At 48.5% G+C, this 71,597-nt stretch overlaps 4 protein-coding genes across 4 annotated transcripts; 2 read left to right on the top strand and 2 right to left on the bottom strand.

Annotated features, from left to right (window-relative positions):
• The first annotated feature begins 19,278 nt into the window (after positions 1–19,278).
• On the top strand, positions 19,279–20,129 carry LOC140390563 (histone H2B type 1-L-like). Its single transcript, XM_072475739.1, has one exon. The coding sequence runs from the start codon at positions 19,571–19,573 to the stop codon at positions 19,946–19,948; it is 378 nt and encodes a 125-aa protein (XP_072331840.1). The 5' UTR covers positions 19,279–19,570; the 3' UTR covers positions 19,949–20,129.
• Positions 20,130–32,708: 12,579 nt separating this feature from the next.
• Positions 32,709–33,636, top strand: LOC140390562 (histone H2A-like). The gene has a single exon (XM_072475738.1). It carries the CDS (start codon positions 32,761–32,763, stop codon positions 33,148–33,150), a length of 390 nt encoding a protein of 129 aa, XP_072331839.1. The 5' UTR covers positions 32,709–32,760; the 3' UTR covers positions 33,151–33,636.
• Positions 33,637–40,516: 6,880 nt separating this feature from the next.
• LOC140389439 (histone H3) lies at positions 40,517–40,948 on the bottom strand. Its single transcript, XM_072473577.1, has one exon. The coding sequence runs from the start codon at positions 40,946–40,948 to the stop codon at positions 40,538–40,540; it is 411 nt and encodes a 136-aa protein (XP_072329678.1). The 3' UTR covers positions 40,517–40,537.
• Positions 40,949–41,748: 800 nt separating this feature from the next.
• Positions 41,749–42,480, bottom strand: LOC140390561 (histone H2B 1/2/3/4/6-like). Its single transcript, XM_072475737.1, has one exon. It carries the CDS (start codon positions 42,443–42,445, stop codon positions 42,065–42,067), a length of 381 nt encoding a protein of 126 aa, XP_072331838.1. The 5' UTR covers positions 42,446–42,480; the 3' UTR covers positions 41,749–42,064.
• Between the last annotated feature and the right edge of the window lie 29,117 nt (positions 42,481–71,597).

Below are 71,597 nucleotides of genomic sequence, written 5' to 3'. Positions count from 1 at the left end.
GCCGCCCTATCGTTTCAGGCAATGGGACCCTGTGTGAGAACCTCTCTGGCTACATCGAGGGCATCTTGAAACCCATCGTACAAGGTACGCCCAGTTTCTGTCGCGACACGACGGACTTCCTACAGAAACTCAGCACCCATGGACCAGTTGAACCGGGAACATTCCTCGTCACAATGGACGTCTCGGCACTCTACACCAGCATCGCCCATGACGACGGCATTGCTGCAACAGCCTCTGTACTCAACACTGACAACTGCCAATCTCCAGACGCAATTCTGCAACTCACCCGCTTCATTCTGGATCACAACGTCTTCACCTTCGACAACAAGTTCTTCACTCAGACGCACAGAACAGCCATGAGGACCAAATTCACACCTCAATATGCCAACACCTTCATGCACAAGTTTGAACGAGACCTCCTCACCGCACAGGACCTTCAACCGACGTTATACACCAGATACATCGATGACATTTTTTTCCTTGGGACCCACGGTGAAGAATCATAGATTATCATAGAATTTTTACAGTGCAGAAGGAGGCCATTCGGCCCATCGAGTCTGCACCGGCTCTTGGAAAGAGCATCCTACCCAAGCTCAACACCTCCACCCTATCCCCGTAACCCCACCCAACACTAACGGCAATTTTGGACACTAAGGGCAATTTATCATGGCCAATCCACCTAACCTGCACATCTTTGGATGGTGGGAGGAAACCGGAGCACCCGGAGGAAACCCATGCACACACGGGGAGGAAGTGCAGACTCCACACAGACAGTAACCCAAGCCGGAATCGAACCTGGGACCCTGGAGTTGTGAAGCAATTGTGCTATCCACAATCACTGAAATGACTACACGATGACATCAACAAATTCCATCCCACCATCAGACTCACTATGGACTACTCTCCAAAGTCAGTTGCATTCTTGGACATACTCATCTCCATCAAGGATGGTCACCTCAGCACTTCGCTTTACCGCAAACCCATGGATAACCTCATGATGCTCCACTTCTCCAGCTTCCACCCTAAACACATTAAAGAAGCCATCCCCTATGGACAAGCGCTCCGTATACACAGGATCTGCTCAGACGAGGAGGAGTGTAACAGACATCTACAGACACTGAAAGATGCCCTCGTACGAACGGAATATGGCGCTTGACTCATCGATCAACAGTTCCAACACGCCACAGCAAAAAAACACACCGACCTCCTCAGAAGACAAACACGGGACACAACCGACAGAGTACTCTTCATCGTCCAATACTTTCCCGGAGCGGAGAAACTACAACATCTTCTTCGCAGCCTTCAACACGTCATCGATGAAGATGAACATCTTGCCAAGGTCATCCCCACACCCCCACTACTTGCCTTCAAACACCCGCTGTCATGCAAGAGTGCCTTTAAGAACTGGATGTTTAAGCAATGTACCTTTAAGAAAACAGTGATATCATAGAGTGGGTGGAGCTCAGCTCAGGTCAGCCGTTTTGCAGGTTTTGCAGTTCGAAAAGTACCTGGCTGGTTTTGCTGAGAGCAGTTTAAAAGTCAAAAGTCAGTTTGAGACAGCAGCTTGAGAAGTTCTGATTTGCTGTGATCTGCTTGGAAGGGAGAAAGCCAGGTTTGAGAAAGCAGCGTGGGTGTGTCTGTGGGTTTCCAGAGAGCTGCATGAAGAAAACAAGGTGCTAGATCTGAAGTCACCCAAGCTAATATATCTCTGCCATTCTACAGAAAATCTATATATCCTTTAACCTGATATGATACGTTTTAAAGGTGTTAAGTCTCTTGGAAGTTTGAAGGAACATTTTAAGGAGTTATTTACTGTTGCAATATTTTCTGAGTTATCTTTGAAGTAAGGGGTGTTAAGAGATCCAATGTTTATTTAAGATGTTAAGTTGAGTTCATGGAATAAACAGTGTTTTGTGTTTAAAAACCCACAAGTCCATAATTGTAATTCCACACCGAGGGAACAAGCCGTGTGCTCGGAAAAGCAACAAATACATTAAAGGGAGATGTTGGTTGAACTCCATGATACATTTTGGGGTTCTGAAAACGCCTCGCCCATAACACCATGCAACCTCAAACAAACCATTGTTTGCAGCAAACTATCCAGCCTTCAGAACAGCGACCACGACACCACACAACCACAGACCATGCAGACGCTGCGACAACGAATGAACGGACATCGCGTGACATTCACCAGGCAGGAATGTTCCCTTCCAGTCGGGGAACACTTCAGCAGTCAAGGGCATTCAGCCTCTGATCTCCGGGTAAGCGTTCTCCAAGGCGGTCTTCAGGACGCGCGACAACGCAGAATCGTTGAGCAGAAACTTATAGCCAAGTTCCGCACACATGAGTGCGGCCTCAACCGGGACCTGGGATTCATGTCGCATGACATTCATCCCCCACCATCTGGCCTGCAAAATCCTACCAACTGTCCTGGCTTGAGACAATTCACACCTCTTTAACCTGGGGTTACCCCTATCTCTGGATCTGTAAACACTTAATTAACTGCAAATTCTCACATTCTAAGCATTGTCTTGCATCTTTGAATTTGTCTATATAAATGTTTCTGGAACATACCTCTTCATTCACCTGAGGAAGGAGCAGTGCTCCGAAAGCTGGTGTTTGAAACAAATCTGTTGGACTTTAACTTGGTGTTGTAAGACTTCTTACTGACTAATGTATGTAATCTATAATCAATATTATTGGGCAAGGTCCAGCCATAATGGGCTGTGTAGATGTTTAAAAGTGTATAAGAATGGATGTTATTCCTTTGTTCCTGGGAGTGAGGCACTAGGCTTTAATAGACACAATCTCCCAGCTGGCCCGTGAAGACCAGCCCAGAGCGTTGGGCGATTTCTTCGAGGTTTTCTGGGCGAATAGGTTTTTCCAGTATCCTCTGTCCCTGAAACTCAGTGAGGTTTTCCGTCTTCGCCGCTGGATGTAATTAGCATAAGGAAGGGGAAGTCCCCACCTTCCCGCCCCACAAACCTCTGTTTAAGATTGCTGAACCCATGTGAACATGTTCTGTTTCCGCCAGGTTCTTGTTTCCTGGTTGCAGGGAATACAGCACGGTGGTGGGCGCAAAACTGACGTTAGAGAACCGTCCGTTTGTTTGCAATGGGACCGAATATCCGGTGCCCTCGGCGATTCAGGCCGCTTCACCTGAATTTGCATTTCCTCTGGTCAAGTTTTGGGGGAATGCCCCTTTGAGTCCAAGATTCCAGTTTTAGGGTCTGAAATTCACTGGGTGTTGGAGACAACATCCATGGGAATTGGATCACGACTTAAAAAGGGAAGAAGTTCGAACGCGTGAGGAGAGAGCTGGGAAGTGGGGCTCCAGCAACTGGTAACTTTTCCTGAGACCTGTAGGAGACGCAATGGGGACACATTTTCTTGTTCATGAGCTGTGCGATTGGTTGGCGGTGTTGTGTTCTGCTTCTTCATGCAGCATAAGCTGCTTCCTGGATGTATGCTCTGATAAAGGAAGGTTCAGACTTGGAGATAGGTTTAACACGTAAATTGAACAGTTAACAATTCTCCTACTTGAGTTCGACTCTCCTGCTAATCTTGCTATAGTAACTCAGTCTAGCTAACCAGTCTGCTCTAAGCCATGCAGTGGGTGTGATGCTTCCTGATCTGCCCCTGTCCTGCTCTCTAAGTGTCGCCTGTGGAAAGAGAAAGAGCATGTGTGCTCTGTCCTTTTATATGGGTTGCCCCCTTGTGGTAGTGTCACCACTGGGTGTCTTGACTGCCCATTGGTCGTGTCCTATTCTGTGTGTTCATTAGCTGTATGTCTGCATGTCATGATGTCTCTGGTGCTCCCTCTAGTGTTTACTTAGTCTTGGTGTATTTACATTAACCCCTTGTGTATCTACAGTGATGCATATCACCACAGGAGGGGAGCCAATAGAGGGGATGACTTATTCAATGGCAGAATCAGAGAGATTCACAGCACTGAAGGAGGCCGTTCGGCCCATCAAGTCCCTACCGGCTTAATGCCAATTCTCCTCTTTGTCCTCAGCAATTCAAGCAGTTGGGGAAAAAAATACATTGGGTTTATGTCTGTACTGCTCTCTCAGACTGAGTTCCAGATCGCCACCTCCCACCGTGTGAAAGCAATAGTTAGGACTCCCTTACCAGAATGCCAACACTTTGCAATGTGTAAGACTGCTAGGGAAGACTACTAAGCCACAAGAGTGGTTTCCTAAGTGTTGGTGGGCATGCACCATCCAGGCAAGTGGAGAAGATTCCATCACACTCCCGACCTGCGTCTTGGAGCAAGCTTTGGGGTGTCAGGAGGTGAATTATTTTCCACAGGATTCCCAGTCTCTGACCTCCTCTTATAGGCACGCTATTTATATGATCTGGGTCCAGTTCAGTTTCTAGCCAATAGTAACTTCCATCGAATTTACAATGCAGAAGGAGGCCATTCAGCCCATCGAGTCTGCACCGGCCCTTGGAAATAGCACCCTACCCAAGCCCATACCTCCACCCTATCCCCCTAACCCAGTAACCCCGCCTAACCTTTTTGGACACTAAGGGCAATTTATCATGGCCAATCCACCTAACCTGCACATCTTTGGACTGTAGGAGGAAACCGGAGCACCCGGAGGAAACCCGGGGAGAACGGGCAGACTCCACACAATCAGTGACACAAGCGGGAATTGAACCTGGGACCCTGGAGCTGTGAAGCAACAGCGCTAACCACTGTGCTACCGTGCCGCCCATTGAATGTCAAGGAGTGATCTGTAGATTATATCTTGATGGAGAGGGTCTTTGCCTAGCACTTATGTGGATGTTCTTATCACTTATCAAGCATTTAGACATGGGTTCCTTCCCTATCTGAGGAGCCGTGATTTATGGTGAACAGATCCTCACTTCTGACCTTATGATGGAAGGAATGTCATTGATGAAGCAGCTGAAGATGGGTGTGAGTAACCTGTTCTGTCCTTTGAAGATCCAACCCAGTTTTGCACATCCACTTAATCTCAACCCTGGTTCCAGCCCAGTTCAGGTGGGGACAGTCCCAGGTATAGTTAATTCCTGTCCCCACCCGCGCCAATGTCTAAAGAAATGGAACACCTCTACTGGAACCAAAGGGTACAAGGTATGGGAGAGCAAGGGTATGGTGCTCTCCATAGGGGTGTGGATAATTGAGTGGTTGTGTTTAGGCTTGGGTTAGCCTAAGATCTGGGTGGCATAGAGATGATGTAATTGATGGGAGGAGACAGGTAGTTCAGCTTTTGGTCTGCCAAAGGCAGAAGGACTTGCAACTTGTGTCTGAAAGGACAGCAAATATCCCTGTGTTTGCTAACTTTATTTATAAGTGGCTTTTGACCTGTAATGGGCTTTGTTCAATTGGAGATAGAGCAGGTATAATTTAGAAGTTAAAGTTTTTCCTCTTATCATTAAGAATTGGTCAACCGTTAATGTTAATGTAGTTGGTCCTGTGTTAAGAATAAAGTTTGTTGTAATAAAAAACATCCCTGTTTGTCAGTGGAATTATGCCTGGGGGTCAAGTATCCTTTCCTCACAAATTGCAAAACTGTTGGGGTTTCGCGTCCAGAGTCTGGTCCGGTATCCAAACACTAGCTGCCTTGGTCGGATTTGAACCCTTTAAACGGGAAATTAAAAAAAGTAATGAGTGACAATTAAAAACTGAAAGCTTTGTGGCAAATCTTCATGTTCTTGGAACGATTAGGTTGCAGGGGGTAGAGGTTCATCTCGTGGCACCTCTGTTGGAGACATCCGATCCAATGAGGTGAAACTAATTACAGGGTGGGGCGTGGGTGTAACAGGCAACGGAGGTTAAACTGTTCATTGTGGGCTTTTGCCTCCATGGGTGGAAGGGATGAATTGCAAATTACTTTTAGCAGCTCTGCACACCTATGACCAAGCATATCAAAGACTTCAAGGAACCCTTTCTATTGATGTTACGATGACTGGCTGGAGATTAGACATAAACAGGGAGAAATTAAGCATCAGAAAAGTAGCAGTAATAAAAGCCAATTACTGCGGATGCTGGAATCTGAAACAAAACAGAAAATACTGGACAATTTCGAGGGCCGCATCAGCTCTCCAAATGAGCATCGTGACTTAGTGCCATGCCCCTGCCTTTTTCCGAACCCTTACTAATTGTTTCTATTGAAATAATCATCTGTCTCGATTGAACCTGCCTCCACCACACTTCCAGGCCGTGCATTCCAGACCCCAACCACTCACTCTGTGAAAAACGTTTTTTCTCCCATCACACTTCTTTTGTAAACTGTGTCCTGTGTGTAAACGTCTTTTTTTTAATCTGTGCCCCTCTCGTTCTTGATCCTTTTACGAGCGGTGAACAATATCTCCCCATCGACACTGTCCAGCCTCCCTCATGTTTTTGAACATCTCGATCGAATCTCCTCTCCGCCTCCTTCTCTCCCAGGAGAACATTCCCAATCTCTCCAATCTCTCCTCATCGCTGAAGTTTCTCATCCCTGGATCCGTTCTTGTAAATCTCGTCCTGCTCTCTCTCCAATGTGTTCACATCCTTCCTTCCACGACGAGAAACGCAAAGTAGTGGGGGGAAGAACTCAGCAGGTCTGGCAGCATCTGCAGAGCGAGAAAGAGAGTTACAAGTCTTACAAGGGAAATTAGAGATAGTATTAGGTTCAAAGAAGAGGAATACAAATTAGCAAGAAAAAGCAATAGACCTGAGGATTGGGAACAGATTAAAGTTCAGCAAAGGCAGACCAAGGGATTGATTAAGAAGGGAAAATATCGTTTGGACATAAACTAGCGGGGAACATAAAAACTGACTTTAAAAGTTTCTGTAGGTATATAAAGAGAAAAAGGTTAACAAAAACTGGGGCTGGTTTAGCACAGGGCTAAATCGCTGGCTTTGAAAGCAGACCAAGGCAGGCCAGCAGCACGGTTCAATTCCCATACCAGCCTCCCCGAACAGGCACCGGAATGTGGCGACTAGGGGCTTTTCACAGTAACTTCATTGAAGCCTACTTGTGACAATAAGCGGGTAATTCATAACGGGGAACAAGAAATGGCTGAAGAACTAAATTCGTACTGTTTTCACAAAGGAAGACATGAATAATGTATCGGACGTTCTGAGAAACACAAGTTTCAGTGAGGAGCTGATGAAAATTTGTATTAGAAAATAAATGGTTTTGGGGAAATTAATGGAATTGAAGGCGGACAAATCTCCAGGGCCTGATAATCATCACCCCAGAGTACTTAAGGGAGTAGCCCTAGAAATAGTAGATCCATTGGTGGTCATTTTCCCAAACTCTTTGGACTCTGGAATGGTTCCTACAGATTAGCGAATGTAACCCCGCTATTCAAGAAGGGAGGTAGAGAGAAAGCAGGGAACTATAGATCACTGAACCCAACGTCAGTAGTAGCTAAGCTGATGGAGTCCATTATCAAGGATTTCATAGCACAGCATTTGGAAAGCAGTGGTGTAATCAGACAAAGTCGCCATAGATTTATGAAAGGAAAATCATTCTTGTCAGATCTTCGAGAATTCTTTGAAGCTGTAACTAGTAGAGTTGGTCAGGGAGAACTGGTGGATGTGGTCCATTTAGACTCACATAGCAGATTAATATGCGAAGTTAAAGTGCATGGGATTACGGGCAGTGTCTTGAGATAGATAGAAAGCTGGGTAGCAGACAGGAAGCAAAAAGTTGGAATAAATGGATCTTTTTCTGATTCGGAGACTGGGGCTGGTTTAGCTCACTGGGCTAAATCGCTGGCTTTTAAAGCAGACCAAGGCAGGCCAGCAGCACGGTTCGATTCCCGGACCAGCCTCCCCGAACAGGTGCCGGAATGTGGTGACTAGGGGCTTTTCACAGTAACTTCATTGAAGCCTACTCGTGACAATAAGCGACTTTTCATTTTTCATTTCAGACAGGGACACAGGAATCTGTGCTTGGACCCCCAACTGTTCACATTATATATTAATGATAGGGACAAGGGACCTAAAGGTATTATCTCCAAATTTGCAGATGACACAAAGTTGGGTGGGAGGATGAGCTGTGAGGAGGATGCAGAGATCCTTCAGCGGGATTTGGACAGGCTGAGTGAGTGGGCACATGCATAGTTAGATGCAGTATAATGTGGATAAATGTGAGGTTATCCATTCCGGTAGCAAAAATAGGAAGGCAGATTATCATTTGAATGGGTGTAAATTGAGGGAGGTGGATACTCAGCGGGACCTGGGTGTCCTCGTGCATCAGTCACTGAAAGTAAGTGCACAGGTACAGCAGGCAGTATAGAAGGCACATGGTGTGTTGACCTTCATAGTGAGAGGATTTGAGTATAGGAATAGAGATGTTTTATTGCAATTGTATAGGGCATTGGTGAGGCCACAGCTGGAGTATTGTGCGCAGTTCTGGTGTCCTTATCTGAGCAAAGATGTTCTTGCTATTAAGGGAGTGCAGCAAAGATTTACTAACTGATTCCTGGGATGGCGGGACTGTCATATGAGGAGAGACTAAGTCGGTTAGGATTATATTCATTGAAGTTAGGAAGAGTGAGAGGGGATCTCATAGAATCTTACAACATTCTAACAGGATCTACCCTGAATCAGGGTTGAACATAGAACACACAGTGCAGAAGGAGGCCATTCGTCCCATCGGGTCTGCACCGATCCACTTAAGCCCTCACTTCCACCCTCTCCCCGTAACCCAATCACCCCTCCTAACCTTTTTGGACACTAAGGGCAATTTAGCACGGCCAATCCACCTGACCTGCACGTCTTTGGACTGTGGGAGGAAACCGGAGCACCCAGAGGAAACCCACGCACACACGGGGGGGAACTTGAAGACTCCGCACAGACAGTGACCCAGCGGGGAATCGAACCTGGGACCCTGACGCTGTGAAGCCACAGTGCTAGCCACTTGTGCTACCGTGTTGCACAAGTGGATAGCGCTGGTAGATTCAGAAAGAATGTTCCCAATGGTGGGGGAGTCCAGAACTAGGGGTCATAATTTAAGGGTAAGGGGTAAACCTTTTAGGACTGAGGTGAGGAGAAAGTTCTTCACCAGAGAGTGATGAGTCTGTGGCATTCACTACCACAGAAAATAGATGAGGCCAAAACGTAATTTCAAGAAGAAATTAGATTTAGCTCTTGGGGCTAAAGGGATCAAGGGATATAGGGGGAAGGCAGGATCAGGGAATTGAAATTGATGATCAGCCACGAACAGAATGAATGGCGGAGCAGGCTCGAGGGGCCGAATGGCCTCCTTCAGCTTCTATTTTTTATGTTTCTATGTTTAACATGTTGAATTGAATATAACACATTCTTTGTTCATTGGTGCTACCAGACCTGCTGTGTTTCTCCAGCACCAACTGGGTTTATTTCCATAAGTCCATAAGACATAGGAGCAGAATTAGGCCACTCGGCCCATCGAGTCTGTTCCGCCATTCAATCATGGCTGATATTTTTCTCATCCCCATTCTCCTGCCTTCTCCCCATAACCCCGATCCCCTTATTAATCAAGAACCTATCTATCTCTGCCTTAAAGACACTCAGTGATTTGGCCTCCACAGCCTTCTGCGGCAAAGAGTTCCACAGATTCACCACCCTCTGGCTGAAGAAATTCTTCCTCATCTCTGTTTTAAAGGATCGTCCCTTTAGTCTGAGATGGTGTCCTCTGGTTCTAATTTTTGCTGCAAGTGGAAACATCCTCCCCATGTCCACTCTATCTAGGCCTCGTTTTCCACAGTATTTTACCTTTATTGGATCACTGGGGTAGGAGCCGGTTATCCAGGTACCTGCAATGAAAGGAGATGCGTTGTTTTCCATGGGGAAGAGTGGCAAGGTATAATTGGCTGAAGGCCACACACTCAATTGGAAATATTGCATCCACCATACCTGCCAACAATGAGTTCCTCAGGGTAGTGTCCTAGGCCCAACCATCTTGTGTTGCGACTCTGGGCTAAGTGGGGCTGGGATTGGCAGTGCACGAGCACGGGGGTCGTAACAATAGAAGTGTGATTTCCACATAAACACCCCCTGGTCTGCTGCGGATGTCATTGCACCAGTCAATGCAACATGCAGAAACCTCCTCACATCCCTGTGCTCAGGGAATCCCTTTTTGCACTTTTTACTTACTGAAGACCGGAGTCTGATTAGGTCCAATCTTTGCCGAGCTAACACTTGAATGGACCAACACAAAACCTGTCATTGAAACAACAGTCAACCCAACCACGTCAAGCTTTCAAAGAATTGGCTTGCCATTCTTTGGCTCTGGTACTTGCAGAGGGAGTCAGCATTCCCATGGCAAGCACTGGAAACATGATGACTTTGACACCCGGGCGCCTCGGCTATGATTCAAGTCACGGTTGCTTTGTTGATTCCTCTAAGAGCTGTTGATTCCCCCCCCCCCCCCCCCCCCCCCCCCACAGCAAGTCTCAGCTCTGTTAGATTCCTGTTGAAGCCTGGTCCCTTTTTTCATCTTACATATACGGGCGGCACAGTGGTTAGCAGTGCTTCCTCACTTTGGTTGGTTTACAGGTTGGTTTACAGGTGATTAAGAAGGCAAATGGAATTTTGTCCTTCATTGCTAGAGGGATGGAGTTTAAGACTAGGGAGGTTCTGCTGCAATTGTATATGCTGTTAGTGAGGCCACACCTGGAGTACTGTGTTCAGTTTTGGTCTCCTTACTTGAGAAAGGACGTGCTGGCGCTGGAGGGTGTGCAGAGGAGATTCAGTAGGTTAATCCCAGAGCTGAAGGGGTTGGATTATGAGGAGAGGTTGAGTAGACTGGGACTGTACTCGTTGGAATTTAGAAGGATGAGGGGGGATCTTATAGAAACATATAAAATTATGAAGGGAATAGATAGGATAGATGCAGGGAGGTTGTTTCCACTGGCAGGCGAAAGCAGAACTAGGGGGCATATCCTCAAAATAAGGGGAAGTAGATTTAGGACTGAGTTTAGGAGGAACTTCTTCACCCAAAGGGTTGAGAATCTATGGAATTCCTTGCCCAGTGAAGCAGTAGAGGCTCCTTCAATAAATGTTTTTAAGGTAAAGATAGATAGTTTTTTGAAGAATAAAGGGATTAAGGGTTGTGGTGTTCGGGCCGGAAAGTGGAGCTGAGTCCACAAAAGATCAGCCATGATCTCATTGAATGGCGGAGCAGGCTCGAGGGGCCAGATGGCCTACTCCTGCTCCTAGTTCTTATGTTCTAATGTTTTTATGTTCTCACAACCTGGATTCGATTCCAACCTCGGGTGACTGTGTGGAGTTTGCACGTTCTCCCCGTGTCTGCGTGGGTTTCCTCCGGGTGCTCCGGTTTCCTCCCACAGTCCAAAGATGTGTTGGTTCGGTGGATTGGCCATGCTAAATTGCCCCTTAGTGTCCAATGGCAATGTGGGGTTGCCGGGAAAGGGTGGGGGAGTGGGCCTGGGGAGGCATTCTTTTGGAGCGTCGGTGCAACTCGATTTTGCGTTTTGTTCCCTCCTAGCAACTTGTGCTTGTTGTTGTCGTTTGACAATCTCGGAACGACAGGTGGTATCAAAAGGTCAAACTTTGTTCTTCGTTTTCTTTTGAAAAGCAGCACTGCTGGTGAAAACTGTGTTGTTGCGTGTGCGCTGTTTCAGTATGATATCAAGAAGGTAATTTCACGGCGGCGAATGTTACTGGAGTGGCGGTCGGCATCGCCACCGGGGGTAGCGGCTTGGTTGGGTGACCTGTACGACTTCCTGCGATTAGAGGAGATAAAGTATGAGTTAAGGGGCTCTTCAGAGGGGTTTAAAAAAAGGTGGGGGATGCTTGTGCCTGTGTTTGAGGAGCTGTTCGTCGTGGGGGGCAAAGGGGGGCGGTGAAAAAGGGAAAAAATCTGTACAGACTGTATAGTTGATTGTTGGGGTGTTTCCCGGGGTGTTTATTTGCTGTAACCTGTTTTGATACATGTTTGTAACAAAACACATTTTTAAAAAAAAGAAGGTATTTACTTTTGATGCCTTGATAGAACGTTGAAGTGACTGTACGAATCGCTCAACAATCCATTTGTTGAAGGATGATATGGAGCTGACTTGATGCCCTGTAGACCATTTCCTTCTATTTTCCTTTTAAAATTTAGATTACCCAATTCATTTTTTCCAATTAAGGGGCAATTTAGCGTGGCCAATCCACCTACCTGCACCATTTGGGCTGTGGTGGTGAAACCCACGCGAACACAGGGACAATGTGCAAACTCCACACGGACAGTGACCCAGAGCCGGGATCGAATCTGGGACCTGGGCGCCGTGAGGCAGCAGTGCTAATCACAGAATCACCGTGCTGCCCCGACCATTTCCTTTTAAGTCGTCTTCAAACTCCTTGGAAGTGAACTGAGGTCTATTGTCACTTACTGTCTTTGCTCCAGTCCACCAAATCTCGCAAACATTTAATCCAACTTCTCAATGGTTTGTTCTGCCGTCGTGGATGTTGTAATCGCTACTTTAGGCCATTTAGAGTGTGCATCCGCAATTACTAGGAACATGTGTCCCTCAGTTGGACCAGTGTAGTCTATGTATTCTCTGCCATGGCTGGTCCCATGGATGTTATGGTTGTAATGGCGAAGTGTTTCTTAGTTTAGCACAGGACTGACATTGTCCCATTTTCCCTTCGATTTGAGCACCAAAAATAACTGTGTGCCACATCTTTCATCCTCACCACACCAGGAAGTCCCTCATCTAGCTGATCAAGGATTATTTTACTTAAGCATAGAGGAACAATCAGTCGGATTCCCCATAGTAAAGGTCCACTGGACTGTCAACTCAAGTCTTCTCGAGATGTAGGGCTTGAGGTCCGGATTTTTACAATGTATATCTGTCATCGTTCCATTTTCAGCCATTTCCAGAACCTTCCCCATCAAGATCGGTTCTTGTATCGGTATCTTGAGGTGAAGTCACAGGTACATTATCCGTGTGTGAGAAAGGCAGGATGTTGATGAAATTTTCTTCAGGTTCGTGCTTGATTTGTAACGACAAAACATCGGCATTCACATGTGCTCCGATGTACAATATTGAATATCATAAGTGTGCGCCGATAATATCAAAGACAATCTCTGTAACCCACTAGCTGCTAAAGAAGGCACACTTTCATAAGGCCCGAAGATTGTCGTCAAGGGTCAGTGATCTGTCAAAAGTGTAAAATGACGTCCATAAAGGCACAGCACCAACAATCTGTCCTGGTCCACCCATGTCAACGCTAAAACCAAGAAAGCTCAACAGCGACTTCTACTTTCTCAGGAAACTAAGGAAATTCGGCATGTCCACACTGACTCTTACCAACTTTTACAGATACCTATCAGGCTGCATCACAGCCTGGTATGGCAACTGCTCAGCCCAAGACCGCAAGAAACTTCAGAGAGTCGTGAACACCGCCCAGTCCATCACGCAAACCTGCCTCCCATTCATTGACTCGGTCTACACCTCCCACTGCCTGGGGAAAGCGGGCAGCATCATCAAAGACCCCTCCCACCCGGGTTATTCTCTCTTCCAACTTCTTCCCATCGGGCCGGAAAAGTCTGAGAACATGCACTAACAGGTTCAAAAACAGCTTCTCTGCTGTTACCAGACTCCTAAATGATCCTCTTATAGACTGACCTGATTAATACTACACACCTCTATGCGTCACCCGATGCCTGTATCTATGTATTTACATTGTGTATTTTATGTTTGCCCTATGTATTTTTTTCATGTATGGAATGATCTGTCAGGACTGTACGCAGAACAATACATTTCATTGTATGTCGGTACACGTGACAATAAACATATCCAATCCAACCTATTTGGCACATAACAAGGTGTGTAATGGCTTCAATAGCATTTATACATTTGGAACAAATTTACCACAAAAGTTTATTAATCCCACAAATGACCTCAGTTGCGTCACATTTTTAGGACATGGATCTTCTAAGATTTCTATCATCTTTTTCAGTTCCTTACGCAAGGCATCTTTATCAATGATGTCACTGAAGTAGTTTAGGAATGTCTTAAAAAAGTTACACTTTTCCTTTTTAACTCTGAGATTATGGGTCAGGATTCTCCATTCTGAGAATGCCAGCGAGAATGGGGAATTTTGTTCCCAATGGGACCGGAGACTCCCACCAGCATAAACGGATGGAGAATTCCGGACATGGTTGTGCAGCTTCCAAGTTCGTCAAGTGTTCTTGTCCACTTGAGCCGGTGATGAGAATGTCATTGTTGGAATCTATAGTTGAAGGATCTTATCCTGCCGAACTACGACAAGTTGAAATAATCCTAATATTTTTGGACTACGCCAAGCTGTTAGATTCCTACTATTATTTGACTGTGTAAAGTTGAAGGAATTTATAGTATTCCTACTATTCGGTTACCAGTAGCACTTTGCGATTACTGGAACTCAGCCGAAATGTGCAGTTAAAACTTCTCAGGTGCCAAAAGGAATTCTTTTATTTGTCTTCTTTTGGCTACAATTTGAAAGTCATTTAAAAGGCAATTCGTAGACAATCTGAAGCTTTCAGAGAATCAAAGATATTATCTTTTTGCTTAGGCAGACAGCACAAAAGTAACTTTTAAAAGCTCAAAGTCTGGAAATGAAACATGAAAAGAGCGAGAGAGAGAGAGAGAGAGAGATAAACTAAAACTAAACGTCAAGACCTCAAAAATACTGTCCAAAACTACACTCCAAAAACACACTAAACACTACTACAGAAACACACTAAAACACTACATCACTACAGAAACACACTAAAACACTACATCACTACAAAGACAGACTAACAGACTGACAGACTAACAGACTCAGAGAATTAAAGACAGACCCCAAAATGGCGGGGGGAAACTTTTCAGTTATACACTTTCATATCTGTCTTAAGTCATCTAATCACACCCCAATATAATCCTAATTGGTTTGGGTTAGACTCAAACACATTTGATTTGACCACAAGCCGTCCATCTTCAATGTGCAACATTAACTTTAAATGTTGCGTATCTGCATACTTGTCTATGTTAAGGAATGAGATATTCTGCTTCATCTTTACCAACAATAAACTGGTTTTAAGCTAGCTTGGCTAATGTAACAATGGAGACTTCATGTTGAGAAAGCTGGAATCAAATATATATTTGATTCAATGCTCTACAAACTGCACTGGACTCCTGCCACCTCGTTGCCATGAAATTCAGCCCTTGTCCTTGACAGCAGCACAAGCAGTGTCAAATTGTCTTGCAACTGTGCTGTTTTAATCTATGATGGAATTATGCTGTTTCATGTATCTATTGAAGCTATATGTTTTGAGATGACCTGAGGTTATGGGTGCTGAAATTCTCACTTTCAAATGGGTATTTAAAACTGGGACTTAATATTTATGCTTAAACAGCTATCTTTTACCTATACTAGTTGTATTAGAAATACCTGGCTTCTACAGCCATCTAGATAACATCATAGATTTCATAGCATTTACAGTGCAGAAGGAGGCCATTCGGCCCATCGAGTCTGCACCGGCTCTTGGAAAGAGCAACCTACCCAAGGTCCACACCTCCACTCTATCCCCATAACCCAGCAACCCCACCCAACACTATGGGCGATTTTGGACACTAAGGGTCATTTAGCATGGCCAATCCACCTAACCTGCACATCTTTGGACTGTGGGAGGAAACCGGAGCACCCGGAGGAAACCCGCGCAGACACGGGGAGAACGTGCAGACTCCGCACAGTCAGTGACCCAAGCCGGGAATCGAGCCTGGGACCCTGGAGCTGTGAAGCAACTGTGCTAACCACTGTGCTACCGAGCTGCCCCTGCAGAATTTGACCCATGGACCTCTGAAAAAGAGTAGGTGCAGCTAGTCTCCTGTAGCGGAACAGACCTTTGTGCGCCATGATAGTGAGTAACGGTTGTGATTCTGCAGCCACAATCATTTGTAAATACACCTGCGATGGACCTATTTTACTGAATTTTTCCCTCCAGAAAGTCCAACAAGCAAGTCTTCAATCAGCGGGGCAGTGGATAGTGATCTGCGCACAATACCGGGTTTATAGTTGTTTTAAAATCTCCACATATCCTTCAACTTCTCTCCAAAGTTTCTCCACAAACTGCCTCTCTAATGCTTTCAAAATGTCTCTCAGCATTCCTGGGCTCCACCCAGATATGACTTAGTCTCCCCAAGTTGAAAATGAATGATCTGTGCAGGCTGCAAAGCTAATTAACTCTCCAGGGACTTCCCCAGTCAAACCATAGTCTATTAGCCTAGACGAAAACACATTCCAGTGTCAATTTCACCTTCTGACTGCTAAAAACACCCAGGAAAACACCCTGCAAAACAGAATTATCTTTTAAAATGGCCATTGCATTCAAACACACTCTAACCTTTGCCTTTAAACCCTTAAATTGCCCAATGATTAGAAGCCAATATTCTTAAAGTCTTCCAGTCATCACACTTCTCCACATTAAACTTTGCCTTTCATTTATCTGCACACTCCACCAACCTGTCTTTTGAAGTACTATATTGTCCTCTTTACAATGTACATTCATTACAGATTTTGTGAAAACTTATCTGCAGAGCAGACTTTGAAATAATCCCCTGCACACCAAGATTTTGATCATTAATATTCATCAGGAAAAGCAAGGGTCCCAATATCGATGCATGGGAAACTCCATTACAAACCTTCCTCCAACCCCCAAAATATCCATTAACATTTAATCTCTACTTCATATTATTCAGCCAGTTTTGTATTGACGTTGCTCCTGTTCCCTCTATCCCATCAACTATGACTTTAATCAGAGGTTTGTTATGTGACACTGTTATTGAATGCCTTCTGAAAGTCCATGTACACCACATCAACACTCTCATCGACCCTTTCCCTCACCTCCTCAGAAAACTCCCGCAAGTTAGTTAAACACAATTTCCCCTTTCGAGATCCATGCCACTGCCACCTACTAAGCCCACCGTTTTCCATCTGAGTACTAATTCTCTCCCAAACAATTGATCTGAGAATCTTGCCCACCACTGCAGTTAAACTGATGGCCTGTAATTACTGGGGCTAACGTACAAACCTTTCTGAACAAGATGGTAATGCTTGCAATTCTTTGCTCCTCTGGCACCTCTCTTGAGCATAGCGATGACTGAAAGATTATGGCCAGAGCCCCGGCAAATTCCACTCTTGGCTATCTCCAAATACCCTTGGGTGCATCTTATCCGTTCCTTGTCCACTTTGAGTACCCACAATCTATTGGACACTACCTCCTTATCAATTTTGAACCCTTCAAAGGACACAATTCTCTTGTCTGTTCCCATGTCCTGGGTACCATCTACCCGGCTTATCAAACGATGTGGAGATGCCGGCGTTGGACTGGGGTGGGCACAGTAAGATGTCAGACAACACCAGGTTGAAGTCCAACAGGCTTGTTTTGAATCACTAGCTTTCGGAGCACAGCTCCTTCCTCAGGTGAATGAAGAGATGGGTTCCAGAAACACATATATAGACAAAGTCAATGATGCAAGAGGATACTTTGAATGTGAGTCTTTGCAGGTAATTAAGTCTTTACAGGTCCAGATGAAGCGACTGGAGAGAGGGATAATCACAGGTTAAAAAGGTGTGAATTGTCTCAAGCCAGTCTTATTAGGCGCCGGAATGTGGCGACTAGGGGATTGTCACAGTAACTTCATTGCAGTGTTAATTTAAGCCTACTTGTGACAGTAAAGGTTATTTATTTTATTATTAAAGACAGATGCAAAGTATTCATTTAATGCCACTTGTTGCAAGGAGGACAGTTGCATGACTCTAATGGTCAGGGAGGGAAACATGATGACAGCGGGGGCGGAGTCAAGGGTTGGCGGCAACTGCGGCTGCGCAGCAGGTTGTCTCCGCCGCGTCCTCCTCACACCTATATAAAGCGCTGCGGCGGCGGCTCAGGTTCATTGTTGCGACGACGTGGCTGCTGGTGATGGCTGAGCCCGCTATAGCTGCTCAAGTGGACCGGCTCACGACGACACCGCCGCTGCCAGTTACCGATGTCTGCACCTCCAGCCCCCTTCTCGCACCCTCCTCCGCTCCTGAGTCCTCCGACCCAGCGCCCCGGCTTCTCCCCACACCACCCGCTGCCGCCAAGAAGAAGAGCGCCTATCACCCGCAGAAAGAGGCCGCCGTCGCCACGGTGGCCGAGCACATCCTGGAGGCGGTGGCCGCCACTAAGCAGCGACAGGCGCCGCCGGCCGCTTGGGCCACCAGGCGGAAAACCACCTCGGCCGCCGGCTACGAGCTGGACGGCGGCCGGCCCAACAACGGCCGCTCCTCGTCCGTGAGGGCGGCGGCGCCGTCCGCTCAGCGGCCAGGCGGGGGCAAAGAGGAGCAGAGCCCGAAGAGGGGCCGGCCCAGCAAGCTGTCCCCGAAGAAGGCCAGGGGGGCGCATCAAAACCTGAAGAGGCCGAAAACCCTCAAAACGTCGTCGTTCAGGGCGAGGAAAAAAGTCCCCAAGCGGCCGCTGGCATCCCGGCCCTTGGGCCGTAAGCTGGTGGCGGGGAAGAGGAGGTAGAGAGGCACCGGGAGCGGAGAAAACTATTAAAACAAACCGAATCAAGCAAAACAAAAACAAAAAAAGGCTCTCTTCAGAACCACTTACATTTCCACAAAGAATTAGCCGAAAGACGTCGAATGGAGCGGAATTGTGTCAAATGAATGTAGTTATTTATTAACTTTCCGTCACTGCCATGGTGACTGGTTTTTACTTAGGAAAGAAGAAAGCGTGTGTGTGTAATGTCCGAAGGTTTACTTTTAAACGGGTCACTAATAAAATGTAAGCTGATGCTCCTTACTTTGGCTGCAGATATTGTTTTTAACGGGGGGGGGGGGGGGAATGGGGCACCATAAATAACGGGTTAACAGGAAATTGTTGGAAGAAGCTCCTCTTGCACAAAGTTAAATTTAAAGAACGCAGCACGTTTGGATTGGATGCTGTCCCATTGTCAGGTGTACCAAGATACAGTGAAAAGTATTTTTCTGCAAGCAGCTCAACAGAAAAGTTCATGAAAATAAAATACATAATAGGGCGAAATACGGTACACAATACAACTACATAAACACCGGGTGAAGCATACAGGGGTGTGTCAATCAGGTCATCAGTGGGTCTTGGTAGAGAAGCAATGAAAGACCCTGCTGCGACTCAGATCTGTACAACACGCGGAAGACCCGGCTCATGAGCATTTCCAGCAAAGTTCTGATACAATTAATGACTTGGATACACGTAAGATTTTTAAGAATTGACGGTGCACACAGAGGGGCGAGAGATTAGGCTTTAAATTCTAAAATGGACAGGGTTGCACCTCCGTCCTCAACCTCGCCCCCTCTCCGGGTCTGCTGCACCATCAGGAGAATTTCTCTGCGTTTTCTGATCGCCGGCCAAAAGATGCAACAAGACCTTCACCGAACGTGCCGCCGGGGCCGACCGGAAGTGCTCTTCTGATTGGTCCAGTCTGCCGCGCGAGGAAGTGGGAAGCGGAACCCTGGCCAATAGGAAAGCCTCACCTCCCGATCCCTCATTAGCATACGGTCCCTATATATAGGAGACCGGGGGAAAGCGGCTGTTCAGTCAGTCCCTTCGAGTGAGCGGGAATGCCGGAGCTGGCGAAAGGTGGGGTCTCCCGCAAGGCGTCCAAGCAGTCCTTGAACAAAGTAACCAAGAAGCCGCCCAAGCGGCGGAGGAAAGCCCGCAAGCAGAGCTACTCCATCTACGTGTACCGGGTGCTGACCCAGGTCCATCCGTCCACCCGGATCTCCTCCAAGGCCATGAGCGTCATGAACTCCTTCGTGATCGACATCTTCGAGCGCATCGCCTCCGAGGCCTCGCACCTCATCCACTACAACAAGCGGCACACCATCTCCTCCCGGGAGATCCAGAGCGCCGTCCGCCTCATGCTGCCCGGCGAGCTGGCCAAGCACGCCGTCTCCGAGGGCACCAAGGCGGTCACCAAGTACACCAACTCCGTCTAACTCGACTAGCGCCAGAGACGCATTAAAAAAAATGACACAACGGCTCTTTTAAGAGCCACGAACAAGGACAGAGGAAGGGCTTAAATTCCACAGAACAGCGAAACTTTATATTGCACAGAATTTAATCTAAAGTCCAGTTGCAAATTACAGAATAAAATTAGACAAACTATCTTTAAACGGTCTCGATTGCCTTGATTCTGTTTGTGCCTCTTCTGTGTTTCGTTCGAGTCACAGCACCGGCAAGTGGCCCTTCGGCCCATCCAGTCTGCTGGCCGGGGAGCAGCACCTTTCTATTCCAATCCCATTTCCCAGCACTTTGTAGTCTTGAATGTTACGATGGTGCAGCTTTGTAAATGTGAGGGTTTCCACCCCAGCGAGTTCCAGATTCCCGCCACCCTCTGGGTGAAAAGGTTTTTTGTCAAATATGCCCCGACCTTAAATCTATGCTCCCTGGTTATTGACCCTCTACTAAAGGGAAAAGTTACTTCCTATCCACCCTAACTTAAGTCCCTCATAATTTTGTCCACCTTGATCAGGTCCCCCCTCAGCCTTCTCTGCTCTGAGGAAAACAACCCCAATCTAACCAGCCTCTCTTCACAACTGAAACGCTCCAGCCCAGCAACATCCTGGTGAATCTCCTCCGCACCCTTTCCAGTGCAATCACATCCTTCCTATAGTGTGGCGACCAGAACTGTGCACTGTACACTAGCTGTGGCCTAACCAACGTTTTATGCAGCTCCATCATAACCCCCCCTGCTCTTATATTCAATGGTTCGGCTAATAAAGATGATGTGGAGATGCTGGCGTTGGACTGGGGTGAGCACAGTAAGAAGTCTTACAACACCAGGTTAAAGTCCAACAGGTTTGTTTCAAACCTTGCTTTCGGGGCACTGCTCCTTCCTCAGGTGAATGAAGAGGTAGGTTTCAGAAACATATATAGACAAATTCAAAGATGCAAGACAATGCTTTGAATGTGAGCATTTGCAGTTAATTAAGTGTTTACAGATCCAGAGATAGGGGTAACCCCAGGTTAAAGAGGTGTGAATTGTCTCAAGCCAGGACAGTTGGTAGGATTTCGCAAGCCCAGGCCAGATGGGGGGTGAATGTAATGCGAAATGAATCCCAGGTCCCGGTTGAGGCCGCACTCATGTGTGCGGAACTTGGCTATAAGTTTCTGCTCGGCGATTCTGCGTTGTCGCACGTCCTGAAGGCCGCCTTGGAGAACGCTTACCCGGAGATCAGAGGCTGAATGCCCTTGACTGCTGAAGTGTTCCCCGACTGGAAGGGTACATTCTTGTCTGGTGATTGTCGCGCGATATCCGTCCATCCGTTGTCGCAGCGTCTGCATGGTCTCTCCAATGTACCACGCTTCGGGACTTCCTTCGCTGCAGGAAAGGATGCCCCGAAGCGTGGTACATTGGCGAGACCATGCAGACGCTGCGACAACGAATGAACGGACGTCGCGCGACAATCACCAGGCAGGAATGTTCCCTTCCCGTCGGGGAACACTTCAGCAGTCAAGGGCATTCAGCCTCTGATCTCCGGGTAAGCGTTCTCCAAGGCGGCCTTCAGGACGCCACGCGACAATCACCAGGCAGGAATGTTCCCTTCCCGTCGGGGAACACTTCAGCAGTCAAGGGCATTCAGCCTCTGATCTCCGGGTAAGCGTTCTCCAAGGCGGCCTTCAGGACGCCGCGCGACAATCACCAGGCAGGAATGTTCCCTTCCCGTCGGGGAACACTTCAGCAGTCAAGGGCATTCAGCCTCTGATCTCCGGGTAAGCGTTCTCCAAGGCGGCCTTCAGGACGCGCGACAACGCAGAATCGCCGAGCAGAAACTTATAGCCAAGTTCCGCACATATGAGTGCGGCCTCAACCGGGACCTGGGATTCATGTTGCATTACATTCACCCCCCACCATCTAGCCTGGGCTTGCGAAATCCTACCAACTGTCCTGGCTTGAGACAATTCACACCTCTTTAACCTGGGGTTACCCCTATCTCTGCATCTGTAAACACTTAATTAACTGCAAATGCTCACATTCTAAGCATTGTCTGGCATCTTTGAATTTGTCTATATATATGTTTCTGGAACATACCTCTTCATTCACCTGAGGAAGGAGCAGCGCTCCGAAGGCTAGTGTTTGAAGCAAACCTGTTGGACTTTAACCTGGTGTTGTAAGACTTCTTACTTGGCTAATAAAGGCAAGCATCCCATATGGCTTCTTACCCACCTTATCGTCCTGTCGAGGAGGGAAGGGCTGGGGATTGCCTGCATTTGGTACCCATCCCTACGAACATTTCAGAGGGCAGTTAAAAAAACGAGGCGGTTTCTTTGCAGCGAGTCAGCTGGCATCAGACGGCCCATGTTAAAAATGGGGCGAGGCGACTGGACACTCAATTTTGCGCGACCCACATGTTTGGAAAGTCAACTTACAAATGGTGCTTCCGGTTATTCAGAGCAGACGAGACAGGAAGTTCGGAAATCAGTTGTCCCGCTCCAGGGTGAAGGTTGTTGCGATTCTCAAGTCGGCATAAGCTCGAGCGGCATAAGCTCGAGTCCAGCCAAGGAATGAAATGTCCTGCTCTGTCAGGTGGATTGGCCATGATAAATTGTCCTTAGTGTCCAAAATTGCCCTTAGTGTTGGGTGGGGTTACTGGGTTATGGGGATAGGGTGCTCTTTCCGGGAGCCGGTGCAGACTCGATGGGCTGAATGGCCTCCTTCTGCACTGTAAATTCTATGATAATCTATGAGGCAGAGGAACTGCTCCTGACGGATTTCAACCCCCGACCAAATTGTCTGCCTTGCCATCAGTTTAACCCACTGGTAATTCCTCCAAACCCTGACCGATGTGTGCTTTGAGCTAGCAAAAGATTGGGTGTTGAATTTGTCTTTAAACATGACTCCCAGGAGAGCGTCTCTCAAATTTTGCAATCGTTATTTGAAAAGTGCCAGTGGCTTTAGTGTTCAAACGACTCAAATCAAATCAAAACAGCGGGGTTTATTTTCAAATGGAAAGCCAGCATTTTTCACCGACTATTCTTGGACTGCAACTCCTGTGGCAAGAATAATCTACAATATATCCAGCATTCTGGATGTTATTTTTCTGGTGGTATGTCTGACAATGGGGTAGGCCCCATTGAGTGCCTGTTGGGTGAAAATATTCACAAGTAGACCTTAACGTGAGCAAAAGAAGCAATTTATTGTTTACAGAGCTCTGGGAGAAAGGTTCTGGACTCCTTAATCCGGCCCGGCACTCCTTCTCATTGAGCAGTGGCTTATAATGGGTTAATATACCTTTTCAAAAGCACAATTCGTTTGCATTTCCATTTCCATACAGCCAATCAATTCTCTTAGTACCACAGTTCGTTCCATATATTGCAATCAATTCATATTCTCTTAGTATCACAGTTCATTCCATATATGGCTATCAATTCTTTGCACAGCAGTTTACATTTGTCCTGTCCATATGTTGCGTGCGTGATTACATTAGGCCACAGGTTGCCAGTCCCAAGATCATGAGGTGCCAGTCCTGGATGTGGTCGCAGCTGTTTTGACCAGCTTAGAATAACAGCTCCTGCAGAAATGGAGCACTGGTCATCATTGACCCAGTGTTTTTGGAGTGTCATGAGAATGTCACCTTAAGAAATGTCTGGCTGCTCATGTTACTGCAGTGATGTCAGAGTGTGGGTGGAGCTGAGCTCTGGCTCTGCTTTATAGTTTTACTTTGAGAAAAGCTTGGGTGTGTCTCTGCTTTTTTGGTTTCGTTTTCAGTATTGGAGCTGAAGCCAGACCAAGCAGGTGTACTGCTGTTCTCTCTGCCATGAAAAGACTATCTCTTGATCATTTGGCGAATTCAGAATTATAAATGTTCTCAGTAGTGAATGTAAACCTGATGTGCTTCTGTTAAAAGGTGTTTCTTTAGTCTTCGGAATGTTGTTTAGGAATTTATTAAGGTTTACTTAATGTTGTATTCTTTAGGGGTTGTATTGGAATTAATGGTGTTCACTGTATGTTTTAAAAAGGTTAGCCTGAGTTCATAGAATAAACATTGTTTTGCTTTAAAAAATACTTTTCCATTTCTGCTGTACCACACCTGTAGAGTGGGCCGTGTGCTCCCCATACCACAATCTATTAAAAGTTGTGGGTCAGGTGAACTCCATGATACACTTTGGGGTTCTCTAAACCCTGGCCCATAACAGGAGGATACATCTCTTAGAGACACTCTTAGTCTAAAGTTCACTGTCTCAGCAGGAAAATACCATGAAGCAAAAAGCAATCATTAACTCGTATTCCAGCAGAAAATTTACACCAACAGTGCCTCTGAACCTCCTGTAAACATGTCCACCAATATTAGAGTTATCTTACACAGAATCATACAGCGAAAACAGAAGCAGGAGGAGGACATTTGGCCCTTCAAGCCTGCTCCGCCATTCATTATGATCACGGCTGATCATCACATTCAATACCTGATCCTGCCTTTAGCCCCAAGAGCTGTATCTAATTCCTTCTTGAAATTACACAACGTTTTGGTCTCAACTACTTTCTGTGGGAGTGAATTCCACAGATTCACCACTTCCTGGGTGAAGAGATTCCTCCTCACCTCAGTCCTAAAAGGTTTACCCCTTTTCCTCAAACTGTGACCCCTCGTTCTGGACTCCCCCACCATCGGGAACTTTCTTTCTGAATCTACCCTGTCTAATCCTGTTAGAATTATATAAGTTTCGATGAGATCCCCTCTCACTCTTCTAAACTCCAATGAATATAATCCTAACCAACTTAGTCTCTCCTCATATGACAGTCCCGGCACCCCAGGAATCATCCTGGTAGACTTTCGCTGTGTTTGCTCCATAGCAAGAACATCCTTCCTCATAGGGAACATCATAGGGAGGCTATTTGAGTGTAATGATGGTCAAGTTAGGTATCTTGCAAATGAGTGCGGATGCTGGAATCTGAAACACAAACAGAAAGTACTGGACAATCTCAGCAGGTCTGACAGCCTCTGTGGAGAGAGAAGGGAGCTAACGTATAGAGTCTGGGTGGATCTTTGTCAAATCTCAGACTTGTGGAAGTTATTAGTTACATTCATTAGTAACTGGGCTAACGCAGCAACCCACACAACAAAACATCCAGGTGAATTAGCGGATACCCACACCACCTCCATCACTGGGTTAAATGTGAAATTTGAGATCGTATTGATGAAGTGACTGTTTTCACAGACTTTGTTCGAGGTGAACCCTATAATCTGTGCTCCTCCGCTCCTCTCAGAGAGGGTGGGTGGGAGCATTGCCACAATTGGCGGCACACCTGGGGGGGGGGCAAGGTAGCACAGTGGTTAGCACTGTTGCTTCACAGCGCCAGGGACCCGGGTTCGATTTCCCGCTTGGGTCACTGTCTGTGCTGAGTTCTCTGTGTGTCTGCTTGGGTTTCCTCCGGGTGCTCCGGTTTCCTCCCACAAGTCCCGAAAGGTATGCTGTTAGGTGAATTCGGCATTCCGGCCACGTGTTTTCAAGGTTCCACACAATCTCTCAGATACCCAGCCATGACAACGGAGCACAGGCTGTAGTAAGCAGGCACCAACTTTAGGATGACTTCAGATGATTGGCATCTTGCTAGCCGCTTCTCCATGTCTGCACCTTTCAGTTCTCTCTTTAACTGGGGGCCTCTCTCTTCCCCTTTCTTCAACTTAATTGAAAAGTACCTTGTTCGCATTCCAGTTCTTTGCCCCTTGACTCTAGTCTCTTTGGGACTTCACTTTCATTGCCTGGTTTCTTGAACTACATGTATAATAATAATAATCTTTATTGTCACAAGTAGGTTTACATTTACACTGCAATGAAGTTACTGTGAAAAGCCCCTAGTCGCCACATTCCGGCACCTGTTCGCATACTTAGAGGGTAAATTCAGAATGTCCAGATTACCGAATAGCACATCTTTCGGGACTTGTAGGAGGAATTTTAAAATGGGTATTTAAAACTGGGGCTTAATATTTATGCTTAAACAGCTATCTTTTACCTATACTAGTTGTATTCGAAATACCTGGCTTCTACAGGGCTTAAATGGGTCGGTGTAGATTCGATGGGCCGAATGACCTCCTTCTGCGCTGTACGTTCTGTTCGATGACAGTGACCCAAGCTGGGAATCGAACCTGTGACCCTGGCACTGTGAAGCCATAGTGCTACCCACTGTGCTACCATGCTGCTGCGTTTATTAGTTTCTGGGACTTTTGTTCTGCACCTTACTCCATTGTCCTGCCTCTGCTGGCAGTTTCTGTGGCAGATGATTTCTTCTCGGATAGCTGGTGCCAACTGAACTACAAGTGCCTATGTTTACAATGTGGGCCCCGGTTGCTAAGCAACAGTCTAGTGTTTCTTTAAACGCTGTTCTTTTTTCACCAACCTTTCATCAACCTTTGATTATAATGCCGGAACAGTTTGCAATAAAACCCAAATTAACACAGGCCTCTCATGTCCCTCTGCTCCTGGAAGGCGCAGAATTCAAAAGCATTAAAGTTTTGATAAACTTGTATGAAACATTGGTTCAGCCTCAGCTGGAATATTGTTCTGGACAATGAATTTTAGAAAGGATCATAGAATCATAGCAACAGAACAGTGCAGACGGAGGCCATTCGGCCCATCGCATCTGCACTGACACTCTGAAAGAGCCCCCAACCTTGGCCCATCCCAGCCCCATAACCCCACCCAACCAGCACATCTTTTGGACACTAAGGGCAATTTAGCATGTCCAGTACACCTAACCTGCACATCTTTGGACTGTGGGAGAAAACCGGAGCACCCGGAGGAAACCCACGCAGACACGGGGAGAACGTGCAGACTCCGCACAGTCACCCAAGGCCAGAATTGAAGCTGGTCCCTGGCGTAGTGAGACAACAGTGCTAACACAGTACAGTGATCATAGAATCATAGAATTTACAGTGCAGAAGGAGGCCATTTGGCCCATCGAGTCGGCAGCGGCCCTTGAAAGAGCCCCCTTCTTTTTTTAAATAAATTTAGAGTACCCAATTATTTTTCTTTTCCAATTAACGGCCAATTTAGCGTGGCCAACCCACCTAACCTGCGCATCTTTGGGTTGAATGTGCAAACATGGGGAGAATGTGCAAACTCCACACGGACAGTTACCCAGGGCCAGGATTCGACCCCGGGTCCTCATTGACGCAGTCCCAGTGCTATCCACTGCATGCCACTTAAGAGCCCCTTACTTAAGCTCAGGCTTCCACCCCATCCCTGTACCACAGTAACCTAACCTAATCTTTTGGACACTGAGGGCAATTTATCACGGCCAATCCACCTAACCTGCACATCTTTGGACTGTGCGAGGAAACCGGAGCACCCGGAGGAAACCCACGAAGACACGGGGGGGACGTGCAAACTCCACAGAGACAGTTACCCAAGGCCGGAATTGAACCTGGGACCCTGGCTCTGTGAGGCAGCAGCGCTAACTGCTGTGCCACCGTGAAACCCACAATTGAATTTAAATTCCACCAGCTGCCATGGTGGGACTTAATCTCGGTCCCCAGAATCTGGGCCTCTGGATTAGGTAGCCAATGATGTTATCTGTATTGCCACCATTGTCTCCTTTTGGAATAAAACTATTTGGTTGTAAAGTTGGTCCAGGAACAATGTGAGGTGGGGTTGCTGGAGGGGGGGTGGGGGGGGGGGGGGGGGGGGGGGGGGGGGTGCTGTGCACAAATCTCTGAAGGTGGCATTTGAACTCATATTTCTGGGGCATTACTCACCATAGCTCAGCTTTTCGATCACTATTCCTGCCGAGACCCCACTCTACTCCTGTGCAACCCCGTGGTCAGCACGGTTGCTTCACAGCGCCAGGTTCCCAGGTTCGATTCCCGGCTTGGGTCACTGTCTGTGCAGAGTCTGCACGTTCTCCCCGTGTCTGCGTGGGTTTCCTTCGGGTGCTCCGGTTTCCTCCCACAAGTCCAAAGATGCCCAGGTTAGGGGCCGTACTAAAATTGCCCTTAGTGTGCAAAAAAAGGTTGGGTGGCGTTTCTGGGTTAAGGGGATAAGGTGGAGGTGTGGGCTTGGGAGGGTGCTCTTTCCAAGGGTTGGTGCAGACTCGATGGGCCGAATGGCCTCCTTCTGCCCTATAAACTCGATGATTCTATAAATCATCTCGGTTGACTGGAAATCTTTCTTAAACTGTGCTGCCCAGAATTACCAACCTGGCAACCCATCCGCAATCTTTAATATTCACTCCCTCCACCACCAACGCACTGTGGAAGCCGTGTGCACCACCTACTAGATTCAGCAAGGCTCCTTAGACAGCACCTTCCAAACCCACGACCACCACCATCTAGAAGGACAAGGGCAGCGGATACCTGGGATCACCCCCCACCTGGAGGTTCCCGTCCAAGTCACGCCCCATCCTGACTGGGAAATATATCGGCCGTTCCTTCAGTGTCGCCGGGTCCAAATCCTGGAACTCCCTCCCTAACAGCACAGCGGGGGTACCTACACCTCAGGGACTGCAACGTCAAGCTGCTGGGGTTTCCATGTGTCTTCTGCCCTTGTCCTTCTGGTTTGCAGCAGTTGTGGGTTGGCACGATGCTGCCTAAGGAGCCTCGGTGAGTCTCTGCAGTGCATCTAGTAGATGGTACACACGGCTGACACTGTGTGTCAGTGGTGGAGGGAGTGAATGTTTGTGGAGGGAGTGCCAATCATGTGTGCTGCTTTTGGATGGTGTTGAGCTTCTTGAGTGTTGTTGGAGCTGAGCTCATCCAGGCAAGTGGAGAGTTTTCCATCACACTCCTGACTTGTGCCGTGTAGATGGTGGACAGACTTTGGGGGAGTCAGGAAGTGAGATACTCACCATACAATTCCTAGCCTCTAACTTGCTCTGGTAGCCACAGTGTTTATATGGCTAGTCCCGTTCAGTTTCTGATCAATGGCAACCCCCAGGATGTTCATAGTGGGAGATTCTGCGATAGTAATGCCATTGAATGTTAAGGGGCGATGGTTTGATTCTCTTTTGTTGGAGATGGCCAATGCCTGACACTTGTCAAGCACGAATATTACTTGCCAGTTGTCAGCCCAAGCCTGCAGATTGTCCATGTTTTGCTGCATTTGGACATCGACTGCTTCAGTGTCTGAGGAGTCGCGAATGGGGCTGAAAATTGTGCAGTCATCAGCAAACAATCCCTCCCCTCACTTTATGATGGATGGAAGGTCATTGATGAAGATGGTTGGGCCAAGGACATTACCGTGAGGAGCTGCTGCAGTAATAAGCACATAAGAACTAGGAGCAGGAGTTGGCCATCTGGCCCCTCGAGCCTGCTCCGCCATTCAATGAGATCATGGCTGATCTTTTGTGGACTCAGTTCCACTTTCCCGCCTTAACATGATAACCCTTTATTCCTTTATTCTTCAAAAACCTATCTATCTTTATCTTAAAAACATTTAATGAAGGAGCCTCAACTGCCTCACTGGGCAAGGAATTCCATAGATTCACAACCCTTTGGGTGAAGAAGTTCCTCCTAAGCTCAGTCCTAAATCTACTTCCCCTTATTTTGAGGCTATGCCCCCTAGTTCTGCTTTCACCCGCCAGTGGAAACAACCTGCCCGTATCTATCCTATCTATTCCCTTCATAATTTTATATGTTTCTATAAGATCCTCGCGCATCCTTCTAAATTCCAACGAGTACAGTCCCAGTCTACTCAACCTCTCCTCGTAATTCAACCCCCTCAACTCTGGAATTAACCTAATGAATCTCCTCTGCACACTCTCCAGCGCCAGTACGTCCTTTCTCAGGTAAGGAGACCAAAACTGAACACAATGCTCCAGGTGTGGCCTCACTAACATCTTATACAATTGCAGCATAACCTCCCTAGTCTTAAACTCCATCCCTCTAGCAATGAAGGATAAAATTCCATTCACCTCCTTAATCACCTGTTGCACCTGTAAACAAACATTTTGCGACTCATGCACTAGGACACCCAGGTCCCTCTGCACAGCAGCAAGTTTTAATATTTTATCATTTAAATAATAATCCCTTTTGCTGTTATTCCTACCAAAATAGATAACCTCACATTTGTCAACATTGTATTCCATCTGCCAGACCCTAGCCCATTCACCTAACCTATCCAAATCCCTCTGCAGACTTCCAGTATCCTCTGCACTTTTTGCTTTACCACCCATCTTAGTGTCGTCTGCAAATTTGGACACATTGCACTTGGTCCCCAACTCCAAATCATCTATGTAAATTGTGAACAATTGTGGGCCCAACCCTGAGCGACATTAGCTACTGATTGCCAACCAGAGAAACACCCATTAATCCCCACTCTTTGCTTTCTATTAATTAACCAATCCACTATCCATGCTACTACTTTACCCTTAACGCCATGCACCATTACCTTATGCAGCAACCTTTAGCAACCTTGTGAAAAGCTTTCTGGAAATCCAGATATACCACATCCATTGGCTCCCCGTTGTCTACCGCACTGGTAATGTCCTCAAAAAATTCCACTAAATTAGTTAGGCCCGACCTGCCCTTTATGAACCCATGTTGCGTCTGTCCAATGGGACAATTTCCAGATGCCTCGCTATTTCTTCCTTGATGATAGATTCCAGCATCTTCCCTACTACCGAAGTTAAGCTCACTGGCCTATAATTACCCGCTTTCTGCCTTCATCCTTTTTTAAACAGTGGTGTCACGTTTACTAATTTCCAATCCATTGTCATGTCCTGGATCTGAGATGATTGACCTCCAACCACCACAACCATCTTCCTTTGTGCCAAGTATGACTCCAACCAACAGTTTTCCCCCTGATTCCCATTGACTCCAGTTTTATGAGGAATCCTTGATGCAACACTGGTCAGATAGACTGGGGCAGTAAATAGGCAGTTTGGAATGGCCTGTAATGTGTGCACCAGACACACCTGGGCAATTTTCCACATTGCCGGGTAGATGCCAGTGTTGTATCTGTACTGGAACAGCGTGGCTAGATGTACGGCAATTTCTGGAGTACAAGTCTTCAGTACTATTGGCGGAATATTGTCAGGGCCAATTACCTTTGCAGTATCCAGTGCCTTCAGCCGTTTCTTGATATCATGTGGGGTGAATCTAACTGGCATCTGTGATGCTGGGAACCTCCGAAGGAGATCGCAATGGATCATCCATTCGACACTTTTGTCTGAAGATTGTTGCCAATGCTTCAACCTTGTGTTTTGCACTGAGGTACTGGGCTCCTCCATCATTGAGGATGGGGACATATTGTGCAACTTCCTTTTCCAGTGAGTTGCTTAATTGTCCACTTCTAGTCTAGGCTGAGTGGGCAGGACATAGATCTCGTTGGTTACAGAATAGCTTAGCTATGGCTATTACTGTCTGATTATGCTGTTTGGCGCACAAGTAGTCCTGTGTTGTAGCTTCACCAGGTCGCACCTCATTGTTCGGTCAGCCTGGTGTTGCTCCCAGCATGCTCTCCTGCACTCTTCACTGAACCAGGGTTGACCCCCTGGCTGGGTGGTAATGGTAGAGTGGGGGATATGCCGGGCCAGGGGGTTACAGATTGTGGTTGATACAATTCTGCTGCTGATGGCCCCCAGCGCCGCGTGGATGCCCCGTCTTGAGTTGCTAGATCTGTTTGAAATCTATTTATCCATTTAGCACAACACTATGGAGGGTATTCTTAATGTGAAGACGGGACTTTGTCCCTGCAAGCACTGTGCTATGGTCACTTCTACCGATAGTGTCATGGACAGATGCATCTGCGCCAGGCAGGTTGGTGATGCTGAGGTCAAGTATGTTTTGTTCCCTCTTGTTGGTTCCCTCACCATCTGCTGCAGACCCAGTCTAGTGACGATGTTCTTCTGGCCTGGTGGTGCTACTGAGCCACTCTTGGTGATGGACATTTTTTCTAACTTCAGGAACTCCGCTAGATCGGGGAGCCAGTCCGAGGCCTGGATGGTTCAGCCGACCTCCAACCAAGCAGAAGTCTCTGCCGGCAATCGGGGAGGCGAAGACCGGGGCATCATCCCGTCTACCCAGAAAGAGCTCTGGGTAGAAGACCGTCACTGCGGAGCATGGCTCAATCTTCACCCCCACCACTCTGGGCATGACTTTGAAGAACACGGTCCAGAAGCTGAATAATGTGGGGCAGGACCAGAACATGTAAGTGTGGTCTGCCGCCCCCCCCCCCCCCCCCCCGACACCAGTCACACTTATACTCCACCTCGGGGAAGAACCCACTCATGTGAGCCTGACAAAGTTGTTGACCCCCCCCCCCCCCCATGATGGGAGTCTAGTTCGGGGATTTCTGACATTGTTTTTTTAAAGCCAATGCAGAGAGTGGACAAGGACAAGCCCTCAAACCACCTCATTGCCTCTTCCAAAAAACAATCCAAATTGAACCCAGTTCATGGTCCCCACAAGGAGAGGCAGACAAGGTCCAAACTGACAGGAAAAGGCTCATCTTGGGCTTGACCTGACTTTTGATCATTTTTTTTTCCAGCCGTGCTTTTTGCTTGCATTTCATTTTACAAACTGGATGTGGGATTTCGAGGTGTCAAATCTTTGTTTGCCTTGCTGAGCTGCAGGGCGGGGCTGCTGAATATGCTAATTGGGGATGGGGTGGGCGCCAATGTCCATTGGCTGATGGGTGGGAATGTTTCCAATTTTCGACGTCCAATCAGAAACAAAGGGACTCCACCGGCCAATGAGGAGCGACCCGCATACCGATCCTGCCGAAAGGTATAAAAGGCGAGGCGGAGGTGCGGTGGGCTCATTGAGCACCGGTGAAGCTCTAGCTGTCTGTGTCTCTCCAAAAGAAGGCAGCATACATGTCGGGTCGCGGTAAAACCGGAGGCAAAGGGCGCGCTAAGGCCAAGACCCGCTCCTCCCGGGCCGGCTTGCAGTTCCCCGTCGGCCGTATCCACCGGCTGCTGCGCAAGGGCCATTACGCCGAGCGGGTGGGCGCCGGCGCGCCGGTCTACCTGGCAGCCGTGTTGGAGTACCTGACCGCCGAGATCCTCGAGCTGGCCGGCAACGCGGCCCGGGACAACAAGAAGACCCGCATCATCCCCCGCCACCTGCAGCTCGCCATCCGCAACGACGAGGAGCTCAACAAGCTGCTGGGCGGCGTGACCATCGCCCAGGGCGGCGTCCTGCCCAACATCCAGGCCGTGCTGCTGCCCAAGAAGACCGGGCACCCCAGCAAGGTTTACGCCTGAGTGCGGGGGGGGGGGGGGAGGAGTGACAAAAAAACCCAATCAATCCACAAGAAAAAAGACCAAAAAGGCTCTTTTCAGAGCCGCTCACCTCTTTCCGAAGAGTTTAATCCCAAAAAACGGCCAACGGGGGGGAGAACTTTTACTTCTGAAGGGACTTTATTTTTAAAACTTTTGCCCTATTTCGGTGAACTTTTCTTGCTTTTATTTTTTTTTCGCACTTCGCTGAAAAATTATTTTGGGGGGAGGAAGGAAGAGAAAAAAAGGAACCATGCCCCGACCGAAAAAAAACCGTGGAAGATTTGACCCCGATGGGGTGTGGACGCGACATAACACAAGCCCCCCCCCCCCCTCCCCCTTCAGCAAAGACAACCAACCCCCACCTAGAAGCCGGGGGTACGGCGGCGCATCCGACCAAATATTTGCGAGGAACCAGAAATGTGTTTGGCTGTGATGAAGAATATTAAAAGATCGATTGTTACTTAAAAAGAGTTGTCTCGATTCTTGACCTCTTAAAAAAACTGCAACAAGTTGCTGTGAAGGAATAATGTATTCCCTATCTGGTGTGAAGGAGTGATACATTCGCTCTGGTGTCAAGGAGTGATACATTCACTGATGTGAAGGAGTGATACATTCACTCTCTGGTGTGAAGGAGTGATACATTCACAGGTGTGAAGGAGTGATACGTTCACTCTGGTGTGAAGAAGTGATACATTCACTCTGGTGTGAAGGAGTGATACATTCTCTCTGGTGTGAAGGAGTGATGCATTCACTGGTGTGAAGGAATGATACATTCACTTTGCTGTCAAGGAATGATACATTCACTCTGGTGTCAAGGAATGATACACCATTCTCTGATGTGAAGGAACGATACATTCACTCTGGTGTGAAGAAGTGATACATTCATTCTCTGGTGTGAAGGAACGATACATTCACTGGTATGAAGGGGTGATACATTCACTCTGGTATCAATGAATGATACATTCACTCTGGTGTGAAGAGTGATGCATTCACTGGTGTGAAGGAGTGATACATACGCTCTGGTGTCGAGAAATGATACATTCACTGGTGTGAAGGAGTGATACATTCACTCTCTGATATGAAGGAATGATACATTCACTCTGGTGTGAAGGAATGATACATTGCAACTGTTTTGTAAATGATCTAAGTCCGAACCCCCTGTGACAAAAGGACGGTTCATGCGCGGCCAAGTTTAAGATACCCGGGAAAACAATGTGGGCGGGAGCGGGAAAGGATGAAAGAACGCGAAGGGTGATTGTAAACTCAGATTACCGGGCTGGAAACAATTGGGGACAAGTGGGGGACATCGCCAAAGAGCCAGACCAACTGTAAAAGGTTGGGTCAATGTTTCAAGACCAATGGGTTTGATTAAGACTAATTAAGGCGTTTCCCCCTAAAACCTGCCTCAACACACAAACAAACTATTGTTACGCGTGCATTTGACCTGCAATTTTTGCCCATTTTTGTGCAGATGGCAGGATAGGGTTAAACCTGAAAAGTTTTATGTCAACCTACTAATGTGGTTTAAAGATCCAAATTAACTCAAATCTGATTTCTTGGTAGAAGTGCAACAGCGCCCAACACTGAGCTTTATAATTTAGGGCAAATGGGCGGATTTTACGGCGCCCAGACTAGGCGAGTCGAACGCCCGGAGAATCCCGCCAGGACTTTTCACCCATTCATTTCAAACCTCTCCCCCCTCGCCCCCGGAATGTGCCTCTCTGCGCCTCAGAGAGTCGACACTCCCAGGCTACAAAGGCGCAAGTCAACCCAAATTAATCTGCAATATCTAAATCATTTTTTTAAAAAACCAACAGGTTCTGAGTTATGTACGTGTGTTTTATGTTCATATGAAAGGTCGTTGACCTGAAACGTTTAGTGTTTCGCTGTCCCCTGAGATTTTCCAGCACTCTTATGTTTTAGGACCACAAGATGTAGGGGCAGGATCCGGCCATTCGGCCCATCGAGTCTGCTCCGACTTTCAATGAGATCAGGGCTATTCTGATGTGGTGATCCTCAATTCCACTTTCCTACCTCATTGTGGTCATTGTGCACAGTTTGGGTCTCCTTATCTGAGGAAGGATGTTCTTGCTACAGAGGGGAGTGCAGAGGAGGGTGGCCAGACTGATTCCCGGGATGGCGGGACTGGGTTATGAGGAGAGATTGAGTCCGTTAGGATAATACTGACGAGTTCAGAAGCATGAGGGGGGTGTCTCATAGAGGACCTAAAACGTGCAGGTTAGGTGGATTGGCCATGCTAAAATGCCCCTTAGTGTCCAAAGATTAGGTGGGGGTTACAGGGATAGGGCGAGGGATAGGGCCTGGGGCGACCAGATAGGCCAAAAGGCCTCCTGCACTGTAGGGATTCTATTATTCTATGGTCTAATAGAAATCTATAACATTCTAACAGGACTGGACAGGGTAGATGCAGGAAGGATGTCCCCGATGGTGGGTGTGTCCAGAACCAGGGGTCACAGTCTGAGGATACGAGGTAGACCACTTAGGACAGAGATGAGGAGACATTTCTTCACCCAGAGAGTGGTCGGCCTGTGGAATTCGTTACCACTGGAAGTAGTTGAGGCCAAAACATTGTCTGTTTACAAGAAGCAGGTAGATATAGCAGTTGGGGCGAAGGGGGGAAAGGATATGGGGAGAAGGCAGAATTTCTTTTAAAATTCATTTACAGGATGCACTGCAGTTATTGGTTGGGCCCAGCATTTATTGCCCATCCCTAGTTGCCCTTCAGAAAGTGGTGGTGAGTTGCCTTCTCGAAGCACTGCAGTCCTTCCAGTGTAGGTACACCCACAGTGCTGTTAGGGAGGGAGTTCCAGGATGTTGCCCCAGCGACAGTGAAGGGACAGCGATGTATTTCCAAGTCAGGGTGGTGAGTGACTTGGAGGGGAACCTCCAGGTGGTGGGGTTCCCAGGTATCTGCTGCTCTTGTCCTTCTAGATAGTAGTGATCATGGGTTTGGAAGGTGTTGTCGAAGGAGCCTTGGTGAGTTACTGCAGTGCATCTTGTAGATGGTACACACTGTTTGTCAGTGGTGGAGGGTTTGAATGTTTGTGGAAGGGGGAGTAGTCAAGAGGCCTGGTTTGTCCTGGATAGTGTCAAGCTTCTTGAGCGTTGTTGGAGCTGCACTCCAGGCAAGTGGTGAGTATTCCATTACACTCCTGATTTGTGCCTTTGTAACCATCTGAGATGGCCACTGCAAAGGACCATGGGAATTATGGCCAACCCAGGACTCAGGCAGATACAGAGATTCTGTGTATTTGAAATGCATGTAGCTAGACCTGATTGAAACCCCCGCTCGGTTGCAATTTAATAGCCCATTCGCCAGAACAATAGAACTCCAAACAAGCACCCAGTACAGCCACAGACTGATCGGCATCACTCCCTTTACTCAGAGAGCCCAATTTCCAAGATCAACGACCGCTAAGGACCTGCCCAGCCACCAAGGCACCCGTCCCTCTATTGGCCGAAATCGAAGGCAGTGATCAGAGCCCTGTCAAAATATTGGGTCCAAGATCAAGGACCGCCCCAAGGAGCACAAAATCCCAGCAGGATAAAAGGGGACACAGCCATGTGTTCAGTCTCTTTTGGACCCGGCCTGTGCCAGCCCAACTGCAGCATAATGACCAGGCAGCCAAGTTCAAGACCAACGATCGCTACCTGACGGATGAGCCCAGCGGAGACAGAGCCACTTTTTCAAACCAGCCACGTGAGTTCAAGATAAAGGCCTTATCCACTTGCACAGTGCCGGTCGCCTGAAGTTAAGTATAGGTTATTGTAGCTGATAGGTGTAGTTTAACCCGTAGTATATTGTGCTTGCATGTCGAGGTAACCCTTGTGTGTAAATAAACCATCTTTGAACTTGAACTGACTAACTGGTTGTGTGGTCATTTTACCGATATACGGGAAAGCCTTGTGGTTCAGTAAGAGAAACAGAAACACCCACAGTACTGGCGACGCTGTTGGGACATAACATCATATCATAAAGAGCCTCAGTATCATATTGGCGACTCTAAGGAGCAACGTTATTGGTGACGCTCGTGGGATAGTATTCCCTAAAATTGGCAACACCATGTAGATGGTGACCACGCTTTTGGGGGATCAGTAGGAGAGTTACTCTCCGCAGGATTCCTGACCTTTGGCCTGCCCTGGTAGCCACAGTATTAATGTGGCTAGTCCAGTTCAGTTTCTGATCAATGGTAACCCCCAGGATGTTGGAGGATTCAGTAATGGTAATGTTGCATGTCAAGGGATGATGGTTAGATCCTCTCTTGTAGGAGATGATCATTGCCTGACACTGACACTTGTCAGCCCAGCCTGGATATTGTCCAGGTCTTGCTGCATTTGGACAGGGACTGCTTCATTATCTGAGGAGTCGCGAATGGTGCTGAACATTGTGCAGTCACCCGCAACATCCCCACTTCTGACCTTATGATGGAAGGGAGGTCATTGATGAAGCAGCTGAAGATGGTTGGGCCCAGGACACGACCCTGAGGAACTCCTGCAGTGATGTCCTGGAGCTGAGATGATTGACCTCCAACCACCACAAACATCTTCCTTTGTGCCGGGTATGACTCCAACCAGCGGCGAGTTTTCCCTCTGATTCCCATTGACTCCAGTTTAGTTGGGGCTCCTTGATGCCACTCGGTCAAAAGCTGCCTTGATGTCAAGGGCAGTCACTCCCACCTCACCTCCGGCATTCAGCTCTTTTGTCCATGTTTGAACCAAGGCTGTAATGAGGTCAGGAGCTGAGTGACCCTGGCGGAACCCAAACTGAGCGTCCGTGAGCAGGTTATTGCTGAGTAAGTGCTGCTTGATAGCATTGCTGATTTTTTTTTTTAGAAAGCCCTTCAGCCCATTGAGTCTACACTGGCCCCTGAAAGAGTAACCTACCTAAGTCCATACCTCCACCCGATCTCCATAACCCCACCTAACATTTTTTTTTCTGCACCACCGGGCAATTTGGCGTGACCAATCCACCTAATCTGCACATCTTTGGACTGTGGGAGCAAATCGGAGCACACAAAGGAAACCCAGGCAGACATGGGAAGAATGTGCAGACTCCACACAGACAGTGGCCCAAGCCAGGAATCGAACCTGGAGCCCTGGCGCTGTGAAGCAAAGGTGCTAACTACTGGGCCACTGTGCTGCCCTGATCTTTTCATCACTTTTCTGATGATAGGACGGTAATTGGCTGGGTTGGATTTGTCCTGTTTCTTGTGTACAGGACACACCTGGGCAATTTTCCACATTGCCGGGTAGATGCCAGTGTTGTATCTGTACTGGAACAGCGTGGCTAGGGGTGCGGCAAGTTCTGGAGCACAAGTCTATTGCCGGGATATTGTCAGGGCCCAGAGCCTTTGCAGTATCCAGTGCCTTCAGCCATTTCTTGATATTACGGGGAGTGAATCGAATTGGCTGAAGACGGTTATCTGTGATGCTGGGGACTTCCAGAGGATACCGAAATGGATCATCCACTCGGCAATTCTGGCTGAAGATTATTGCAAATGCCTCAGCCTTGTCTTTTGCATAAGGGCTCCTCCATCATTGAGGATGGGGATATTTGTGGAGCGTCCTCCTCTAGTGAGTTGTTTAATTGTCCACCACCATTCACGGCTGGATGTGACAGGAATGCAGAGCTTAGATCTGATGCATTCATTGTGAAGTCGCTTAGCTGACTAATATTTGCTGCTTATGCCGTTTGGCTCACAAGTAGTCCTGTGTTGTAGCTTCACCAGGTTGACACCTCATTGTTCGGTCAGCCTGATGTTGCTCCTGGCACGCTCTCCTGCACTCTTCACTGAACCAGGGTTGATCCCCTGGCTGGGGGGTAATGGGGGAGTGGGGGATAAGCCGGGCCAGGAGGTTACAGATTGGGGTTGATACAATTCTGCTGCTGCTGATGGCCCCCAGCGTCTCATCATTATCATAGAATTTACAGTGCAGAAGGAGGCCATTCAACCCATCGAGTCTGCACCGGCTCTTGGAAAGAGCACCCTACCCAAGGTCAACACCTCCACCCTATCCCCATAACCCAGTAACCCCACCCAACACTAAGGGCAATTTATCATGGCCAATCCACCTAACCTGCACATCTTTGGACTGTGGGAGGAAACCGGAGCACCCGGAGGAAACCCACGCACACACGGGGAGGATGTGCAGACTCCGCACAGACAGTGACCCAAGCCGGAATCGAACCTGGGACCCTGGAGCTGTGAAGCAATTGTGCTATCCACAATGCCACCGTGCTGCCATCATGGATGCCTAGTCTTGAGTTGCTAGGTCTGTTCAAAGTTTATCCCAGTTAGCACGGTGATAGTGCCACACAACACGATGGAGTGTATCCTCAATGTGAAGATGGGACTTTGTCTCCACAAGGACTGTGCGAGGGTCACTTCTACCAACTGAAATTTGAATTCGATAAAACATCTCAAATTAAAAGTCTAAGGATGACCATGAAACAATTGTCCATAGTTGTTAAAACCGGTCTGGTTCACTAGTGTCCTTTTGGGAAGGAAATCTGCTGTCCTTACCTGGTCTGGCCTACATATGACCCCAGATCCATCCACAGCAATGTAGTTGACTCTTTAAAATGCCACTCGAGGACAATTAGGGATGGGCAGCAAATGCTGGCCTTGCCTGCGACGTCCACAACCATTAAAGAAAAAAAGTATGTTTTCCCGCTTGTTGGTTCCCTCACCACCTGCTGCAGTCCCAGTCTAGCAGCTATGCCCTTTAGGACCCGGCCTGCTCGGTCTGTGGTGGTGCTACCGAGCCACTGGACATTGAAGTCCCCCTCCCAGAGCATATTACCACCCTTGCCAGCCTCAGTGTTTCCTCCAAGTCCTCCAACATGACTCAAGGCCAGAATTGAACCTGGGACCCTGGAGCTGTGAGGCAGCAGTGCCACCCCTCAATCCTATTCTCCGGTTAATGAAGGTAAGCATTCCATACGCCTTCTCCAACACACTATCTACCTGTGCTGCCACCTTCAGGGACTTGTTCCTCAATACCCCCTAGGTATCTACTGCTCACTGTGCACATATCCTTCTCATATTAGACCTCCCAAAATACAGCACCTCAACTCATCAGGATTAAATTCCATTTGCCATTGCTCTGCCCCATTTACCAAATGATCAATATCAGTCTGAAGCCTAAGACTATGCTCCTACCAACACCACCAATTTTAGAGTCATCTGCAGCCTTACTAATGAAACCTAATATTCACATCCAAGTCTTTCATATAGAAGGATCAGCTTCGCGAGATGTTTTTTGCACGGTACAGCTGTCTTCCAGGGGAATATTTGGTGGCTCTTAAAAGAGCCTTTTGGTTTCGTCATTAGGATGGGCAGCGGGTTCAGGCGCGCTCCCCGCGGATGCGGCGGGCCAGGTGGATGTCCTTGGGCATAATGGTGACCCGCTTGGCGTGGATGGCGCACAGGTTGGTGTCCTCGAAGAGCCCCACCAGGTAAGCCTCGCTGGCCTCCTGCAGGGCCATGACGGCCGAGCTCTGGAAGCGCAGGTCTGTCTTGAAGTCCTGGGCGATCTCTCGCACCAGGCGCTGGAAGGGCAGTTTGCGGATCAGCAGCTCGGTGGATTTCTGGTAGCGGCGGATCTCCCGCAACGCCACGGTGCCGGGCCGGTAGCGGTGCGGCTTCTTCACCCCGCCGGTGGCGGGAGCGCTCTTGCGAGCCGCCTTGGTGGCCAGCTGCTTGCGGGGGGCTTTGCCCCCTGTAGATTTGCGCGCCGTCTGCTTAGTCCGAGCCATTTTATTTTCTCCCTCCACTCCCTCTAAGTTCTCTACTGCCACTCGAGTCTCTCCGCGGCTACTGAGCACAAGCCGCCCAGAGCGGCTCCTTTTATAGACCAGGCCGGCTAGCCGCCGTCTCCTCATTGGCTGGAAGCTCGACAAAGGCTCGGCGTTCCGATTGGCGCGTCTTCCAATCCCGCTCGAGAGGCGGAGCTCGGGAGGAGAGGGCGGGAAAACCAAGAGTGGCCGGGGGGGGGGGGGGGGCGCGGTTTCGCCAGCATCCGCTTTTGTTTCCACTTTGCTTTCCCCGAGGCGCGCAACATTTCTTTCTGCGTCTTGCCCGGCTGGTTATCCAGCTCTGCTCTGTGCGGGAAGGAGATCGGAAGCTGCCTTCCATGGGGGTTGGCCAAAGGGCACACACACTCACTCAAATGGAAAGTGTGCACTCTCCATGCACGCCCAGCCCGGGCTGTTGCTACACATCAGGAATGTGGCTCCCAAAAGCGCATGGTGGCCACAACCATCTCGTCGACGTGGCTGGAAAACCATTTGCTAAGGTTTGGAAAAGCAAGTCTTTCCGTCGGTGCTCAGTTGGGGCACAGCAGACGGAGTACTCTACCTTTAAAAAGTTTGTTCCCGGGACACCCATCCACACTCACACACCAAGGGAGAACACCTTCTTTGCCCCCAAAAACCAATTTGCTGAAATATTGAAGCACCAAAACGGGTGGAATTCATTTCACTCCAGTCTTCCCCCTCCAGCAGCCCCGAGTCAATTCAGAAACGAGCAAAGAATGTTGCAAATTCAAAAACGTAGGTCAGGAAACAAATCTATTTTCAGTGAACCAAGATACATTAATTACAAAAAGAATCAGATTTGATAGAACGTAGGCTAGTAAAACTGATTTTTAAAAGACTTAAGCCGGAATCAAACCGCTGGCAAAGTCAGATTTCTTTTAAAACGAATAATTAAAGGTTGTCCTTTCTCGCCGAGACGCTTGTCCAGGTGTCTTTTTGGTAAGAACCGAGATAGTTCCTTTTCTGGATATCGTGAGTGGCTCTGAAAAGAGCCTTTTTGGGGGGCAGGGGGTGAAGTTACTTCTTTTTAAACGCGATCCGTCCGTTCGGGCGCCCTCATTTGCAGCTGGTGTACTTGGTGACCGCCTTGGTGCCCTCGGAGACGGCGTGCTTGGCCAGCTCGCCGGGCAGCAGGAGTCGCACGGTGGTCTGGATCTCCCGGGAGGAGATGGTCTGCCGCTTGCTGTAGCGGATGAGGCGGGAGGACTCGCAGGCGATGCGCTCGAAGATGTCGTTGACGAAGGAGTTGATGACACTCATGGCCGAGGAGGAGATGCCCGTGTCCGGGTGCACCTGCTTCAGCACCTTGTAGATGTAGATGCTGTAGCTCTCCTTGCGGCTCTTCTTGCGCTTCTTCTCACCCTTGACGCGCTTCTTGGTGGCCGCCTTCTTCGGCCCCTTCTTGGGGGCTATTCCTTTCCCCGCCGCCTCTGGCATTATACAGGCTTTGTTCCCCGACTGCTGAGTATCGCGGCCCCGCGGCGGCGCCTGGATTAATAGCAACGCGTATGCAAATGAAGGATCAGCGAGCGGCGCCTTCCTATTGGTCCAGAGGGCGGAATCTGAATGTATCCATTCTGTGACGGGCAACAATGGGCGCCGATCAGCCAATTAGAGACGCGCATTAGTTCTTTGCACGTGACCTCGGGCATGGTGGCGGGGGCGAGGGAAGATCTGCTGGTGAAATGTTCCCACTTCCTTCATCCTCCCCCTCTATCTCTCTACCCCCCCCCATCCCCGCACCCATTCACGGGGGAAAAAACCCAAGACAAATTCTGCAATCTATCAACTTAATAATAATAATTGCTTATTGCCACAAGTAGGCTTCAATGAAGTTACTGTGAAAAGCCCCATGTTATGCAGAGAGAGAGAGAGAGACAGGGATTTGTAGAACTGTTAGGACGCAAAAGACTATAAGACATTGGAGCAGAATTAGGCCACTCGGCCCATCGAGTCTGCTCCGCCATTCAATCATGGCTGATATTTTCACATCTCCATTCTCCTGCCTTCTCCCCATAACCCCTGATCCCCTTATTAATCAAGAACCTATCTATCTCTGCCTTAAAGGCACTCAGTGATTTGGCCTCCACAGCCTTCTGCGGCAAAGAGTTCCACAGATTCACCAACCCCTGGCTGAAGAAATTCCTCCTCATCTCTGTTTTAAACGATCGTCCCATTAATCTGAGATTGTGTCCTCTGCTTCTAGTTTTTCCTACCAGTGGAAACATCCCCTCCACGTCCACTCTATCCAGGCCTCGCAGTATCCTGTAAGTTTCAATAAGATCCCCCCTCATCCTTCTAAACTCCGACGAGTACAGACCCAGAGTCCTCAACCATTCCTCATACGCCAAGATCTTCATTCCAGGGACCATTCTTGTGCACCTCCTCTGGACCCTTTCCAAGACCAGCACATTTTGCCATTCCTTCTGCAGAAGGAAGCCTTTCTGCCCACAATAGTCTGCGCCCACCCTCCGGAACAGCGCCCTAGCAGTGCCCCATCCCCGTGACCCCCCCCCTCTCCACACCTCTTCCCCCCCCTCACCTAACCTTTTGGACATCAACTTCATAAAATTTACATTGCAGAAGGAGGCCATTTGGCCCATCGAGTGTGCACCGGCCCTTGGAAAGAGCCCCCTAATTAAGCCCGCACCTCCACCCTATCCCCATAACCCCACCGAACCTTTTTGAACACTCAGGGCAAGGAGGGAGACAAGAATAAGCATTTCAGCCCTGACCTCGTCACCCTGAAACTCGGTTTCTTTCTCCACAAATGCTGAATGTTTCCACCATTTCCGGTGTTTGGTTCAGGTTCCCAGCATCCACGTACCGTGCTTTTGTTTTGATATAAGTTAACTAAGAACCGCAATCATCTTCCCCCCCAACAGCCACACTAAATTCAACTTTAGTGAGGTGTCCTTCAGGGGCTGCAAAGTGCTTCCAAAGGCAGTTAGCACTCTAAGCAAGGCAAAGAATTTAAGCTCAGAGACTCATAAATCCATATAGCACCGAAGGAGACATGCCCGTACCAAGACTTCACAAGAGTTGTCAAATGAGTTTCACTCATAGTCCCGCAATGTTTCCCTCTTCCAGAATTTATCCACTTCCATTTACAAAGTCAGTCGCAAACCTGCCTTCATCACCCATTTCAGGCAGTGCATCCCACAATTCAACAGTTCACTGTGCAATAAAATAACTTGAATTGTTTTGATCAAGAAAATGTCTGGCTTTGTTTAACTATATATCATTTTCTGATTCCTGATAGTGAAACAGCAGCCTGCATTGCACCCAGGCATACAACCATTTTTACTTCCTTAGTGGGGTGAAATTGGACTTGGGTGGGCCAACAAAACATATTGTTCATCAGTTAAATATCTCACCAAATTCTATTGACATCAATTCAGAATAGGACTCTGCGACACATCAGGGAGCGGGAGAGGTACCTGGACACTGTGTTCCAGAAGGCAGTCACACCCCTTAGAATAACTAACAAATTTGGCCAGTGGTCAGGGGCAAGAGGTTGTGGCTGCGAGTGAGGCAGGTAGAGGGACCCAGGAGGTTGCAGGAGCCTCAGCTGATGTCTTTGTCCAGCAGGTTCATGATTTCATAGAATTTACAGTGCAGAAGGAGGCCATTCGGCCCATCAAGTCTGCACCGGCTCTTGGAAAGAGCACCCTACCCAAGCCCACACCTCCACCTCCACCCTATCCCCATAACCCAGTAACCCCACCTAACACTAAGGGCAATTTTGGACACTAAGGACAATTTAACATGGCCAATCCACCTAACCTGCACATCTTTGGACTGTGGGAGGAAACCGGAGCACCCGGAGGAAACCCACGCACACACGGGGAGGACGTGCAGACTCCGCACAGACAGTGACCCAAGCCGGGAATCGAACCTGGGACCCTGGAGCTGTGAAGCAATTGTGCTATCCACTATGCTACCGTGCTGCCCCTAAATTCTTGATCCCTGTGTGGACGGGAATGGGGATTGCAGGGTGGATGAGCAAGCTGACTACAGCACCTTGGTACAGGGAGCAGCTCAGGTTGGGGGAGAAAACAGAAATGGTGTCATAATTGGGGACAGTATAGTTAGGGGCTGCAAGGGGATCAGGGTTGGGATCTAAATATCCAAGGAAATGCGTCCTATCAAAAGGACACTGTTCTCTGTGACCAGGATTGAGAATCCCGAAGGTTGTGTTGCCTGCCTGGTGCTAGGGTTGGGGATATCTCAGCTGGGCTGCAGAGGAACATGGGGGGGGGGGGGGTAAAGATCCAGTTAGCGTGGTCTACGTAGGTACCAACTACATAGATGGAACAAGGACAGAGGTTCTACTAAGGGAGTATGAATAGTTGGAGCAAAATGAAAAATCAGAACCAAAAAGGTAATAACCTCTGGATTACTACTTGAGCCAGGAGCTAATTGGCACTAATAGAACAGAGAGTACAGAAGGTGGCAGGAATCTAACATCAGGCAGAGCAAAAAAAGGGACAAATATGAGAAGGGGGTGGTCAATGAAGGACTGAGGGTGTTGTATCTAAATGCACACAGTATATGAAACAAGGTAAATGAGCTTGTTGTGCACCTTGAAATTGGCGGGTACGATGTTGTGGGCATCACAGAGACGTGGCTGCAAAGGGATCAGCGCTGGGATCTAAATATCCAAGGATATGTGTCCTATCGAAAGGACAGGCAGATGGGCAAAGGGGACAGACTTGCATTGTTAGTAAGGAATGAAATTCAATCGATAGCAAGAAGCGATATAGGATCAGAAGGCATAGAATCTCTGTGGGTAGAGTTGAGGAATCGCAAAGGTAAAAAGACCCTGATGAGAGTTATGTACAGGCCCCCTAGCAGTAGTCAGGATGTGGGGCAGAAAATAAATCAGGAGATAGAAAAGGTATGTAAAAAAGGCAATATTACAATAATCATGGGGGACTTCAATATGCAGGTGGACTGGGAAAATCAGGCTGGTAGTGGATCCCAAGAAAAGGAATTTGTGGAATGTCTAAGAGGTGGCTTTTTGGAGCATCTTGTGACAGAGCCTACAAGGGAACAGGCTATTCTGGATTTGGTGATGTGTAATGAGGCAGACTTGATTAGGGAACCCTTAGGGAGCAGTGACCACAAGGGAGCAGGGGCAGCACGGTAACATTGTGGATAGCACAATTGCTTCAAAGCTCCAGGGTCCCTGGTTCGATTCTGGCTTGGGTCACTGTTTGTGCGGAGTCTGCAAGTCCTCCCCGTGTGCGCGTGGGTTTCCTCCAGGAGCTCCGGTTTCCTCCCACAGTCCAAAGATGTGCAGGTGGATTGGCCATGATAAATTGCCCTTAGTGTCCAAAATTGCCCTTTGTGTTGGGTGGGGTTGCTGGGTTGTGGGGATAGGGTGGAGGTGTTGACCTTGGGTAGGGTGCTCTTTCCAAGAGCCGGTGCAGACCCGATGGGCCGGGTGGCCTCCTTCTGCACTGTAAATTCTATGATAATCTATGATATGATAAAAATTCACCCTGAAGTTTGAGAGGGAGAAGTTGGAATCAGATGTAACGATTTTACAATTGAATAAAGGTAACTACAAAGACATGAGGGAGGAGTTGGCCAGAGTTGATTGGAAGGGTAGCCTAGCAGAGAAGACAGTGGAACAGCAGTGGCAGGAGTTTTGGGGGGTTATTCAGGAGGCACAACAGAAATTCATCCCAAGGAGGAGGAAACAAGCAAGGGAAGGACGAGGCATCCATGGCTGACGAGGGAAGTCAGGGACAGCATAAAAGTAAAAAGAAAAGCATACAAGGTGGCGAGGATTAGTGGGAAGCTAGAGGATTGGGAAGCCTTTAAAAGCAAACTGGACAACTAAAAAAGCAATAAGGGGGGAGAAGATGAAATATGAGTGTAAGCTAGCTAGTAATATAAAAGTAGACAGCAAGAGTTTTTTTCAATATATAAAAGGTAAGAGAGAGGCAAAAATAGATATTGAACCACTGGAAAATGAGTCTGGAGAAGTAGTAAGAGGGAACAAGGAAATGGCAGAGGAACTGAATAGTTACTTTGCATCAGTCTTCACGGTGGAAGATGCCAGTGGAATGCCAGAGCTCCAGGAGAACCAGGGGGCAGAGGTGAGTGCAGTGGCCATTACTGAGGGGAAGGTGCTAGGGAAACTGAAAGGTTTGAAGGTGGATACATCACCTGGACCGGATGGACTATACCCTGGTGTTCTAAAAGAGATAGCTGGGGAGATTGTGGAGGCATTAGTGATGACCTTTCAGGAATTACTGGAGGCAGGGAGGGTCCCAGAGGACTGGAAAATGGATAATGTAACAGCCCTGTTTAAGAAGGGAGGGAGGCAGAAGACAGGGAAATTACAGGCCAGTTAGCCTGACTTCGGTCATTGGTAAGATTTTAGAGTCCATTATTAAAGATGAGATCACGGAGTACTTGGAAGTGCATGATAAAATAGGATTGAGTCAGCACGGCTTCGTCAAGGGGAGGTCGTGTATGACAAATCTGTTAGAGTTCTTTGAGGAAGTAACAAAGAAGTTAGACAAACGAGAACCAGGGGACATGATTTATTTAGATTTAAAGAACACCTTTGACAAGGTGCCTTCTAGGAGACTGTTAAATAAGTTAAGAGCCCATGGTGTTAAGGGTAAGATCCTGGCAGGGATAGAGGATTGGCAGACTGGCAGAAGGCAGAGAGTGGGGATAAAGGGGTCTTTTTCAGGATGGCAGCCGGTGACTAGTGGTGTACCTCAGGGGTCTGTGCTGGGACCACAACTTTTCACAATATACATTAATGATCTGGAGGAATGAACTGAAGGCTCTGTTGCTAAGTTTGCAGATGAGACAAAGATCTGCAGAGAGACAGGTAGTATTGAGGAAGCAGGCGGGCTGCAGAAGGACTTGGCAGGCTGGGAGAGTGGGCAATGAAGTAGCAGATGGAATACAATGTGGAAAAGTGTGAGGTTATGCATTGTGGTAGGAAGAATGGAGGCATAGAGTATGTTCTAAATGGGAAAAGACTTTGGAAAGCCGAAGCACCAAGGGACTTGGGAGTCCTTGTTCAAGATTTTCTTAAGGTTAACGTGTTAGCAGTTAGGGAGGCAGATACAATTTAGCAATCATGTCATGAGGGCTAGAATATAAGATCAAGGCTGTACTCCTAAGGCTGTATAAGGCTCTGATCATACCCCATTTGGAGTATTGTGAGCAGTTTTGGGCCCCATATCTAAGGAAGGATGTGCTAGCCTTGGAAAAGATCCAGAGGAGGTTCACAAAAATAATCTCTGGAATGAAGAGCTTGTCGTATGAGGAGCGGTTGAGGACTCTGGGTCTGTACTCATTGGAGTTTAGGAGGATGGGAGGGGGGGGGGGATCTTATTGAAATTTACAGAATACAGCGAGGCCTGGATAGAGTGGACGTGGAGAGGATGTTTTCACTTGTAGGAAAAACTAGAACCAGAAGACACAATCTCAGACTAAAGGGATGATCCTTTAAAACAGAGATGAGGAGGAATTTCTTCAGCCAGAGGGTGGTGAATCTGTGGAACTCTTTGCCGCAGAAGGCTGTGGAGGCCAAATCACCGAGTGTCTTTAAGACAGAGATAGATAGGTTCTTGGTCAATAAGGGGATCAGGGGTTATGGGGAGAAGGCAGGAGAATGGGGATGAGGAAAATATCAGCCATGATTGAATGGCGGAGCAGACGCGATGGGCCGAAGGGCCTAATTTTGTTCCTATGTCTTATAGTCTTATGATGTTCTTTTTGATTAATGGCAGGTACATGGAATTCAGACAATTTTGCCTTCCTGGTCAGATCCAATTGCAACGACTTCCGGTGACGGCCATGGAGTGAAAGGTCGCACATTTGGCAGCTCCCCCTCATGGTGGTCTTTATGTGGCATTAGACCTTCCAAACTGCATTACCTCACATTTGTCCGGATTAAACACCATCTGCCATCTCGCCGCCCAAGTCTCCAAACAATCTAAATCCTGCTGTATCCTCAGACAGTCCTCATCGCTATCCGCAATTCCACCAACCTTTGTGTCGTCTGCAAACTTACTAATCAGACCAGTTACATTTTCCTCCAAATCATTTATATATACTACAAACAGCAAAGGTCCCAGCACTGATCCCTGCGGAACACCACTAGTCACAGCCCTCCAATCAGAAAAGCATCCTTCCATTGCTACTCTCTGCCTTCTATGACCTAGCCAGTTCTGTATCCACCTTGCCAGCTCACCCCTGATCCCGTGTGACTTCACCTTTTGTACCAGTCTGCCATGAGGGACCTTGTCAAAGGCCTTACTGAAGTCCATATAGACCACATCCACTGCCCTACCTGCATCAATCATCTTTGTGACCTCTTCGAAAAACTCTATCAAGTTAGTGAGACATGACCTCCCCTTCACAAAACCATGCTGCCTCTCACTAATATGGCCATTTGCTTCCAAATGGGAGTAGATCCTGTCTTGAAGAATTCTCTCCAGTAACTTCCCTACCACTGACGTAAGGCTCACTGGCCTGCAGCTCCCTGGATTATCCTTGCTACCCTTCTTAAACAAAGGAACTACATTGGCTATTCTCCAGTCCTACGGGACATCACCTAAAGACAGTGAGGATCCAAAGATTTCTGTCAAGGCCTCAGCAATTTCCTCTCTAGCCTCCTTCAGGATTCTGGGTTAGATCCCATCAGGCCCTGGGGACTTATCTACCTTAATATTTTTCAAGACGCCCAACACCTCGTCTTTTTGGATCTCAATGTGACCCAGGCTATCTACACACCCTTCTCCAGACTCAACATCCACCAATTCCTTCTCTTTGGTGAATACTGATGCAAAGTATTCATTTCGTACCTCGCCCATTTCCTCTGGCTCCACACATAGATTCCCTCGCCTGTCCTTCAGTGGGCCAACCCTTTCCCTGGCTACCCTCTTGCTTTTTATGTACTTGTAAAAAGCATTGGATTTTCCTTAACCCTATTTGCCAATGACTTTTCGTGACCCCTTTTAGCCCTCCTGACACCTTGCATAAGTCCCTTCCTAATATGAAACCACGCAGTCTTACCATTGGGGTACTTGATTTTGTAAACGGATGGGCTTACTTTATCCGCAATAGAATATGGACCCGAGTATTTAGGTGACAGGAATGTGCTGGGGTTATACACAGACAACATCACTTGTTGTCCTATATTATACTCCGTTGCATGTACTGCCTTATCAAAACAGGCCTTGCTCTGTTTTCTTTTAGTGCCCAGTTTAACAGCGGCTGCTACCTGAGCCGTTTTTATATTTACAAGTAATTGTTCAACGGCTTTCTCATGGGTGAGGGCCGTAACTTCAGGGCTGGTCAGGTCTAAACCCAACAAGTACTTTGTCCCTTTCATGGGGCGTCCGGTCATGAGGGTGTGTGGGGTGTAACCTGTGGAGGTGGAAACAGTATTATGCAAAAACATCAGCGCAAAGGGGAGGACTGAGTCCCAAGTGGTGCTGTTCTGCTGGACCATTTTTCTGAGGGTGGATTTTAGGGTCCGATTCATGCGCTCCACGATACCACTCGACTGTGGGTGGTATGCAATGTGGAATTTTTGGGTCATGCCAAATATCGTGAGGACGTTCTGCATGACACGTCCCGTAAAATGAGAACCTTGGTCCGATTCAATGCTGCGGGGGAGTCCCCATCTTGTAAAGATGTGGTGGGTTCGGATTTTGCCGGTGGTTTTCGCTGTGTTGGTGCGGGCTGGGAATGCTTCCACCCACTTTGTAAAAGTGTCTATGACCACCAGAACATATTTACAGCCATACCTGCAAGGGGGCAATGGACCTATAAAATCAATCTGGAGGTTAGTCCAGGGGCCGTTAACGGGTCGGGTGTGGCTGAGTTGGGCCTTTTTGGCATATCTGTCCGGATTATTCTGGCCGCAGATAAGACAATTTTCTTTTTTAAAAAATATATTTATTAAAGTTTTTTAACACAATTTTTCTCCCTTACAAACAATAACCCCCCCCCCACCCCCCGTAACAAAAAATAATGAGAAATCGCACAGAGCAAGATATATACATGGCAAAATGATATATTTACACAGCTTTGTACACTGGCCCTCACCCGTACGTGCCAGTTTCCCCAACCCTTCATGATATCTCTTGCTCATCCACCCTCCCAGGCAGTCCCCCCTTTCCCCCCACCCCCTCCCAGGACGTCCCCTCCACCGCCCCCCCCCCCCCCAAGGTTGCTGCTGCTGCTGACCGACCTTCCTCTAACGCTCCGCGAGATAGTCTAGGAACGGTTGCCACCACCTGTAGAACCCCTGCGCAGACCCTCTCAAGGCAAACTTAATCCTCTCCAACTTTATGAACCCAGCCATATCATTTATCCAGGCCTCCAGGCTGGGGGGCTTCGCCTCCTTCCACATTGCAAGATCCTTCGCCGGGCTACTAGGGACGCAAAGGCCAGAATGCCGGCCTCTTTCGCCTCCTGCACTCCCGGTTCGTCCACTACTCCAAATATTGCTAGCCCCCAGCTTGGCTTGACCCGGACTTTCACCACCTGAGATATGTTCCGCCACTCCTCTCCAGAACCCCTCCAGTGCCGGACATGTCCAGAACATGTGGACATGGTTCGCCGGGTTCCCTGAGCACCTTCCACATCTGTCCTCTACCCCAAAGAACCTACTCAACCTCGCCCCCGTCAAGTGCGCTCTGTGGACCACCTTAAATTGTATCAGGCTGAGCCTGGCACACGAGGAGGAGGAATTAACCCTACCTAGGGCATCAGCCCACAGACCTTCCTCGATCTCCTCCCCCAGCTCCTCCTCCCATTTACCCTTCAACTCTTCTACCAGCGCTTCCCCCTCTTCTTTCAACTCCTGGTGTATTTCCGACACCTTGCCCTCCCCGACCCATACACCCGAGATCACCCTATCTTGAACTTCTTGTGCCGGGAGCAACGGGAATTCCCTCACCTGTCGCCTCACAAAAGCCCTCACCTGCATATATCTAAAGGCATTTCCCGGGGGATAAGACAATTTTCTATGTAAGGGCTTACATCTTCCTTCAAATTCAGCCACCAACAAAGCTGTTTGAGATGGGCTGTAGTGGGATCAATTACCTGATGTCCATGACCGTCATGGAACAAACAAATCAATTGGTTCCTGTCCTGTTCAGGAACCACATAAAGGGTGTCCTTTAACACCACACCGTCATGTGTGGTCAGTGTATTTTTAAACCTCTCGTAGGAGGTGGGATACTTTCATTTTACAATCTCCGAGAGATTGCTGTCCTGCTTCTGGGCCTCTACTAGATCCTCGATTCTAGTCTGTGTGGTCTGAACTGCACTCACTGGGGCGCTTTCGGGGGGTTTCCAAAAGTACCCATCCCTGGATCCTGCCTTAGCCAGTGCGTCGGCTTTTACATTTCCAGGGGGGGAGGAACGATGGTGACTGCGGACTTTTATGATCCCAAAAGTCCTGTTCTGGGCTTTTTCTGAAATATTGCGGAGTAATGGGGCTGAGGGGATGGGTTTCCCACCTGCGGAAACAAATCCTCTTGTTTCCCAGAGGGGCAGAAATTCGGTGAGGCTGTTACAGACATAGAGGCTGTCCGAGTATATGTCTGCTGGGCTGGGGAAGGAATCTGGGTGTTCAACTATGTATGCAATGGCCGCAAGCTCTGCTGCCTGCGCGCCTAAGTGTCCTGGTAGTTTTAACGATATTTCCTCAAGGGCGTGTCCCTGCGCGTCCTCAACATAAATCCCGCAACCTGTTATGCGCTTCCCATCTAAGACTGTGGAAGATCCATCCACATAAATCTTAATGGGCTCACACGTGTCCGTGTGCGGGGGGCTCTGAGATGAATTTCCTATCTTTCTGGGGGGTGTTTTAGCGATAAAGGGGCCTGTGTTGTGATGTGGAGAGATAATCTCACATTCATGGGGGGTTCCGGGGTACTGTAAATTGTCGGCTACGTAGGTGTGTGTCTTTGTCCTTTTTACTGTGATATCCCGTCCCTGCAAGAGAAGGGTCCATCTGGCTGCTCTGAGTTGGCTTACTGTACCGTCCTTGAGTCGTCCGTCCAGTAAAAGTTGGGTGGGGGTGTGTTTGGTCAGAATTGTGATGGGGTTCAGTCCAGTAATATATGAAAAGTACTGGACTGCCCAGAAAACTGCGAGCAGGTGCCCCTCACAGACTGAAAATCCCTGCTCCACAGCATCTAAAAGTCGGGAGGCATAAGCTACGGGCCTTAACTGGAGGAGTGCGGCTGAAAGGGTGCGGTCTGTGGTCGCTACCTCTATGGCGTAAGGGGAAAGCGGGTCTGGAACTTGTAGTGCGGGGGCGGCTATGAGCGCCTGTTTTAAAGAGTCCACAGCATCCGTATGCTGCGGAAGCCATTCCCAGGGGGTTCCTTTCTTGAGGAGGTCTGAGAGGGGCGCTGCCTTGCTGGCGAAACAGTCAATGTGGTTTCGGCAGTAGCCAACCAGTCCTAAAAATGACCAGAGGGCTGAAACGTTCTGGGGAAGGGGCAATTTAGCGATCGAGTCAATCCTTTTATGCTCGATCTCGCATTTACCATGCGTGATAATTGTTCCCAAATATACCACTTTTCCTTCCAAAATCTGGGCCTTTTTGGGGTTGACTTTACAACCAATTGAATGCAATGGTTCCAGGAGTTCGGACAGAAGCTCAATGTGCTCTTCCTTGGTGTCTCTCTGCAGTAGTAGGTCGTCTACATACTGTACCAGACATTCGGGGCGAGAGAATTTCGCTAATCCATTTGCCAGCTGTCGGTGGAAAATGGAGGGGGAGTTGTGGAATCCTTGTGGCAGGCATGTCCACGTGTACTGCTGTGCTTTAAAGGTGAAGGCAAATTTGTACTGGCACGCCTTTGCCGATGGAATGGACCAGAATCCATTACTGATGTCCAAAACCGTGAAGTAGCGGGAATTGAGTCCCTGCTTGAGCATGGTCTCGGGACTTGTTGCCACGGTGGGGGCTGCTGCGGGGGTGACTTTGTTGAGCTCCCGATAATCAATGGTCAGTCGTTATGATCCATTGGGCTTTCTCACTGGCCAAATCGGGGCATTATTAGTGGAGGCTGCTGATCTAAGTACGCCCTACTCTAATAAGCTTTCTATAACTTTTAGGATTTCTCCCTCTGCCTCTTGGGGAAATCCGTACTGTTTCTGGAGTCTAGGGTCAGGTCCTGTTACTTGTACGGAGCCAGTCATCCGTCCACAGTCGTGCTTGTGGGTCGCGAATGCTGCCCTGTTCTTTTGCAGAACTGCCCTAACCTGCTTGTCCGTGCTAAGCGTGGTCGGGTTGAACCAAAATTCACCTACGTCGCTAATTTTGTTCACATATTCGCCTATGTTGAGCGTTGCGGGGGCTCTAGCGGATTTCGCCATCTTCCAGACACACTGGTTGACTGGATCGAATGAAAGGTGGTGGGAATTCATGAAGTCAATTCCCAGAATGTGTTCTGCTGTGTGGGGTAGGTCTACTAAAACCACGGGGTGTTTGATGGTGATGGTTCCGATTTGAATGGGTACAGGGGCTGTGATGTGTCCCTGCTGTGAGTGGCCTGTAAAGCCGCTGAGGGTGATACTGGCTGTAGTGGGCCACGTGTCATTTTGAAACATGGAGGAATTTATGGTGGTGCGGGACCCTCCTGTGTCCCAAAGAAATTCGATGGGCTGTCCCCGAATTTTCACTGCAACTACGGGTCGTCCTGACCTATCCCAAAGGGTGTTGTAGACCCAACTGGGCGAGCCGGTACACCGTCAGTCCGTTCCGGTCAAGTCCGTCTGATCCGAACGGGCGTTAACGCTATGGATGGGCTCTGTCTTTTTATTAATCAGAGTGCCTGTCTGTTGGGCTCTCTGTGGCTTTTTAGGGGCATTGCACTCTTTTGCGAAATGTCCCAACTGTCCGCAGTTGTAACATTCTTGTGACTTGTGTGGGGGGCTGTTCTTTCCCTCATTTACCCAGGCGGGGTTGTGAGGTGTTGCTTTTACTGCCTGCATGTCTGCGGCGGCCTGCTTTTCTTCGGTGTTTTTAGCTGTGGGTTTACTCTGAACAGATTGCTCCCAAACGCGGGACAATCTTTTCACCACCCACTTCTCGTTCTGGGCATCTTCTGAGGGATCATAACTAGTGCAGGCTTTTTGTCCTGCATCTGTGGCATGGGGGATAAGGGAGTGGGTCCATTTGGCCATGTTGTCTGGGGACAAATGGGCACGGTCTACGTCTCCGAAGACTGCTGCGAAGTGAATCCACAGGCGTCCAGCGAACGCTGTGGGGTGCTCAGATTTCTTCTGCCTACATTTATTGAGGCCATCTACGGGGTCACCCCAGTTATACCCGGTCGCATCCAGGATCGCGGTATGCATTTCTACAAGGGTGCCTCCTACATTCTGTGGGTCGGGAAGGGCTGCTGCTACCGACGGACCTAAACTTAAAACCATGAGCTTTACATGCTCTCTCTCGTCCAGGACGTACATGTGCACCCGACGTCTAACTGTGGCAAAGAAATGGTGGGGGTCTGAGCTGGGGAGGAACGGTGAGATCTTCTCGCACGCGCCCCCTAATTGGGTCACTGTTAAGAGGGCGAAATATAGATATTCTGCATCGTCCGGTGTGGCTGTGCGGAGGGTGGTTACAGGGTTCATCAGAGCGTGAACTATCTGCTGTGTGGGGGGTTGGGGTGCTTTTCTCTTTTGGGTCTTTCCCTGCACACATGTTCCCTTAACATATCTCTGCGCTGTTTCTTGTAACTCTTCCCAATCAGGGCCGTCTTCCTGGTCTAACTTATCTGCAAAGGTTTCCTGAAAACCTTTCTGAACAGAAAGCAGTGATTGCAGCTCTGCAATCTGCTTCCGGCACTTTGCGTGATCTATGGTGCTCTGTCTCTGTTCTGTGGTGGCAGCATGGAGTGCTCTTAATGCTGCCTTGAGATCGCTACACTGTTTCTGTAGCGTCTCTACCTGTTTTTTTGTCTCTTTTCTTACCAGGACTGCACGTTGCGTGTCCTGATAGGCCTTTTCATATTGCGACTGGAAACTGCTTAAATGGGCCAGACAAGGCTGGTGAGCCCGTTTGGCGTCAGCCACCTCTTCATCCTTTGCTGCCAATTTCCTCCTTAATTCTAAATTCTCTTTCTCAACTTCGCTTACATCGACTTTGCTCATCTGATGTATGCCCTCAACTTCTTTGCGGAACGCCTTGACGACCTCCTCTGTGCCTCGCAATTGTGCCAAACAGGACACGATTGCCATCGGCTTGCGAGCTTTTCCCAAGCTCTTTTTGTGTATCTCGCTCAGGTTCTCCCACCAAGTATGCCCTATACTTCCGGGACCTGATTCCTCAATATCGCAGAAATCATTCCACAGGGGCCATCCTTTGCCCTTGAGGTATTTCCGGATTTCCTCCTCCCAAATGGGACACTGTCCCACTCTACTGTTGCTGGTCGCTGCGACCACAAATTCCTCAGGGTTCATGAGGCGCTGCATTGCCTGCATGGCCATCTTTCCTATCCGACTGCTTCTTTTAAATTTGGAACAGGGGCTAAGGCGGTGTTGTAGATACGGGTACGACTTTCGCTAATTTCTGAAAATACAGACTTCCGACAGTTTTAACGCAAATAAAATCTATCAGTTTTACCTTATACCCCTTTTAGTTACACATGCATTCTGACTTCTATCGGTTAGCCAGTTTGTTATCCAACTGGCCAAATTTCCCACTATCCCATGCCTCCTTACTTTCTGCAGAAGCCGACCATGGGGAACCTTATCAAATGCCTTACTAAAATCCATGTACACTACATCCACTGCTTTACCTTCATCCACATGCTTGGTCACCTCCTCAAAGAATTCAATAAGACTTGTAAGGCAAGACCTACCCCTCACAAATCCGTGCTGACTATCCTTAATCAAGCAGTGTCTTTCCAGATGCTCAGAAATCCTATCCTTCAGTACCCTTTCCATGACTTTGCCTACCACCGAAGTAAGACTAACTGGCCTGTAATTCCCAGGGTTATCCCTAGTCCCTTTTTTGAACAGGGGCACGACATTCGCCACTCTCCAATCCCCTGGTACCACCCCTGTTGACAGTGAGGACGAAAAGATAATTGCCAACGGCTCTGCAATTTCATCTCTTGCTTCCTATAGAATCCTTGGATATATCCCGTCAGGCCCGGGGGACTTGTTTATCCTCAAGTTTTTCAAAATGCCCAACACATCTTCCTTCCTAACAAGTATTTCCTCGAGCTTACCAGTCTGTTTCACACTGTCCTCTCCAACAATATGGCCCCTCTCATTTGTAAATACAGAAGAAAAGTACTCGTTCAAGACCTCTCCTATCTCTTCAGACTCAATACACAATCTCCCGCTCCTGTCCTTGATCGGACCTACCCTCGCTCTAGTCATTCTCATATTTCTCACATATGTGTAAAAGGCCTTGGGGTTTTCCTTGATCCTACCCGCCAAAGATTGTTCATGCCCTCTCTGAGCTCTCCTAATCCCTTTCTTCAGTTCCCTCCTGGCAATCTTGTATCCCTCCAATGCCCTGTCTGAACCTTGTTTCCTCAGCCTTACATAAGTCTCCTTTTTCCTCTTAACAAGACATTCAACCTCTCTTGTCAACCATGGTTCCCTCACTCGACCATCTCTTCCCTGCCTGACAGGGACATACATATCAAGGACACGTAGTACCTGTTCCTTGAACAAGTTCCACATTTCATTTGTGTCCTTCCCTGCCAGCCTATGTTCCCAACTTATGCACTTCAATTCTTGTCTGACAACATCGTATTTACCCTTCCCCCAATTGTAAACCTTGCCCTGTTGTACGCACCTATCCCTCTCCATTACTAAAGTGAAAGTCACAGAATTGTGGTCACTATCTCCAAAATGCTCCCCCACTAACAAATCTATCACTTGCCCTGGTTCATTACCAAGTACTAAATCCAATATTGCCCCTCCTCTGGTCGGACAATCTACATACTGTGTTAGAAAAGCTTCCTGGACACACTGCACAAACACCACCCCATACAAACTATTTGATCTAAAGAGTTTCCACTCAATGTTTGAGAAGTTAAAGTCACCCATGACTACTACCCTGTGCACCTTTCCAAAATCTGTTTCCCAATCTGTTCCTCCACATCTCTGCTACTATTGGGGGGCCTATAGAAAACTCCTAACAAGGTGACTGCTCCTTTCCTATTTCTGACTTCAACCCATACTACCTCAGGAGGCTGATACTCCTCGAACTGCCTTTCTGCAGCTGTTATACTATCTCTAATTAACAATGCCAGCCCCCCGCCACCTCTTTTACCACCCTCCCTAATCTTATTGAAACATCAATAACCATTTCTGCCCCTCTTCTACCCAGGTTTCCGTGATGGCCACCACATCGTAGTCCCAAGTACCGATCCATGCCTTAAGTTCACCCACCTTATTCCTGATGCTTCTTGCGTTGAAGTATACACACTTCAACCCATCTCCGTGCCTGCAAGTACTCTCCTTTGTCAGTGTTCCCTTCCCCACTGCCTCATTACATGCTTTGGCGTCCTGAATATCGGCTACCTTAGTTGCTGGACTACAAATCCGGTTCCCATTCCCCAGCCAAATTAGTTTAAACCCTCCCGAAGAATACTAGAAAACCTCCCTCCCAGGATATTGGTGCCCCTCTGGTTCAGATGCAACCCGTCCTGCTTGTACAGGTCCCACCTTCCCCAGAATGCGCTCCAATAACCCAAATACCTGAAGCCCTCCCTCCTACACCATTCCTGCAGCCACGTGTTCAGCTGCACTCTCTCCCTATTCCTAGCCTCGCTATTCACTGCAGCAACTCACCGAGGTTCCTCAGGCAGCACCTTCCAAACCTACGGCCACCACCATCTAGAAGGACAAGAGCAGCAGATACCTGGGATCACCCCCACCTGGAGTTTCCTCTCCAAGTCACTCCCCATTCCGACTGGGAAATATATCGGCCGTTCCTTCAGTGTCGCCAAATCCTGGAGCTCCCTCCCTAACAGCACGGTGGGTGTACCTACACCTCAGGGACTGCAGCGGCTTCAAGACGGCAGCTCAGCACCACCTTGTCAAGGGGCAATTAGGGATGGGCAATAAATATTGGTCGAGTCAGTGAGCCCCGCATCCCACAAATGAATTTTTAAAAGGACGATGAATCCTTTGGCGACGTGGGAGGTGAAAGTGAAAGGTTGGAAAGGGACCAAGTTGTAAAGGAGCAGTGTTTATATTCGTGGTTAAGACTAGAATAATGAAGAGCGGTGCCACACTGAGCTGAACAGTAGACAAGGTGTTGCAGGAGCATGATTGGGTTTGTTCATTGTCACGTGTACCGAGGTACGGTTAAAAGTATTTTTCTGCGAGCAGCTCAAGCAGATCATTTAGTACATAAAAGAAAATACATAATAGGGCAACACAAGGTACACAATGTAACTACATAAACACTGGCATCGGATGAAGCATACAGGGTGTAGTGTTAATCAGGTCAGTCCATAAGAGGGTCATTTAGGAGTCTGGTGACAGTGGGGAAGAAGCTGAGTCAGTTCGGCGTGTTCTCAGACTTCTGTATCTCCTGCCCGATCGAAGAAGTTGGAAGAGTGAGTAAGCCGGGTGGGAGGGATCTTTGATTATGCTGCCCGCTTTCCCCAGGCAGCAGGAGGTGTAGATGGAGTCAATGGATGGGAGGCAGGTTCGTGTGATGGACTGGGCGGTGTTCACGACTCTCTGAAGTTTCTTACGGTCCTGGGCCGAGCAGTTGCCATACCAGGCTGTGGTGCAGCCCGATAGGATGCTTTCTATGGTGCATCTGTAAAAATTGGTAAGAGTCAATGTGGACATGCCGAATTTCCTTAGTTTCCTGAGGAAGTATAGGCGCTGTTGTGCTTTCTTGGTGGTAGCATCAACGTGGGTGGACCAGGACAGATTTTTGGAATCTGGGAATTTGAAGCTGTCAACCATCTCCACCTCGGCCCCGTTGTTGCTGACAGGGGTGTGTACAGTACTTTGCTTCCTGAATTTGACGACCAGCTCTTTAGTTTTGCTGGCACTGAGGGGGAGATTGTTGTCGTTACACCACTCCACTAGGTAGTCTATCTCCTTCTTGTACTCTGACACATCGTTGGTGCAATATTGAGGGGAGATTGAGGAAATTCAGGAGGGACGGGAATTGTGACATGGTCGCAGGCACAGAGAATGGTTTTCATAACATTTATTCAGACTGTTGGTTGCCACGAATTATTGTCCTGAAGAAAACAAGTTTACAATCCATGGAAACAATTACGTTTGTTCAGAAACCTGACTTCAAAAGTCTTTCGGAGAAGCCCCACTGGCCAGGGACATGGATCCCAGCCCAGTGCAATGGCGCTGGACGCAGTCCGCAATGTCTGAATTATTGATGTTTTGGCTAGTATTCCACCTGGGCTAATTTATCAAAGGGTGAAATAGAGGCGCAGGTTTTAGTTCATAAGATGGCCAGTCCTTTTTCGTGTTCATTATATGATAGAGGTCCTTGGCACCCATTACAAGTCTTTGGGTGGGCAATAGGTGTTCCGTCCTGCTCAGTGAAAGCAGCCTCTTCCATGCGTGGACCCCACGCCTTGTATGATTGGGATTTAAACATGACTGCTCAATGTTTAATAAAAAACAAAATAGCCTACAATGGGATGTGTGGAGTCAAAACAATGAAACACCATCACTGTATGTACATGATTTTTTTGTGATATATATAAACAATTTAGAGATGGGTGTTGAGGACACAATCTCTAAATTTGCAGGTGACACTAAGCTAGGGTGAGTAGTGAATTGTGAGGATGATGTTGAGCGACTTCAGAGGGACATTGACAAGTTGGCCAAATGGGTAGACACCTGGCGGATGAATTTCAATGCCGAGAAATGTGAAATAAAGCATTTTGGGAGCAGAAACATGGCCCCCCTCCTCCCACATCTACATCTGTCACAGTTTACCCTCTGATGTTAGTTTCTCTGCTGTTTGGCCTTTCACACCTTTTGTTCTCTCCGGGGACTGCCATTAGCACTCTGTTCCCTTGGTTTCTGTTGCTGTGACTCATCTTTCATTCCCTTGCCTCACAGTATAAATATCTCCCACTTTCTATGCCTTTTAGCTTTGACAAAGGTCATCTGGACTCAAAACGTTAGCTCTTTTTCTCTCCCTCATGAAGCTGCCAGACCTGCTGAGATTTCCGGCATTTTCTCTTTTGGATTGGATTTGTTTATTGTCACGTGTACCGAGGTACAGTGAAAAGTATTTTTCTGCGATCAGCTCAACAGATCATTAAGTACATGAGAAGAAAAGAAAATACATAATAGGGCAACACAACATATACAATGTAACTACATAAGCACTGGCATCGGATGAAGCACACAGGGTGTAGTGTTAATGAAATCAGTCCATAAGAGGGTCATTTAGGAGTCTGGTGACAGTGGGGAAGAAGCTGTTTTTGAGTCTGTTCGTGCGTGTTCTCAGACTTCTGTATCTCCTGCCCAATGGAAGAAGTTGGAAGAGTGAGTAAGCCGGGTGGGAGGGATCTTTGATTATGCTGCCCGCTTTCCCAAGGCAGCGGGAGGTGTAGATGGAGTCAATGGATGGGAGGCAGGTTCGTGTGATGGACTGGGCGGTGTTCACGACTCTCTGAAGTTTCTTGCGGTCCTGGGCCGAGCAGTTGCCATACCAGGCTGTGATGCAGCCTGATGGGATGCTTTCTATGGTGCATCTGTAAAAGTTGGTAAGGGTTAATGTGGACATGCCGAATTTCCTTAGTTGCCTGAGGAAGTATAGGCACTGTTGTGCTTTCTTGGTGGTAGCGTCGACGTGGGTGGACCAGGACAGATTTTTGGAGATGTGCACCCCTAGGGATTTGAAACTGCTAACCATCTCCACCTCGGCTCCGTTGATGCTGACAGGGGTGTGTACAGTACTTTGCTTCCTGAAGTCAATTACCAGCTCTTTAGTTTTGCTGGCATTGAGGGAGAGATTGTTGTCGCTACACCACTCCACTAGGTTCTCTATCTCCCTCCTGTATTCGGACTCATCGTTATTCGAGATCCGGCCCACTATGGTCGTATCGTCAGCAAACTTGTAGATGGAGTTGGAACCAAGTTTTGCCACGCAGTCGTGTGTGTACAGGGAGTAGAGTAGGGGGCTAAGTACGCAGCCTTGCGGGGCGCCGGTGTTGAGGACTATTGTGGAGGAGGTGTTGTTGTTCATTCTTACTGATTGTGGTCTGTTGGTCAGAAAATCGAGGATCCAGTTGCAGAGTGGGGAGCCAAGTCCTAGGTTTCGGAGCTTTGATATGAGCTTGGCTGGGATTATGGTGTTGAAGGCAGAGCTGTAGTCAATAAATAGGAGTCTAATGTAGGAGTCCTTGTTTTCGAGATGCTCTAGGGATGAGTGTGGGGCCAGGGAAATGGTGTCTGATGTGGACCGGTTGCAGCGGTATGCGAATTGCAGTGGATCAAGGCGTTCTGGGAGTATGGAGGTGATGCGCTTCATGATCAACCTCTCGAAGCACTTCATTATGACTGAAGTCAGGGCCACTGGTCGGTAGTCATTGAGGCACGTTGCCTGGTTCTTCTTTGGTACCGGTATGATGGCGGTCTTCTTGAAGCAGGTGGGGACCTCGGAGTGGAGTAAGGACAGGTTAAAGATGTCCGCAAATACCTCCGCCAGCTGGTCCGCGCAGGCTCTGAGTGCACGACCAGGGATCCCATCCGGGCCCGTCGCCTTCCGAGGGTTCACTTTCAGGAAGGCTAATCTGACTTTGGAAGCTGTGATGGTGGGTATGGGTGAATTATGGGCTGCTGGGGCACTCGCCAGCGGATTGTTGGTTACCTGCTCGAACCGAGCATAGAATGCATTGAGTTCATCGGGGAGGGGTGCGCTGCTGTCAGAGATACTGTTCGGCTTCGCTTTGTAGCCCGTTATGTTGTTTAGTCCTTTTGGAAATGCTGCTGCACCTCTACAAATCATTGCCAAAAGAGAAAACACTGGAAAATCTTTTTTTCTATATATCATTGGTCAGGCCACATTTGGAGTATTGTGTTCAGTTCTGGGCACATTATTTAAGGAAGGATGTTAAAGCCCTGGAGAGAGTGCAGAGGGGATTTGCTAGAATGACACCAGGATTGAGGAATTTTAGAAACAAGGGGAGATTAGAGAAATTGGGCTTGTTCTCCTTGGAGCAGAGAAGATTAAGAGGCGACCTTATTGAGGTGTTCAAAATTCTGAACTATTTTGACAGGGTATTCTGTTTCCACTGGTTGGTAAGTCAGTGACTAGGGGGGGTCACAGTTTCAAGATGGTCAGCAAGAGAGCTCGGAGCGAGGTGAGGAGAAACCTCTTTACTCAGAGAGCTGTTGGGGTTTGGAATTTGCTGCCTGGGAGAGTGGTGGAGGCGGATTCCACAGGAGGTTTCAAAAGAGAGCTGGAAATATATTTGAAAGTGATGGATTGAGAGGGCGACGGAGATAGGGCTGGAGAATGGGACTAGCTCTTTCAGGAGCTGGTGTGGACTCGACGGGCCGAATGGCCTCCTTCTGTGGTGCAAAGTTCCAGGATCCTATGATGCTTTAACTATCCCAGCACGCATTTCTCCCATCCTCTGGAAGGCCTGTTAATTTCCCCTCCCATCATGGAGCTGAATCCTAAATGGGTGTAGCCGTAAGGACAATGTGGTTACTCGAGGAGAATAGTGTTTCTATTGCATTTCTAACATTTCCCTGTTCTGATGAAAGCTCACAGACTTAACTCTGTTTTTCTCTCTCCACACATACTGCCTAACCTGTAGATTTATTTCTTCCCAGCATCTGCCGTATTTCGCTTTACAATTAATGTTTAATTCACTGCCCCTTCGCTCCCAGGAATGCCGACCTTGAAGGAGTCCTGCTCTTCTCTCCCGTGGCATTCTTGTTTGTCCCTTTCACATCTCTAACTTTCACCAGTTCACATGAATGGTCACAGATAGGCACAGCCCACTTTCTGACAAGTAGCTTGCCTTTCCGTTCCTTCAGCTTTGCTGGGGCAGAATTCTTGAACTCCCTTCCGAACAATGCTTAGACTACAATGGGTCAAGTAGGCAGCTCGCATCAGTCTTCACAGGGGTAATTAGAAATAGAAATGGATCATCACCGCTGGCCTAGCCAGTGATGCCCACGTCTCATAATTTAAAAAAGATTCTCCACTATGTCTTTGCAAGATTGCGTCAAGGGTGTCATGGATTACTTGCCATTAGCCCAGATGGGTATCGCATAAGAAACTGAAAATTGTCAGGAAATAGTCAGTTCGCCTTGAATAGATCCCAGGCACCAGGGTACTGTTGTTGCAACTTGTTTTATCAACGGGATGCACAACGCATCCCTCCCGTCCCTGTGCCATACGGGATGACACAGTGGCACGGTGGTTAGCACGACGGTCACGCAGCACCAGGGACCCGGTTTTGATTCCCGTCTTGGATGACTGTCTGTGTGGAGTTTGCATGGTTTTCCTCGGGGTGCTCCGGTTTCTTCCCACAGTCCAAAGAAATACAAGTTAGGTGGGGTTGCGGAATTGGTGGGGTGAGGGAGTGGCCCTAGGTAGGGTGCTCTTTCAGAGAGTCGGTGCAAACTGATTGGGCCGAATGGCCTCCTTCTTCACGGGAGGGTTTCTATACCAGAATTAGAATACAATTATCCCATGGGGATATCAGTCCCTCCCTGTTCCCTTCAAAGTCACACACAACAGGCCGTAAGGTGTGCAAGGCGGCCATTTGCCTCATCGAAACTGCTCTGTCATTCAATGAGATTGTTACTGATCAGATACGATAATCCTCAACTCCACCTTCCCGTCTTGTTCCCATAACCCTTGATTCCCTTACTAATCACGGCGCTGCAGTGGTTAGCACTGCTGCCTCACGGCACCAAGGACCCGGGTTCCACCCCGGCCCTGGGCCACTGTCCGTGTGGAGTTTGTCATGATATTCAAACACACACATCATGATGGACACACTAACAGGCAAATCAGAGTACACAACACCACAACCAATCACAGACAAGAACACCAACCACATAAAAAGCACGAGCACGACACCTGGAGGTCAGTAGGTCTGGGGAGAAGGAAGCATGAAAGAGCTGTTGAAACACCACAAGCAGGGAGCCCCCCACGTGCAGAGTGCAAAGACCAAGTTGTAAATAGTGAGTTTAAATAAACAAGTGTTGTACCATATGCAACTGTGTTGGCTCTTCTGTGTGTTAGAACACCCAACACCACATGGTACAGGAGTGGATCGATACCTGCCTACCAACCTGCCATTCTGGACATGGACCACACCGGCAAACCGCAGCCGATGCAAGTCACGGGGAACCTAGGCACCAACTGGAAGCTCTACAGGCAGCGATTTGACCTGTACATCCGTGCCACCGAAAAACAGAATGTCTCGGATGATTCGAAGATTGCAATGCTCCTCTTCTACGCAGGCCCCCACCCAAATGATGTCTTTAATTCACTGGTGTTCGAGGAAGGCGAAAACCAGGCCAAATATGACACGGTCATCCTCAAAATGGACCAGCACTTTCAAACTGAAGTAAACGAAACTTTCGAAAGATACATCTTTCAGCAACGCCTGCAAGGTAAGGAGGAGCTTTTTCAACCCTTTTTGACGCACCTCCGGATTCTAGCGCAGTCCTGCGGTTACGGCACCACCACAGAGTCCATGATCAGGGACCAGATTGTTTTTGGCGTTGCCTCTAGTGGCCTACGCCAGCAGCTTCTTAAAATAAAGAGCCTCACCTTAGCGTCTGCTGTGGAAGCCTGTGTCCTCCATGAAAATGCGACCTGCCGTTTTGCCCGATTCCAGGCGTCCGAGTTGGCACGGAGGGGGTCCCCAGCCGTCGAATCGGCAAGCCAGGCCGCCCACGACGTTGAACGCATCCAGGCCGTCGATTTCTTCCCGCCCCACGGCCCGGACGACAGCGGCCGCTTCCCGCGCTTTTCGCGGTCTCCCGCGCAGGTGCGCGCCAAGAATAACGGCCACAACGAGGGACGCACTGCGCAGGCGCGCCCACCGCAAGATCGCACTGCGCATGCGCAGTGGCGCAACGAACGCCGTGACGTCATGACGTGCAGCAAGTGTGGAGGTCTACACTTAAAAGGGCAATGTCCTGCAAAATACCAACAGTGCAACAGATGTGCCATGATAGGCCACTACGCAGCCCGCTGTCGTGCGGCTCAACCCATGGATCCGGCGCATCCTCGACAACCTCGCACACGAGTCAGGACCGTCCAGCCCACGCATCAAGACTTCCAGTTAAGTGATGCAGATGACCAGGATGACTTCAGAGTTGCCGTCATTGATGTCAACAAGGTCAATGCCATCAATCCAGACGATGAGTGGTGTGCCACCCTGACGGTCAACCGATCGCGCGTCGCCTTCCGTCTGGACACCGGCGCATCCGCCAACCTGATTGCTTACTCTGCAGTCCAGGCCATGAAGGTCAAACCACTCATCACACCATCCCGGCTTAAGATGGTTGACTATAACGGGAACGTTATCCCGTCCGTAGGATCTTGCCAGCTACAGGTGACTCACAAGGGGTACACGGCCACACTCCCCTTCGAAGTTGTGGGCTCATCAAAGGACTCGTTACTGGGCGCACAAGCGTGTAAGGTCCTTCACCTGGTACAGCGCATCATGTCTCTCTCTCCAGATGAGATATCCGACTTCCCGGATGCTGAGTTCCACGCGAATCTCCATTCCCTCCTCGCTCACAACCAGGAGGTTTTTGAAGGCATGGGGACATTGCCACACACGTACAAGATTCGACTCAGACCGGACGCCATCCCTGTCGTTCACGCACCTCGCAGGGTTCCTGCGCCTCTCAAAGACCGCCTCAAGGCACAACTGCAGATTCTTCAGGACCAAGGGGTCCTATCCAAGGTCACGGAGCCCACGCCATGGGTCAGCTCCATGGTCTGTGTAAAGAAGCCCTCTGGCGAGCTCCGTATATGTATAGATCCAAAAGATCTGAACAACAACATCATGCGGGAACACTATCCCATCCCAAAACGAGAAGACCTCACCAGCGAGATGGCGCGAGCCAACATATTCACTAAATTGGATGCGTCCAAAGGATTCTGGCAGATCCAACTGGACCCGGCCAGCCGAAGACTATGCACATTCAACACCCCTTTTGGCAGATTCTGCTACAACCGGATGCCATTCGGCATCATTTCGGCATCTGAAGTATTCCACCGCATTATGGAGCAGATGATGGAAGGCATCGAAGGGGTACGTGTATATGTGGACGATATCATCATTTGGTCCACCACTCCGCAGGAACACATGCATCGTCTTCGACGTGTCTTCACCCGCATACGGCAAAATGGCCTGCGTCTCAACCGTGCGAAGTGTGCTTTCGGCCAGACGGAGCTGAAATTCCTCGGGGACCACATCTCAAGGTCCGGGGTCCGTCCCGATGCAGACAAGGTTAGCGCCATCACAGCCATGCCACGACCGGCTGACAAGAAGGCTGTCTTAAGATTCCTGGGCATGGTCAACTTCCTTGGGAAGTTCATTCCCAACCTGGCTTCTCATACAACAAACATGCGCCATCTCGTAAAAAAATCGACGGAATTCAACTGGCACCAGTCGCATCAGCAGGAATGGGAGGAGCTCAAGCACAAACTGGTCACGGCACCAGTGCTGGCCTTCTTTGACGCGACTCGCCCTACAAAGATCTCAACAGACGCCAGCCAATCTGGTATTGGAGCGGTACTCCTGCAAAAAGACAGCACGTCATCATGGGCCCCGGTTGCGTATGCCTCACGAGCCATGACCCCTACCGAACAGCGCTACGCGCAAATCGAAAAAGAATGCCTGGGCTTGTTAACTGGACTGGACAAGTTCCACGACTATGTGTATGGCCTGCCACGATTCACGGTCGAAACTGACCACCGCCCCCTGGTCAACATCATTAACAAAGACCTGAACGACATGACTCCTCGCCTCCAGCGCATCTTACTCAAACTCAGGAGGTACGATTTTGAACTGATCTACACTCCGGGGAAGGAACTCATAGTGGCGGACACTCTTTCCCGAGCAGTGAGCACACCACCAGATGCGGAGGGGTTCGTGCGTCAAATTGAGGCACACGTGACTCTGACAGCAGCAAATATGCCAGCTGATGATCCTTGTCTGGCCCACATACGCGCAGAGACGGCGACTGACCCTCTGCTGCAGCGAGTGATGCGCCACATGACGGAAGGGTGGCTAAAAGGGCAGTGCCCCCAGTTTTACAATGTGCGAGATGATCTCACCAATATAGACGGGGTCCTTATGAAATCGCATAGGATCGTCATTCCACACAGTGTGCGCCAGATGATTCTTCGTCAACTACACGAAGGCCACTTGGGTGTCGAAAAATGCAGACGAAGGGCCCGGGCGGCGGTATATTGGCCGGGTATTAATGAAGACATAGCCAACATGGTGCTCAACTGCACAACCTGTCAGAGGTTTCAGCCGGCGCAACCTCCGGAAACACTTCTACCACACGAGATGGTGACGTCCCCCTGGGCGAAGGTGGGTGTTGACCTATTTCACGCGCTCGGCAGAGATTACATTGTTATTATAGACTACTTCTCAAACTACCCGGAAGTCATGCCTCTCCATGATCTGACGTCGTCCGCAGTCATTGGGGCCTGCAAGGAAACGTTTGCTCGCCATGGCATTCCAAGGACTGTCATGTCAGACAATGGACCTTGTTTTGCCAGCCGTGAATGGTCGTCCTTTGCCGCAGCATATGGTTTCACTCATGTGACATCCAGCCCTCTGCATCCACAATCGAACGGGAAGGCTGAAAAGGGTGTCCACATCGCAAAGCGGCTCCTGTGCAAGGCGGCTGATGCCGGATCGGACTTTAACCTTGCCTTGCTGGCCTATCGATCGGCCCCGTTATCCACGGGCCTCTCGCCAGCGCAGCTACTAATGGGTCGCTCCCTCAGGACGACGGTACCTTCCGTCCTGGCACCGACAACAGACCATGAGGCGGTTCTTCGGGACATGCAACTGCAGCGTGATCGCCAGAAAGGTCGGTACGACACACGAGCGACGGACCTGCCCCCCCTGTCCTCCGGAGACAAAGTACGCGTCCATCAACCGTATGGTGGCTGGTCAGCACCGGCCGAAGTCCTCCGACAAGTGGCTCCCCGCTCGTTCCTGGTTCGCATGCCGGATGGTTCCGTGCGTCGCCGCAATCGGCGCGCCCTTCGCCGACTTCCACGTTCACAGCCACACAACACGCCAGATCCTCAACAGGCTTCCGAGGATGACTTTGTGGAGCTGCCGCACATCACGCCCTTTCCATCGCCACCCATGGCCATGCCTGCACAGCAGCCGGTGGTTCTTGATCCACCCTTAAGGCGGTCAACCCGAATTCGTCGCAAACCCATTAGAATGGACTTATAATACAGTTCATATGTTTAATAAGTTGGACAATTTTACATGATAACCTGTTGTTGTTTATCGTTCCAGATGTCGTCTGACTGGACAACTGTTCAAAATTTTTTTTCTTCTTCTCTCGTTCGCATTTCTGTTATGTTATGGTACAACTGGATTCATGTGACGCACTCGACATCGCCCCATGTACATAGTTCCGTCATAGACACATGCTGCACACGACACACACACACTCTTAGATGCACTCACGTCACGATCATATTTATTACCACGTAGGCACATATCTTTGTAAAAAGGGGGGATGTCATGATATTCAAACACACACATCATGATGGACACACTAACAGGCAAATCAGAGTACACAACACCACAACCAATCACAGACAAGAACACCAACCACATAAAAAGCACGAGCACGACACCTGGAGGTCAGTAGGTCTGGGGAGAAGGAAGCATGAAAGAGCTGTTGAAACACCACAAGCAGGGAGCCCCCCACGTGCAGAGTGCAAAGACCAAGTTGTAAATAGTGAGTTTAAATAAACAAGTGTTGTACCATATGCAACTGTGTTGGCTCTTCTGTGTGTTAGAACACCCAACACCACAGAGTTTGCACAGTCACCCTGTGTCTGCGTGGGTCTCACCCCCACAACTCAAAGATGTGCGAGGTAGGTGGATTGGCCACGCAAAATTGCCCCTTAATTTAATATTTTTTTTAAATCTGTCCATCTCAGCCATCGACATAGTTAACGACCCAGCCTCTACATCTCTCTGTGGTAAAGAATTCCACACATTCACTCTGAAATGAAAATGAAAATTGCTTATTGTCACAAGTAGGCTTCAATGAAGTTACTGTGAAAAGCCCCTAGTCGCCACCTTCCGGCGCCTGTTTGAGAGGCTGGTACGGGAATTGAACCGTGCTGCTGGCCTGCCTTGGTCTGCTTTAAAAGCCAGCTAATTAGCCCAGTGCGCTAAACCAGCCACCAGACAAACTACCCTCTGAGAGAAGAAATTCTTCCTCATCTCTGTATTGAATAGGCAAGCCCCTTAGTCTGAGATTATGTTCTCTGGTCCTCGTCCCTCCCACAAGGTAAAACAACCTCTCACCACGCTGAGTGGGTATATACCACTGATCTTTCATCATAGCTGGTTCTAAATCCTGGAATTCCTGAATTGACACCACCAAGGGAACACGATTATCACAAGGATTGAAGGAGATTGCTTTCTATCACATCCTCGGAGTTATGTAGGGGACGGCAGAAATTAAAATGGTGCTTTGCTGGTACCACGTAGATTCTGTAAACAAATATAAATATAAGATTGAAGCCATGAGGTAACAAGTAGGCAAGAAAGAGCTTCAATGCACATCGCCACTTTCATGTGAACAATTCCTGAGTGAACTTTGACCAGGGCACCAGGACAAGCCCCTGATTTTTGTTTTCAAATGTGATTATTTGCATTCATCCAAACAGACAAACTATATCCCATTTTAAAGTTTCATCACTTATACATTGCCAACAATGCAGCACTCCCTCAGTACTGCACAGAGGAGTTCCTCTACGTTGTACGCTGCCGAGGAACGACACTTGAACTTTTTAGTCAGAGCCGAACACTGCTACCAATGAATCAAGTTGGCAAAAATGTGGAGGACTGTTCCTCAGCAGTAGTAGGAAGGAAGGAACTGAAACAGTAGCGGGCAAATTAGCAGCACAACGGTTAGCACTGCTTCCTCACAGCTTCAGGGACTCGGGTTCAATTCCGGCCTCGGGTGACTGTTTCTGTGAAGTTTGTACTTTTCCCCCGGGTCTGCGTGGGTTTCCTCTGGGTGCTCCGGTTTCCTCCCACAGTCCAAAGATGTGCAGGTTAGGTGGATTGGCCATGCTACAAAATTGCCTCCGTGTTCAAAAGATGTACAGATTAGGTGGGATTATAGGGATAGGGCAGGAGAGTGGGCATGGATGAGGTGCTGTTTCAGACTCGGATCGAATAGCCTCCTTCCACACTGAAGGGATTCTGGGATTCTCTGATGGGGTTTGAAGCACAGTTCAATCCCATCGCATAGCACGTGACATATGTTTCAAGGTTAACAAACGAGGCTAGAGTGGGTTGAGAGGGGTGGGGGGGGGCGGTGAAGCAAATAT

This window comes from Scyliorhinus torazame, chromosome 14 (genome assembly GCF_047496885.1).
Source record: "Scyliorhinus torazame isolate Kashiwa2021f chromosome 14, sScyTor2.1, whole genome shotgun sequence".
In the NCBI taxonomy this organism is placed as follows: domain Eukaryota; kingdom Metazoa; phylum Chordata; class Chondrichthyes; order Carcharhiniformes; family Scyliorhinidae; genus Scyliorhinus; species Scyliorhinus torazame.
This window is presented reverse-complemented; position numbering and strand designations above follow the sequence as displayed.

Bases quoted from the DNA above. Each gene is read 5' to 3' on its own strand.
- LOC140389439 (XM_072473577.1), bottom strand. From the start codon at position 40,948: ATGGCTCGGACTAAGCAGACGGCGCGCAAATCTACAGGGGGCAAAGCC.
- LOC140390562 (XM_072475738.1), top strand. From the start codon at position 32,761: ATGTCGGGTCGCGGTAAAACCGGAGGCAAAGGGCGCGCTAAGGCCAAG.
- LOC140390561 (XM_072475737.1), bottom strand. From the start codon at position 42,445: ATGCCAGAGGCGGCGGGGAAAGGAATAGCCCCCAAGAAGGGGCCGAAG.
- LOC140390563 (XM_072475739.1), top strand. From the start codon at position 19,571: ATGCCGGAGCTGGCGAAAGGTGGGGTCTCCCGCAAGGCGTCCAAGCAG.